At 39.6% G+C, this 72,089-nt stretch overlaps 2 protein-coding genes and 1 long non-coding RNA gene across 3 annotated transcripts; all 3 read left to right on the top strand.

Moving 5' to 3' along the window:
- The first annotated feature begins 12,663 nt into the window (after window positions 1-12,663).
- LOC121421165 (pneumococcal serine-rich repeat protein-like) lies at window positions 12,664-46,805 on the top strand. The gene is made up of 12 exons (XM_041615824.1): window positions 12,664-13,907; window positions 14,283-20,482; window positions 22,235-23,875; window positions 26,081-27,082; window positions 28,072-32,070; window positions 33,066-37,736; window positions 38,655-39,434; window positions 41,119-41,261; window positions 42,473-42,710; window positions 43,920-43,976; window positions 44,911-45,050; window positions 46,539-46,805. The coding sequence occupies exons 1-12, from the start codon at window positions 12,697-12,699 to the stop codon at window positions 46,803-46,805; spliced, it is 20,349 nt and encodes a 6,782-aa protein (XP_041471758.1). The 5' UTR covers window positions 12,664-12,696.
- Window positions 46,806-49,294: 2,489 nt separating this feature from the next.
- LOC121421561 lies at window positions 49,295-53,842 on the top strand. The gene is made up of 3 exons (XR_005970998.1): window positions 49,295-49,466; window positions 52,347-52,412; window positions 52,842-53,842. It is a non-coding gene; the product is annotated as an uncharacterized LOC121421561 (long non-coding RNA).
- Window positions 53,843-58,318: 4,476 nt separating this feature from the next.
- On the top strand, window positions 58,319-70,021 carry LOC121421762. Its single transcript, XM_041616562.1, has 7 exons — window positions 58,319-58,776; window positions 60,063-60,253; window positions 61,667-61,866; window positions 63,368-63,527; window positions 65,640-66,684; window positions 67,108-67,308; window positions 69,445-70,021. Exons 1-7 carry the CDS (start codon window positions 58,696-58,698, stop codon window positions 69,787-69,789), a joined length of 2,223 nt encoding a protein of 740 aa, XP_041472496.1. The 5' UTR covers window positions 58,319-58,695; the 3' UTR covers window positions 69,790-70,021.
- Window positions 70,022-72,089: the final 2,068 nt, after the last annotated feature.

Raw genomic sequence — 72,089 nt, 5'->3', positions numbered from 1 at the left:
TACATGGCAGGATATCATAACAATTTGGTTTCGCGTAAGAACATTGTAATATAGGAATATATATATATTGTGTAAAGAAATGAATGAAGAGAACAATATATATATATATATATATATATATATAACGTTCTTTCTTGGAATGGTCTAAAATGGATCTGACACCTTTTGAAAATTAACTCTTCTGAAGTGCTCATTTGTGCTTAGATCAATTTTTCAGAGAATTTGATTTTTTTCTCAATGTTTAGATCTTTAGTCGCTTTAATGACAGGAAAGGAAAGTTGAAATTCCAAATAAGACCTGGATGAAAACGGCAAAGAAAAATCCCTTTTTTTTAATCAAAAGCGGTTGGATCCAACATAGTTTGTATACAAAAGCGGGCAGATCCACAATGGTACTTTAAAAAAAATAATTAAAGAATATGAAGACTGGTAGATTTCTGTTTTAGCCAATTTCATGTTAACATGGTAGGGTAGTTTATCATGACAATTTAGTTCGCACACTGTTAAAATAACAGAATATTCTACAGAAGAACAATTAAAAACAGATTTCACAAGAAGAAATAACCAAACTATTCTGTGAATTGTTATAACAGGAACTTTTCATTTTTTCCTACAATTTTACACAACAGATCTGTTTAAAAAGAGGGGAATAAATTTGTTAGGTTACATACGCCAAATACCAATTTTCTGTAGTTTTACACAAATACGCATGTAAGGTTACACAGTGTAAAGATAACAAGAGATCTCGAAACTCTGTTTTTTAGGCAGATCACTTTGAACAGTCCATAAGAAATATTGCAATATGAGGAGAATGAAAAAACAGGATTTTCTCGGAAATGGTGAAAAGTGGATCTAACCTTTTTTGCAATAAAAAAATCTTGTATATAGTTTTCGTATTTTCTTTTCGGTATTTTTATTTCTTTTTATTTAAATGTTCCAGAATTTAATAAATGCAAATTCCTGTCATCTCTGCGTTCTTTTAAACTTAGATATCACACAATTACCATGAGTAAGTATTTTATTCTAAGTGTGAATATGATGTCCCAGATTTTAAGGTTATAATGTTTCAATGTTATAAATGTGCAAATGCAACGCATGTGCACATTGCTCTAAGGCCTGCTGTGATGGAATGAACCACTTTCAAAGATTCGAATTTAATTGAAACAGTAGAGATTGCTACACTAAATGCCTTTAATAAATCATGTTTGCATATAAAGTAATCATAAGAACAGGGCTAGGCAAGAAGAGCTACATGAGAAAGAAGGAGACAAAAAGAAGAAGAAGAATAAGGAGGAGAAGAAAAAGAAGAGAAAGTAGTAGTAGTAGTAGTAGTAGAAGAAGAAGAAGAAGAAGAAGAAAATGAACAAAAATATATGAACAAAAGTAAAAAGAAGAGGAAGAACAGCACTGGCACCCCCACCCGAAAAAAAAAGAAGAGGAAGTTTATGTACGTAAATACAGCTATTCATTCCTTTGATTTATTAGTCATGCAAAACATACCAACAATGTGTAAAAAAAAACCCAATCTAGGCTCCCCATGCTCATAGCGGCATGCAGAATGCTCGCAGCAGGGAATGGAGTGTCTAGACTGTGGGATGGTCGCTAAAATTGTGACTTTCCGTGGGGCGGCAAATGCAACCACGGTCCTTGGACATGATAATATGTAAAATATTATGAGTGAATACATGCAACATGTTGCCATCGCTAAATTCTGCTCCTGACCTCAAAATTAAAATAATAATATGCGAAATCGTACCATTGATTCGACTGGAATTCCGCCATTCACCCCATGTGTTAAGGACTCCCGCGAACGCGCACAAACGTCTACAATGCATGTAACCTCGTTCGCGTTTATTTTTTATTCGTTGTAGAATATACGATGGCGGATAAGATGTCGTCGTCTTCGTCGTGTTTTGACAGCGAAAATGACGATTTACCAATAGCAAATGTATGCTACATGCACGTCTTACCCAAGGAAAGATGGCCAGTAAATTTCTTCAAGTAAAGAGCTAGAACAAATTTAAGCCTTTGCTGGATTCGTTGGTGTAGACTACCTGGGACAAAAATAGCTATTCGTGCAGCAGAGCTGTTTGCGATTGACTTGCATGCAGCTCGACAAGCATTTCAGCAAGATCCGAATGGATCAAAATAAATATAGATGTACCGCGTTACTTTAAAAAGAGGGGGTACACCTCGAGTTGGTTTTTTTTTTAATAAATCACTTTTTCATGACAATCTAACTGTTCTTCTTTCTTTCCTTTTCCAGTTTTCACTTTTTATGTCTTTTCTTAGTTCCCTTCTCCCTTTCCTCTTTTTTCCCTTTCTTTCTCCCCTTTTCTTCTTTTCCCTTTCTTTAATTTCCCCGGCCCCTGTTAAGCCACTGCTCCCTGGGCCGGGCTGCATGAAAGTCAATCGCAAACTTCTCTGCTGCACGAATAACTAGTTTTATTCTGAAGTCCCAGGTAGTCTACACCAACGAATGTAGCAAAGGCTTAAATTTGTTCTAGCTCTTTACTTGAAGAAATGTACTGGCCCTCTTTCCTTGGGTAAGACGTGCATGTAGCATACATTTGCTATTGGTAAATCGTCATTTTCGCTGTCAAAACACGACGAAGACGACGACATCTTATCCGCCATCGTATATTCTACAACGAATAAAAAATAAACGCGAACGAGGTTACATGCATTGTAGACGTTTGCGCGCGTTCGCGGGAGTCCTTAACACATGGGATGAATGGCGGAATTTCCAGTCGAATCAATGGTACGATTTCGCATATTATTATTTTAATTTTGAGGTCAGGAGCAGAATTTAGCGATGGCAACATGTTGCATGTATTCACTCATAATATTTTACATATTATCATGTCCAAGGACCGTGGTTGCATTTGCCGCCCCACGGAAATGAAAAACGAGAGACATTTTCCTTGTCCATCCCACAGTCTAGTCCGCTTCACTGGTCTCTGCAAGATACCCTTGGGGAGAAATGAAGGGGGAGGGTGGATTGGGTTCAGACAAGAATTTGGAAAGTGGGTATTGCATGGGTGTGTCCCCAAAATAAGACACAATACCGTTAATCGTTAAGTCTGGGCTATACCGCCATTAGTAGCTTGCCGGGGTAACTCGTTGATCCGGACAAGTCGTAAAATTTTGAGCTTAAGACTGGCGCGTGCTGTTTTGGTGCTGCTTTTACCAGCGCCAGGGCCGCGTGGCCCGGGGGGGGGGGCACTTACATTGACGAGTGAATACCATGCGCGATCAAAAAAAACATGTAAAAAGGAAGTCTTTTTTCAATATAGAGCACGTTACGTGATAAGGGTGTCAAAAACACAAAAATAATGAAAAAAGGGTATTTATTTCGCTAGGAAAGTTACGTGCTTAGGGTCAAATTTGCGGGGTGATTAAACAAGATTAAACTGATGTGGAAGGTGGGGCCGTACCTAACAAAATTATGTTTTAAGGTAAAACCGACGACCGACGGACCTGTGATATAATGATAAAATATTGCTGTACTTGTTTAGAAGTTCATTTCAGGGAATACTTGCCAAGAGTATCGTTTTGTTTCCAATACTTGTTAAGGGTAGGATTCACATGCCAATACTTGTTAAGGGGTGCATTTTCAGAATATGGAAAATACGTGTTTAGGGTGCTTTTCGGCCGTTCATCCCGATGAAACTCGGCACGCACGTTACCCATGGCATGGCGTAGCATTCAAAATTTGCTCTGATTAATTGATTTGCTCTAATCTGATATTTTTGTTTTCTTATTTAAAGGCCCTTTTTAAGGATTCTGGTCAAAATTAGACCTACTTTTTGACAAGTTTGATATCTCATTTTGTCTTAAGTGTTTTATAGTTGTTTTATAGTTGTTATATGTTTCTGTGGGTTTTTTATTGCTCTTCGTGAAATTCGTCTGCAATTATATTTTGGCCATAAACAAGATGAAATTAATTGAGTTCAATCTTTGAAAGTAGTGACAATAGTACATTTATGAACGTTGGCTCAGAACGATATTTGCATTAAGTTTATACACGAATCCACGGTTTTTAATAGCAATCTCGGTCTGACATGCAACTAAAATGTTCCGCTATTTCAGAACCGCGTACCTGGTGATGTATCGACGGTTCCGGAAAAAAAATTAATGGTGGCAGGGGCCTGGGATTTTTTTTCAAGAGGGGGGGGGGGGGGGGTGATGTAAATTCCCCCCCCCCTCACTACAAAAATGAAGGCCATTTCGGTCCCAAGAAATTTGACAAGCACAAAATAAGAAGAGCTCCACTCCAAAAGGGAGGCCAGCTCGTATATTTTTCTCCATTGTCCCCCCACCTACCAATTTCCAGGGGGTGCTGCCTATGAAGAATAATACACGCATACCCGACGAAAATCTTGGGGGGGGGGGCGATTAAGTGCCCCCGTCACCCCTGCTTCCCGGGGTCACGAATGATGGGCGCAGTAGCATGTGGAATGCCTCAATTCGGCGTTCCTTTCTGAGCATCATCAGAAGAAGGTCATTTGTACTGAAGTGACATGGTGGTTTGATGAGATAAGCACCATCTTTAATGTCTTGATTGTTCATTTATTCTTTTGAATTGTGTTTTTCATCAGATCCACATAAAAAAAATAACAATGCGTCCACTCGCGACAGTTGGCCAAGTACATTGTTCTGACAAGATCATGGTAATGCGTCCAAAGTAAAAATGTAACAAATACCTTCTCAGAGTGTTCCTTGGTGTGCTATTCTAGTCACCTTAACTTCAAACTGGTCTATTGCACATCTTGCCATATCAGAGATTCCTTTTTTTTTAATAGTTTTTCTCGCTTATCATATTTTTGCTGAAATGAATGGAAGAGTCCACCAATTCTACCGCTGACCCTTCTGGACGATTGCAAGCGTTTCGAGGTCCGACACTCTCCATCCGTGTCTAAATTATATCCCACGGTTGGTCCGGTAATTGTGTTTTTATTCCGACAGTAAATTTGCCATACTACCTGAGGATGAATACTTCTCAAGATCTCCGTTTTCTATCTCTACTTGGTAAATCTCAATGATCTGGACAAAATATACGCACACAAAAGTAAGTACCCTCTGAATCAAAATGCTGTAACTTTTGAACGGAATAATTTAGAGGAATAACATTTCGTTGGGTTTCACGGGCCTAACTATAATTGACAGGCATATCAGATATTCATTCGAGCCAACCCATTGCTCAATTTTTAAATTTGATATTGTTGAATATATTATTGAATTTTTAGTTAAGTCATTGAGTTTTGGGACATGGAGAACAATCCAACACTTTCCCTTTAAATCCACTTTGATGCCGCAATGATAAAGTATTATTACACATGTGTTTAATTGCATATTTTTGCAGATTGTAGACCAGAAAATCCTGCCTTACTTTCAGACTTACAAGCGAATTGCAAAATGAAACATGCTTTTGCAATGATAATTACTTTACGCTACCTCTGGTTGGACAAACATGAGCAGAGACATTGCTCACTTTTATAGGATACAAAAAAAATAAATGTTTTAATATATTTTTGATATGATTTGAAATTACTCGACTGGCCGCGTTGGGCCGCAGTTCTAAAAAATAGCATCATTTATTAATATATTCCTAGAAACTAAACATGAAGTGTGTGTGATTACAAAAATATTTTAAAAAAATGTCATATCACTTGCTTAATTACATTTTATCATTCAATAATTCGCCCAATTCAAGGACACAATAAGCTGTTAAAGTATATTTCGCCATGTGTTCAATGTATGTTTTGTTCTCAAATAAAAATGGAAATATTCAAACTATATATTTTCAAGACAATCAGTTTTTTCAGTTTTCGCAAGAAATTAGCGGCATCGCAGGTCGCCACCCCTTGCTACAGGGCACTTGCGTGTTCTTTTTGTACCTGTTTGGAAATTGGAAGCTATTCGTATATCGAGTGATAGCGAATTTATTTCAATCGAAAACTTTAAACAAAATTACAATATAAAGCGAATTATAATAGCATAATAAAATGAAATGGAAAGTGAACAGTGAAAAGCAAAGCTTGTTAAAGGACAAGTCCACCCCCAACAAAAAACTTGATTTTAATAAAAAGAGAAAAATTCAACAACCATAACACTGAAAGTTTCATAAAAATCGGATGTAAAATAAGAAAGTTATGACATTTTAAAGTTTCGCTTCATTTCACAAAACAGTCATATGCACATCCCGGTCGGTAATGCAAATTAGGGAGCTGATGACATCGCTCACTCACTATTCTTTTGTATTTTTTTATATGAAATATTTGGATTTTCTCGTCATTGCCATGTAAAATGAAGTTTCATTCCTCTCTGCACTTGTGGAATTCCATTATCTTAACATTTTTTGCTTCAGGCAAGGAGGTCCTAATCATCAAATTCGTAAAAATTGAAATATTGTATAATTCAAACAATAAAAAACAAAAGAAATAGTGAGTGCGTGAGTGACATCATTGACTCTCTCATTTGGATGTAACTGGCTCGTTCATATAACTATTTTGTAAAAAATAAGCGAAACTTTGAAATGTCAAAACTTTCTTATTTTACATCCGATTTTGATGAAATTTTCAGCATTGTGCATGTCTGATTTTTCCTCTATTGATTCAAATCATCATTTTTCTGAGGTTGGCCTGACCTTTGATTAAGGTTTCCTTCAACAAATTGAGATACATTAGGCATAATACAAGTTACGAAGTTTCAATTATGTACAATATTTGTACAACTACATCATATCTTTATGGTTGAAGTTAAACATAAATCATTGAAAAATATAAATCTATTTTCCTATTCTCCCGGGTAAAAGATAAACAAGGCTGAACAATATTACAAAGTATGACAAATATGTGAGACGGACACAAGAAACAAAACGTTACAAGAACAGGACATAACAGAACGGTACAAGAGCAAAGCATGACAAAAACTATACACGAACAAGACATAACAAAAAAACTACAACGTGGGATAAAGTACATTTATAACACAAATAATAAAACAAAGGACCAAACAAACGAGTGAAAGGAAAAAAATAAACAAAAGAATAACAAATAAAACACAAAACTGCACAGGTAGATAGAATGAAAAGAGATAAATACAGAATAAGGTGGGGTGAATAAGAATATAGAAGAATAGTAGAACCTCACAATATGCTAAACATAAAGCATAATAGGAGTTCTATCACGATTAATGAAATTACTTTAATGCTTTGATTTGATTTACCAATATAACAATGCATATAAAACTGCAACATAACACATGAGAAAATAAACATTGAATGCATCACCCTAATCAGCTGCGCTATTACATCACAACTGTTCTGCCGAGGGGTCAAGCTATATTAAATAAACAAGGTGAAATTCATATTACAAAAAAAAATTAATTAACAAATTTGTATAAATGAAGAGTTTAGTTGCAAAAGAGGTTGGGTCCACTTTAGACCATTCCGAGAAAAACCATGTTTTTATTCTCTCTTATTGCAATATTCTTATGACAAATTAAATTGTCACGATGTTCTGCCCTATCATTTGAACATAAAATTTGGTATAAAAGAAATCTACCTATCTTCTTTTTTTAATATCATTGTGGACCTAACCCTTTTTGCAAGTAAACTGAAATTAATCCAATCTCTTTTGATTAAAAAATTGATTTTTCTTTGCCACTTTCATTCACGTTTTCATTTGAATTTCAATTTTTCTTTGGTAACACCAGAGTGATTAAAAATGTCGAGGTTTAGAGATAGAAAACGATAAAATTTATTAAAAAAAAAATGAACCTAACCAATTTTGACAAATGAGTTCTTCAAAAGAGTTTAGTTGCAAAAGGGGGTTAGGTTCACTCCAAGAAAACAATTTTTTTAAAATTCTCCCATATTGCATTATTCTTATGCGAAACTGAATTTTCATGATACCCTACCATGAGAACATATAATTGGATATTGGATATAGGAGAAATTCACCTGTCTTCATATTTTTTATGATATTCTTTTCCAAAAAAAATTTATGTGAACCTATCTCCTTTTGCATGTTTTGCAACTAAACTGCAATGGACCTAACCCCTCTTGAAGAAAAAAAGTGTTTTTTCTTTGCCATTTTAGTGCACTTTTTAATAGGAATTTCAACTTTTCTTTGGTATCATCTTATAGAGCTACTAAAAGTCTATACATTAAGACATAAAAATCAAATTTAATGAAAAACTGACCTAACCCCTTTGCAAGTGAGCTCTTCAAATACAAAGCATCATCAGTTAAAGGGAGAAAGAACAGCAAACCCGTGCACCCCGACCTACAGTAGAAACCTAGCACCTAACCCCACCCCAAAAGTACCCCAAAATTATATTTTTCATCTTTGGTTTAAAGGAAAATAGTTTTTGGGATTTGGTCATTAAGTGTATTCAAAAATGTATTATAATAAGAAGATGATTTTTTTTATATAAAAGGGGATAAATAATTGAACTGCGAGGCCCCACGGTATCATTCGACGACACGATTCAGTACATGCATGCTTAGGTCATTAGGTAAAGATCAGTTTCCAGTTGAGCGTAAAGAATAGTTGTGATAAATAGTATTAAAATATTCTTTTAAGTAAGGGGCATTGATATCATGAATTATTTTCAAAACCATGGAGTTAAAATGTTTTTGTCAACGACATATCATAGATTCCCAGTTTACTATTTGGTGAATATCACAGTTCGATATCGGTTTGAATGGACTTATCCAAAGTATTATTCGTCAAGTTCCGTGTTGCAAATTTGTGCAATTTGGTTGAACATCCTTCGTTACAATCGTACACTAGATCAGCATTGTCCAAAGTAGGAAGAATAATTAATTGGCATAGATTAATTTGAATCAAGCCTTGGAAAAACTGTGTCGAAGGCGGCCGAAAAAACCTCTTTGCTCATTTTTACTGTTAAGTATTCAATATGTTTGTCCCATTTTAACTGCTGATCATTAACCATATGTTCAGTATAACTATTATGTGTTTAGAATACTTTCTATATTTCTTCTTGATCTCTTTAAACTATGAATTGTAGGCTTATTTCTCACAGCTTGTCAAGTGAGTTCCAAATTATAATATGATGCCAAAGGATATGACAGGTTTGTTTCTAAAAAATGTCCTAGTAGTTGTCTCTCTCCTCTATTTTTACCACCATGGTAATGCATCTACCATCTCAAAATTTTAGAACGATATTTTAAATTTATTTAGTGTTCAGACCCAGTTTTATGGAGGACGACCCTTTGCTCACTGCATGCTTTCTCTTCACTTTGAAAATTCCACCCATTCATGTGTAAAGAACTCTTCTACTCTCAAGTTTAAATCCACCTGGAAATCATACATATTAAAAAAAAGTTAGTGCCACGATTGCCAGCAAATTTCTATATTTTCTTTTGCTTTGTCTTCTTCAAAAAGCGCATAGGGACCCATTTGACAGTGATATGCGCTATATAATCATGTTGGTAGTATTTTCATTAGTAATAGTTTGATTTGACTTGCATTAAAAAAAATTAGTGCGTTGCAGATAGAGGGGTACGGAGTAATTGCGAAAACTTTCTATTGCCTTTCAACTGCTCCGATTACTACTGAACTACGCTGAGCGGACATAGTTTTGCGTTTGCACCGTCGCATCGCTTGACTTGCCCTGTGGTCATAATTCCCTATTGGGTGTGTCCAAGTGGTTGCACGAGTTAGAACAAACGAGAGGCATTTAAAGGCATTGATTTTAAATCTTACTTCGACGTCATGATCCGTTATTTGGTAAATTGCCAATTCGTCTGCTCACCACATGGTCTGCTTTCATTTAGTCTAATGCCATTTCGTCCACCAACAGTTCGTCTAATTACCATTTCGTCTATGACCAATTCGTCTCATAGGCTAACCAGTTGGTTCAATATCCACGCCATTTTCATTCATTTGCACAAGAAACACCGAGTCCTGTTAAAATGAACCAGGAAGAAAATGGGAAAGGAATAGAAGGAAAATGATTCAAAGAAAGTAAAAGACGAACAATAGCAAGTAGAACAAGATTTGAGGGGAAAGAAGGAGAAATTTAAAAAAGTAGTTCTAGAACTTTACCTATCATCCCTCCAACCCTTATTTCTCGAAAAAAAATAAAGAAGATCTTACATGAATTGCGTAAAGTTATAGAATGATGCATGTTGGTGTTTTAAACCTTACAAATGTTATATAATAAAACTTTTTCCTTTTTATTGACATGGCCTGTTAAAGGTATTGTTTAACTTTCAGAGCAGCCGATTTAAAAAATTCTCAAACCAAGATGAAACATGTGTACAAGTGCATGTATTAGAACTAATAAACCCTGAAAACAACCATTATTGAGAATGAAAAGCTAAAACTGCAAGGCAAACCCCGATTTTGTAAATAGGCGTCTTATAGACGCCTAAATAACTACACATAATTGCATGGGATGAAATTAAGTTGGTGTTTCCGGTCACTTTGTATTTCAATTTTTGAAGCACTAAATAATTATTTTCGAACGCAATTTTTATTTTTTTCTGGGCTTCACTTTGTAACATATCACATACACAGGTGACAAGTGTGACCTTCTAGCTCAGATTTTTTTAAAGTCAAACCAATGTTAACCAATCACTTTAAATTGCAGAAAATTTATCGACTTTCTTCTTTAAATGGGGGGGGGGGGGGCTGGGTATTTTGGTATTGCATATTGTATTTTTCTCCTTAGAATGGTCACAAAAATTCGATAACAGTAATATGTAAATGACAATAAGTATTGATGGTTCGAAATCCATATAGGCTGTGCGAGTGTACCATACAAAATAATAACCATCGATATCAAATATCTGGATAGAGCTGGTTGTAAAATACCGCACAAACGACATTGAAGCTAACGGAAAGGTATTCCTGGCACATTTGAAGGTATGATGGGCCAAAACCAACAGGTAAGTAATAGCACGCACTTATGAGAAATAGACATGATAGAGAGAGAAAGAGGGAGAGACATTTTGAAGTACTGGCCACAAAAGGCGCTTTTGGCTCTATCCATCTTTTTCATATCGATGGTCATATTTTTTTTGTGTTCATTTCCCTCTTACTCATCATTCCTTGATGTACTAATTAATTCATTTATTTGCTTATTCAACAGATAAAATAGGATGGCTTTTGAGAAAACCAACTTCGATGGAAGGCGAACCTCGATGGTGGCGTTGTTATTTTTCATCCTCCTTGTATTACTGAACGGTAAGCGAATGATGCATGTTTAAGACAATTAGTATAGTTGTACGTTTTTTTTTCCTTTTAAATACGCTTTGGATTTTTTTTTTAATTATTATTTTTACATAGAATACAACATCAAATCATAAAACAAGTGGACATTATTATTAGAGAGCGTTGTATGAGGCATGAATGAATTACATGTGTATTTGAAAACTTAATTTTCAGAATGATATTCCTTGAAAATTTACGGATTATTTCAGAATTAAAGATCACTTGGTAAGGATTTGCTGTAGCGTTAAGAATATGATAAACAATATATTACTAAAAAATACATATAAGTTATTCCTAAAATTTGCTCAGGTGCATAGATATTCAGTTATTACATTCACAATATATATATATATATGTGTGTGTGTGTGTGTGTGTGTGTGTATTTTTTTTGTTTCTGGGCCAAAAAATTACATACTAAATGTAAAATAGGATCAAAACATTTTTTGAAATCAACAACTTGTATTACTTAGAATAAAAATAGACATGATATTTATATAGACTTCTTTCTTCTTCGTATCATTACAGTGTCAAAGACGTTAACTCAAACAACAACAACAAATACTGTGGTAACAACCACTTCATCTACAATGACCACGAGTTCTACAGCAACAACTGGAACTTCGTCAATGACAGCGAGTAATGCAGCAACAACTTCAGTAAGTCTAAGTACTACAGAAACGACTGCTGCGTCTTCTATCAACCCCAGTACCACCGCAACACTTTTTGCATCATCAATATCTCCTAGTACTATTTCAACTGCTACATCTTCAATGACAGCGAGTCCTGTAGCAACCGCTTCATCTTTAATGACGATGGGTACTACAGCAACAACTGCAACATCTTTAATGAACCCAAGCACTGCAGGTACTGCAGCGACTTCAGTGGCCCCGAGCACTATAGCAGCTGCTACATCTTCAATGATGATGGGTACTTCAGCAACAACAGCAACTTCCTCGATGACCATAAGCACTTCTGCAGCAACTGCTACCTCAATAACTCCCAGCACTACAGCAATAACTTTAACATCCTCAATGAATCCTAGTACTACAGCAATAGCTGCTACATCTTCAATGATTTCTAGTACTACAGCAGCCGCTACATCTTCAATGACGCCTGGTAGTACACCAATGACTACATCTTCAATGACGGTGGGTACAACCGCAACAACTGCAGCATCTTCAATGAACCCGAGCACTTCTGCAGGAACTGCTACTTCCTCGATGAATCCTAGTACTACAGCAACTGCTGCAACGTCGTCAATGGCACCCAGCACTGTAGGTACGGCGGCGACTTCATCAGTGGTTCCGAGCACTACAGTAGTTGCTACATCTTCAATGACGGGTACTACTGCAACAACTGCAGCATCTTCAATGAACCCAAGCACTTCTGCAGGAACTGCTACTTTCTCAATGAATCCTAGTACTACTGCAACAACTGCAACTTCGTCAATGACACCCAGCACTGTAGGTACGGCGGCGACTTCATCAGTGGTTCCGAGCACTACAGTAGCTGCTACATCTTCAATGACAGTGGGTACTACCGCAACAACTGCAGCATCTTCAATGAACCCGAGCACTTCTGCAGGAACTGCTACTTCCTCGATGAATCCTAGTACTACAGCAACTGCTGCAACTTCGTCAATGGCACCCAGCACTGTAGGTACGGCAGTGACTTCATCAGTGGTTCCGAGCACTACAGTAGCTGCTATATCTTCAATGACTGTGGGTACAACCGCAACAACTGCAGCATCTTCAATGAACCCGAGCACTTCTGCCGGAACTGCTACTTCCTCGATGAATCCTAGTACTACAGCAACTGCTGCAACGTCGTCAATGGCGCCAAGCACTGGAAGTACTATGGCGACTTCATCAGTGGTTCCGAGCACTACAGTAGCTGCTACATCTTCAATGACGGTGGGTACTACCGCAACAACTGCAACATCTTCAATGAACCCGAGCACTTCTGCAGGAACTGCTACTTCCTCGATGAATCCTAGTACTACAGCAATGTCGTCAATGGCGCCTAGCACTGCAAGTACTACGGCGACTTCATCAGTGGTTCCGAGCACTACAGCAGCTGCTACATCTTCAATGACAATGGGTACTACCGCAACAACTGCAGCATCTTCAATGAACCCGAGCACTTCTGCAGGAACTGCTACTTCCTCGATGAATCCTAGTACTACAGCAACAACTGCAACGTCCTCAATGGCACCCAGCACTGTAGGTACGGCGGCGACTTCATCAGTGGTTCCGAGCACTACAGCAGCTGCTACATCTTCAATGACGGTGGGTACTACCGCAACAACTGCAACATCTTCAATGAACCCGAGCACTTCTGCAGGAACTGCTACTTCCTCGATGAATCCTAGTACTACAGCAACTGCTGCAACTTCGTCAATGGCACCCAGCACTGTAGGGACGGCAGTGACTTCATCAGTGGTTCCGAGCACTGCAGTAGCTCCTACATCTTCAATGACTGTGGGTACAACCACAACAACTGCAGCATCTTCAATGAACCCGAGCACTTCTGCAGGAACTGCTACTTCTTCCATGAATCCTAGTACTACAGCAACTGCTGCAACGTCGTCAATGGCACCCAGCACTGTAGGTACGGCGGCGACTTCATCAGTGGTTCCGAGCACTACAGTAGCTGCTACATCCTCAATGACGGTGGGTACAACTGCAGCATCTTCGATGAACCCAAGCACTTCTCCAGGAACTGCTACTTCCTCGATGAATCCTAGTACTATAGGAACTGCTGCAACGTCGTCAATGGCACCCAGCACTGTAGGTACGGCCGCGTCTTCATCAGTGGTTCCGAGCACTACAGTAGGTTCTATATCTTCAATGACGACGGGTACTACCGCAACAAGTGCAGCATCTTCAATGAACCCGAGCATTTCTGCAGGAACTGCTACTTCCTCGATGAATCCTAGTACTACAGCAACTGCTGCAACGTCATCAATGGCACCCAGCACTGTAGGTACGGCCGCGTCTTCATCAGTGGTTCCGAGCACTACAGCAGCTGCTACATCTTCAATGACGGTGGGTACAACCGCAACAACTGCAGCATCTTCAATGAACCCGAGCACTTCTGCAGGAACTGCTACTTCCTCGACAAATCCTAGTACTACTGCAACAACTGCAACGTCCTCAATGGCACCCAGCACTGTAGGAACGGCGGCAACCTTATCAGTGGTTCCGAGCACTACAGTAGCTGCTACATCTTCAATGACGGTGGGTACTACTGCAACAACTGCAGCATCTTCAATGAATCCGAGCACTTCTGCAGGAACTGCTACTTCTTCGATGAATCCTAGTACTACTGCAACAACTGCAACGTCGTCAATGGCGCCAAGCACTGCAAGTACTACGGCGACTTCATCAGTGGTTCCGAGCACTACAGTAGCTCCTACATCTTCAATGACGATGGGTACAACCACAATAACTGCAGCATCTTCAATGAACCCGAGCACTTCTGCAGGAACTGCTACTTCCTCGATGAATCCTAGTACTACTGCAACAACTGCAACGTCCTCAATGGCACCCAGCACTGTAGGTACGGCGGCGACTTCATCAGTGGTGCCGAGCACTACAGTAGCTGCTACATCTTCTATGACAGTGGGTACTAGCGCAACAACTGCAGCATCTTCAATGAACCCGAGCACTTCTGCAGGAACTGCTACTTCCTCGATGAATCCTAGTACTACAGCAACTGCTGCAACGTCGTCAATGGCACCCAGCACTGTAGGTACGGCGGCGACTTCATCAGTGGTTCCGAGCACTACAGTAGCTGCTACATCCTCAATGACGGTGGGTACAACTGCAGCATCTTCGATGAACCCAAGCACTTCTCCAGGAACTGCTACTTCCTCGATGAATCCTAGTACTATAGGAACTGCTGCAACGTCGTCAATGGCACCCAGCACTGTAGGTACGGCCCCGTCTTCATCAGTGGTTCCGAGCACTACAGTAGGTTCTATATCTTCAATGACGACGGGTACTACCGCAACAAGTGCAGCATCTTCAATGAACCCGAGCATTTCTGCAGGAACTGCTACTTCCTCGATGAATCCTAGTACTACAGCAACTGCTGCAACGTCGTCAATGGCACCCAGCACTGTAGGTACGGCCGCGTCTTCATCAGTGGTTCCGAGCACTACAGCAGCTGCTACATCTTCAATGACGGTGGGTACTACTGCAACAACTGCAGCATCTTCAATGAATCCGAGCACTTCTGCAGGAACTGCTACTTCTTCGATGAATCCTAGTACTACTGCAACAACTGCAACGTCGTCAATGGCGCCAAGCACTGCAAGTACTACGGCGACTTCATCAGTGGTTCCGAGCACTACAGTAGCTCCTACATCTTCAATGACGATGGGTACAACCACAATAACTGCAGCATCTTCAATGAACCCGAGCACTTCTGCAGGAACTGCTACTTCCTCGACAAATCCTAGTACTACTGCAACAACTGCAACGTCCTCAATGGCACCCAGCACTGTAGGAACGGCGGCAACCTTATCAGTGGTTCCGAGCACTACAGTAGCTGCTACATCTTCAATGACGGTGGGTACTACTGCAACAACTGCAGCATCTTCAATGAACCCGAGCACTTCTGCAGGAACTGCTACTTCTTCGATGAATCCTAGTACTACTGCAACAACTGCAACGTCGTCAATGGCGCCAAGCACTGCAAGTACTACGGCGACTTCATCAGTGGTTCCGAGCACTACAGTAGGTTCTATATCTTCAATGACGACGGGTACTACCGCAACAACTGCAGCATCTTCAATGAACCCGAGCACTTCTGCAGGAACTGCTACTTCCTCGACAAATCCTAGTACTACTGCAACAACTGCAACGTCCTCAATGGCACCCAGCACTGTAGGAACGGCGGCAACCTTATCAGTGGTTCCGAGCACTACAGTAGCTGCTACATCTTCAATGACGGTGGGTACTACTGCAACAACTGCAGCATCTTCAATGAATCCGAGCACTTCTGCAGGAACTGCTACTTCTTCGATGAATCCTAGTACTACTGCAACAACTGCAACGTCGTCAATGGCGCCAAGCACTGCAAGTACTACGGCGACTTCATCAGTGGTTCCGAGCACTACAGTAGCTCCTACATCTTCAATGACGATGGGTACAACCACAATAACTGCAGCATCTTCAATGAACCCGAGCACTTCTGCAGGAACTGCTACTTCCTCGATGAATCCTAGTACTACTGCAACAACTGCAACGTCCTCAATGGCACCCAGCACTGTAGGTACGGCGGCGACTTCATCAGTGGTGCCGAGCACTACAGTAGCTGCTACATCTTCTATGACAGTGGGTACTAGCGCAACAACTGCAGCATCTTCAATGAACCCGAGCACTTCTGCAGGAACTGCTACTTCCTCGATGAATCCTAGTACTACAGCAACTGCTGCAACTTCGTCAATGGCACCCAGCACTGTAGGGACGGCAGTGACTTCATCAGTGGTCCCGAGCACTACAGTAGCTGCTACATCTTCAATGACTGTGGGTACAACCGCAACAACTGCAGCATCTTCAATGAACCCGAGCACTTCTGCCGGAACTGCTACTTCCTCGATGAATCCTAGTACTACAGCAACTGCTGCAACGTCGTCAATGGCGCCAAGCACTGGAAGTACTATGGCGACTTCATCAGTGGTTCCGAGCACTACAGTAGCTGCTACATCTTCAATGGCGATGGGTACTACCGCAACAACTGCAGCATCTTCAATGAACCCGAGCACTTCTGCCGGAACTGCTACTTCCTCGATGAATCCTAGTACTACAGCAACTGCTGCAATGTCGTCAATGGCGCCAAGCACTGGAAGTACTATGGCGACTTCATCAGTGGTTCCGAGCACTACAGTAGCTGCTATATCTTCAATGGCGATGGGTACTACCGCAACAACTGCAGCATCTTCAATGAACCCGAGCACTTCTGCAGAAACTGCTACTAACTCGATGAATCCTAGTACTACTGCAACAACTGCAACGTCCTCAATGGCACCCAGCACTGTAGGTACGGCGGCGACTTCATCAGTGGTTCCGAGCACTACAGTAGCTGCTACATCCTCAATGACGGTGGGTACAACTGCAGCATCTTCGATGAACCCAAGCACTTCTCCAGGACCTGCTACTTCCTCGATGAATCCTAGTACTATAGGAACTGCTGCAACGTCGTCAATGGCACCCAGCACTGTAGGTACGGCAGTGACTTCATCAGTGGTTCCGAGCACTACAGTAGCTGCTACATCTTCAATGACTGTGGGTACAACCGCAACAACTGCAGCATCTTCAATGAACCCGAGCACTTCTGCCGGAACTGCTACTTCCTCGATGAATCCTAGTACTACAGCAACTGCTGCAACGTCGTCAATGGCGCCAAGCACTGGAAGTACTATGGCGACTTCATCAGTGGTTCCGAGCACTACAGTAGCTGCTACATCTTCCATGGCGATGGGTACTACCGCAACAACTGCAGCATCTTCAATGAACCCGAGCACTTCTGCCGGAACTGCTACTTCCTCGATGAATCCTAGTACTACAGCAACTGCTGCAACGTCGTCAATGGCGCCAAGCACTGGAAGTACTATGGCGACTTCATCAGTGGTTCCGAGCACTACAGTAGCTGCTATATCTTCAATGGCGATGGGTACTACCGCAACAACTGCAGCATCTTCAATGAACCCGAGCACTTCTGCCGGAACTGCTACTTCCTCGATGAATCCTAGTACTACAGCAACAACTGCAACGTCGTCAATGGCACCCAGCACTGTAGGTACGGCGGCGACTTCATCAGTGGTTCCGAGCACTACAGTAGCTGCTACATCTTCAATGGCGATGGGTACTACCGCAACAACTGCAGCATCTTCAATGAACCCGAGCACTTCTGCCGGAACTGCTACTTCCTCGATGAATCCTAGTACTACAGCAACTGCTGCAATGTCGTCAATGGCGCCAAGCACTGGAAGTACTATGGCGACTTCATCAGTGGTTCCGAGCACTACAGTAGCTGCTATATCTTCAATGGCGATGGGTACTACCGCAACAACTGCAGCATCTTCAATGAACCCGAGCACTTCTGCAGAAACTGCTACTAACTCGATGAATCCTAGTACTACTGCAACAACTGCAACGTCCTCAATGGCACCCAGCACTGTAGGTACGGCGGCGACTTCATCAGTGGTTCCGAGCACTACAGTAGCTGCTACATCCTCAATGACGGTGGGTACAACTGCAGCATCTTCGATGAACCCAAGCACTTCTCCAGGACCTGCTACTTCCTCGATGAATCCTAGTACTATAGGAACTGCTGCAACGTCGTCAATGGCACCCAGCACTGTAGGTACGGCCGCGTCTTCATCAGTGGTTCCGAGCACTACAGTAGGTTCTACATCTTCAATGGCGATGGGTACTACCGCAACAACTGCAGCATCTTCAATGAACCCGAGCACTTCTGCAGGAACTGCTACTTCCTCAATGAATCCTAGTACTACAGCAACAACTGCAACGTCCTCAATGGCACCCAGCACTGTAGGTACGGCGGCGACTTCATCAGTGGTTCCGAGCACTACAGCAGCTGCTACATCTTCAATGACGGTGGGTACTACCGCAACAACTGCAGCATCTTCAATGAACCCGAGCACTTCTGCAGGAACTGCTACTTCCTCGATGAATCCTAGTACTACAGCAACTGCTGCAACTTCGTCAATGGCACCCAGCACTGTAGGGACGGCAGTGACTTCATCAGTGGTTCCGAGCACTACAGTAGCTCCTACATCTTCAATGATGGTGGGTACTACCGCAACAACTGCAGCATCTTCAATGAACCCGAGCACTTCTGCAGAAACTGCTACTAACTCGATGAATCCTAGTACTACTGCAACAACTGCAACGTCCTCAATGGCACCTAGCACTGTAGGTACGGCGGCGACTTCATCAGTGGTTCCGAGCACTGCAGTAGCTGCTACATCCTCAATGACGGTGGGTACAACTGCAGCATCTTCGATGAACCCAAGCACTTCTCCAGGACCTGCTACTTCCTCGATGAATCCTAGTACTATAGGAACTGCTGCAACGTCGTCAATGGCACCCAGCACTGTAGGTACGGCCGCGTCTTCATCAGTGGTTCCGAGCACTACAGTAGGTTCTATATCTTCAATTACAACGGGTACTACCGCAACAAGTGCAGCATCTTCAATGAACCCGAGCATTTCTGCAGGAACTGCTACTTCCTCGATGAATCCTAGTACTACAGCAACTGCTGCAACGTCGTCAATGGTGCAAAGCACTGCAAGTACTACAGCGACTTCATCAGTGGTTCCAAGCACTACAGTAGCTGCTACATCCTCAATGACGGTGGGTACAACCGCAACAACTGCAGCATCTTCAATGAACCCGAGCACTTCTGCAGGAACTGCTACTTCCTCGATGAATCCTAGTACTACAGCAACTGCTGCAACGTCGTCAATGGCGCCAAGCACTGGAAGTACTATGGCGACTTCATCAGTGGTTCCGAGCACTACAGTAGCTGCTACATCTTCAATGGCGATGGGTACTACCGCAACAACTGCAGCATCTTCAATGAACCCGAGCACTTCTGCCGGAACTGCTACTTCCTCGATGAATCCTAGTACTACAGCAACTGCTGCAACGTCGTCAATGGCGCCAAGCACTGGAAGTACTATATCGACTTCATCAGTGGTTCCGAGCACTACAGTAGCTGCTACATCTTCAATGGCGATGGGTACTACCGCAACAACTGCAGCATCTTCAATGAACCCGAGCACTTCTGCCCGAACTGCTACTTCCTCGATGAATCCTAGTACTACAGCAACTGCTGCAACGTCGTCAATGGCGCCAAGCACTGGAAGTACTATGGCGACTTCATCAGTGGTTCCGAGCACTACAGTAGCTGCTACATCTTCAATGGCGATGGGTACTACCGCAACAACTGCAGCATCTTCAATGAACCCGAGCACTTCTGCCGGAACTGCTACTTCCTCGATGAATCCTAGTACTACAGCAACTGCTGCAATGTCCTCAATGGCATCCAGCACTGTAGGTACGGCGGCGACTTCATCAGTGGTTCCGAGCACTACAGCAGCTGCTACATCTTCAATGACGGTGGGTACTACCGCAACAACTGCAACATCTTCAATGAACCCGAGCACTTCTGCAGGAACTGCTACTTCCTCGATGAATCCTAGTACTACAGCAATGTCGTCAATGGCGCCTAGCACTGCAAGTACTACAGCGACTTCATCAGTGGTTCCGAGCACTACAGCAGCTGCTACATCTTCAATGACAATGGGTACTACCGCAACAACTGCAGCATCTTCAATGAACCCGAGCACTTCTGCAGGAACTGCTACTTCCTCGATTATTCCTAGTACTACAATAACAGCTGCAACGTCGTCAATGGCCCCAAGCACTGCAGCAACAACTGCAATTTCATTGATGACCCAAAGCACCCCTGCAACAACTGCTACTTCCTCAGTAATTCCTAGTACTACTGCAACAGCTGCAACGTCGTCAATGGCACCAAGCACTGCAGCAACAACTGCATCTTCACTTATGACCCAAAGCACCTCCGCAACAACTGCTACTTCCTCAGTAAATCCTAGTACTACTGCAACAACTGCAACGTCCTCAATGGCACCCAGCACAGTCGGTACGACGGCGACTTCATCAGTGGTTCAGAGCACTACAGCACCTGCTACATCTTCAATGACGGTAGTTACTACTGCAACAACTGCAGCATCTTCAATGAACCCGAGCACTTCTGCAGGAACTGCTACTTCCTCGATGAATCCTAGTACTACAGCAACTGCTGCAACTTCGTCAATGGCACCCAGCACTGTAGGGACGGCAGTGACTTCATCAGTGGTTCCGAGCACTACAGTAGCTCCTACATCTTCAATGATGGTGGGTACTACCGCAACAACTGCAGCATCTTCAATGAACCCGAGCACTTCTGCAGAAACTGCTACTAACTCGATGAATCCTAGTACTACTGCAACAACTGCAACGTCCTCAATGGCACCTAGCACTGTAGGTACGGCGGCGACTTCATCAGTGGTTCCGAGCACTGCAGTAGCTGCTACATCCTCAATGACGGTGGGTACAACTGCAGCATCTTCGATGAACCCAAGCACTTCTCCAGGACCTGCTACTTCCTCGATGAATCCTAGTACTATAGGAACTGCTGCAACGTCGTCAATGGCACCCAGCACTGTAGGTACGGCCGCGTCTTCATCAGTGGTTCCGAGCACTACAGTAGGTTCTATATCTTCAATTACAACGGGTACTACCGCAACAAGTGCAGCATCTTCAATGAACCCGAGCATTTCTGCAGGAACTGCTACTTCCTCGATGAATCCTAGTACTACAGCAACTGCTGCAACGTCGTCAATGGTGCAAAGCACTGCAAGTACTACAGCGACTTCATCAGTGGTTCCAAGCACTACAGTAGCTGCTACATCCTCAATGACGGTGGGTACAACCGCAACAACTGCAGCATCTTCAATGAACCCGAGCACTTCTGCAGGAACTGCTACTTCCTCGATGAATCCTAGTACTACAGCAACTGCTGCAACGTCGTCAATGGCGCCAAGCACTGGAAGTACTATGGCGACTTCATCAGTGGTTCCGAGCACTACAGTAGCTGCTACATCTTCAATGGCGATGGGTACTACCGCAACAACTGCAGCATCTTCAATGAACCCGAGCACTTCTGCCGGAACTGCTACTTCCTCGATGAATCCTAGTACTACAGCAACTGCTGCAACGTCGTCAATGGCGCCAAGCACTGGAAGTACTATATCGACTTCATCAGTGGTTCCGAGCACTACAGTAGCTGCTACATCTTCAATGGCGATGGGTACTACCGCAACAACTGCAGCATCTTCAATGAACCCGAGCACTTCTGCCCGAACTGCTACTTCCTCGATGAATCCTAGTACTACAGCAACTGCTGCAACGTCGTCAATGGCGCCAAGCACTGGAAGTACTATGGCGACTTCATCAGTGGTTCCGAGCACTACAGTAGCTGCTACATCTTCAATGGCGATGGGTACTACCGCAACAACTGCAGCATCTTCAATGAACCCGAGCACTTCTGCCGGAACTGCTACTTCCTCGATGAATCCTAGTACTACAGCAACTGCTGCAATGTCCTCAATGGCATCCAGCACTGTAGGTACGGCGGCGACTTCATCAGTGGTTCCGAGCACTACAGCAGCTGCTACATCTTCAATGACGGTGGGTACTACCGCAACAACTGCAACATCTTCAATGAACCCGAGCACTTCTGCAGGAACTGCTACTTCCTCGATGAATCCTAGTACTACAGCAATGTCGTCAATGGCGCCTAGCACTGCAAGTACTACAGCGACTTCATCAGTGGTTCCGAGCACTACAGCAGCTGCTACATCTTCAATGACAATGGGTACTACCGCAACAACTGCAGCATCTTCAATGAACCCGAGCACTTCTGCAGGAACTGCTACTTCCTCGATTATTCCTAGTACTACAATAACAGCTGCAACGTCGTCAATGGCCCCAAGCACTGCAGCAACAACTGCAATTTCATTGATGACCCAAAGCACCCCTGCAACAACTGCTACTTCCTCAGTAATTCCTAGTACTACTGCAACAGCTGCAACGTCGTCAATGGCACCAAGCACTGCAGCAACAACTGCATCTTCACTTATGACCCAAAGCACCTCCGCAACAACTGCTACTTCCTCAGTAAATCCTAGTACTACTGCAACAACTGCAACGTCCTCAATGGCACCCAGCACAGTCGGTACGACGGCGACTTCATCAGTGGTTCAGAGCACTACAGCACCTGCTACATCTTCAATGACGGTAGTTACTACTGCAACAACTGCAGCATCTTCAATGAACCCGAGCACTTCTGCAGGAACTGCTACTTCCTCGATGAATCCTAGTACTACTGCAACAACTGCAACGTCCTCAATGGCACCCAGCACTGTAGGTACGGCAGCGACTTCATCAGTGGTTCCGAGCACTACAGTACCTGCTACATCTTCAATGACGGTAGTTACTACCGCAACAACTGCAGCATCTTCAATGAACCCGAGCACTTCTGCAGGAATTTCTACTTCCTCGATGAATCCTAGTACTACTGCAACAACTGCAACGTCCTCAATGGCACCCAGCACAGTCGGTACGACGGCGACTTCATCAGTGGTTCCGAGCACTACAGCACCTGCTACATCTTCAATGACGGTAGTTACTACCGCAACAACTGCAGCATCTTCAATGAACCCGAGCATTTCTGCAGGAACTGCTACTTCCTCGATGAATCCTAGTACTACAACAACAGCTGCAGCAACTTCCTTGATGACCCTAAGCAATTCTGGAGCAACTGCTACTTCCTCAATAAATCCTAGTGCTTCAGCAATAACTGAAATGTCGTCAATGTCACCTATTCCTACAGCTACAACTGTAATTTCCTCAATGATTCCGAACACTGCAGCAACTGCTACATCTTCAATGATGCCAAGTATTCAACCAAGTACAATGGCCGTATCTGGTACGTCGTCAGGGATAGCGACATCCACAAGTACTGGTAAGAATGAGTATTTCCCCCTTACTTTTTGAGGTCTATCAAAAGCTATCCAGTATAAGATTAAAACATCTATGAAATTGTAATGTCAATTAACAAATGTGAGCTTTTGCTTCCACAAAGATATTACGCATAATTGAACACTGTGAACGGCTATGAAAGGCATTGAATATGTGCAATATTCCATAGGATTTAGAAAGTTCTTGTCGCAACAAGTTTTAGTGCAATTTATGTAAAAAGGATAATAGACTCACAATTGATCCCCTCAATTTGAATAAAATACTTAACGCTTTCAATTTGACCGAGAGCATGAGCACGCAAATGCCGCTGTGAAAACTAGTCATACAACACAAATGAAACGAGATTCAGTGACTAATGACCAAACAAGTATGATAATTGGAATAATAAATAAATATTTCAATAATTACTAAATATGTGACATGAAATAAATAACACCGACTTATACAATTGAAATATATATTTACAAATACCGCGTGCAAGAGAGTACTAACACCAGCAAACCAACGCTTATCAATTATCAAAATAAGAATTAAGATTTGCTCGTCTAATTCTGCAGATTCAAAATACTGTGTACCACTTATCAGTTGCAGTGGACACGCCAAAATTTGCAATGCCTCTATTAAAAGGAAAAAGTAAACATCGCTTGCGTGTACTACAATTAGTACATGCATGTAATTTGTATGCTTCGCTGGCTTGCATATGCTGCTTACCAGGGTCCAGGGAATTGGAAAGGAATTTGCCGCACATTTCTTGGCTAAAGTAAGACATTTTTTTGTGATTTCCCTCCTCTGCTTTCGCCTTATAGTTACCAGTTTTTAAGCATCACTGTCACATTACAGTACACTGGCACTATGCGCTGCCTGTCAATCCGAAATTTAAAATTTGACCTGTCCACCGCAGCCGATAAAATATGCACCGTATTGTGAATCTACTAAATTGCGGATTTAATTTTGTGGTAGGTTTTTTTTTCTTTATTTTATTTTTGTATATCCTCTCATTCTCCCATTTTTACAGTAATTCTGGGAACAACCACTGCAACATCTGCCATGACACTTACGAGTACAGCGTTAACTGCAACTTCTCCAATGACAATGACCAATGCAGCAGAAACTTCAACCTCCTCAATAAGCCCAAGCAGTACAACAAATACTGTCACTTCTTCCATTACTCCTAGTACTGCAATATCAACAACGACAATAACTATTAGTACTACAGTTACAACTACAACTTCCTTAATCACCTCGAACATTATAACAACTGCAACGTCCTTAATGACCCCTAGTATTACAGCAATCACTGCTACATCTTCAATAACCCAAAGCACTACAGCAACAACTGCTACTTCATCAATGACTCCGAGTACTACAGCTACAACTCCAATTTATTCAATGATTACCACTACTACAGCAACTTCTACATCTTCAATGGCGACTAGTACTATCGCGACTGCTACCTCTCTAATGACAATGGGTACCTCAGAAACAACAGCAACTTATCCGATGACCCTAAGCACTTCTGCAACCGCTACTTCCTCAACAAATCCTGGTACTACACCGATTGGTGCATCTTCAATGACGCCTAGTACTAGAGTAACTGCTACATCTTCAGTGGCGATGAGTATAACAACGACAATAACTCCATCATCTACAATGAATCCTTCTACTACATCAACAGCAGCAGCTTCCTCAGTGAACCCGAGCAGTTCTGTATCAACTGATACTTCTCCAATGAATCCTAGTGCTTCAGTAACAACTGCAGTGTCGTCAATGTCACCCAGCACTACAGCCACAACTTTAATTTCCTCAATGACTCCGAGTAGTACTGCAACAGCTACATCTTCAATTACGCCTAGTACTACATCTACTGCTACCTCTTCAATGACAATGGGTACTTCAGCTACAACAGCAATTTCTTTGCTGACCCCGAGCAATTCTGCAACAGCTGCCACTTCCTCATTTAATCCTAGTACTACTGCAACAACTGGAACGTCCTCAATGGTGCCAAGCACTGCAGGTACCACCGTTACTTCATCAATGACCCCGAGCAATACAGCCGCTGTTACATCGTCAATGATTCCGAGCACTTCTGCAGGAACTGCTTCTTCCACAGTGAATCCTAGTACTACAGCATCAACTGCAACATCGTCAATGGTGCCCAGCACTGCAGGTACTACGGCGACTTCATCAGTGGCCCCGAGCACTATGGCAACTGCGACATCTTCATTGACGATGGGTACTACAGGAACAACTGCAACAACTGCAACATCTTTAATGAACCCGAGCACTTCTGCAGGAACTGCTACTTCCTCGATGAATCCTAGTACTACAGCAACAGCTGTAACGTCGTCAATGGCGCCAAGTACTGCATCAACAACAGTCACTTCATTGATGACCCAAAGCACCTCCATAACAAGTGCTACTTCCTCAGTAAATCCTAGTACTACTGCAACAGCTGCAACGTCACCAATGGCGCCAAGCACTGCAGGTACTACGGCGACTTTATCAGTGGTTCCGAGCACTACAGCCGCTGCTACATCTTCAATGACGATGGGTACTACAGTAACAACTGCAACATCTTCAATGAACCCAAGTACTTCTGCAGGAACTGCTACTTCCTCGATGGTGCCCAGCACTGCAGGTACTACGGCGACTTCATCAGTGGCCCCGAGCACAGTGGCAACTGCAACATCTTCATTGACGATGGGTACTACAGGAACAACTGCAACATCTTTAATGAACCCGAGCACTTCCGCAGGAACTGCTACTTCCTCGATGAATCCTAGTACCACAGCAGCAGCTGTAACGTCGTCAATGGCGCCAAGCACTGCAGCAACAACAGCAACTTCCTTGATGACCCAAAGCACCTCTGCAACAACTGCTACTTACACAATAAATCCTAGTACTACTGCAACAACTGCAACGTCCTCAATGGCGCCAAGCACCGCAGGTACTACGGTGACTTCATCAGTGGTCCCGAGCACTACAGCAGCTGCTACATCTTCAATGACGATGGGTACTTCAGCAACTGCTATATCTTCAATGACGGTGGGTTCTACAGCAACAACTGCAACATCTTCAGTGACACCGAGCACTGCAGCAACTGCTACTTCTTCATTGATGCCAAGTACTTCACTAAGTACAACGGCCGTATCCGCTACGTCATCAGAGATAGCGACCTCCACAAATACTGGTAAGAACAAGCATTCCCCCTTACTTTTCGAGGTCTCTCCAAAGCCTTCCAGTGTAAGTTTAAAACATCTACGAAATTGTAAAGTAAATGATAAAATTAGAGTTTTTGCTTCCACAAAGAATTGTGCATAATTGAACAAGGTGAACGGCTATGAAAGGATTGAGCTGGGTCTTGTCGCAACAATTTTTAGTGCAATACATGTAAAAAAGGACAATAGACTCCCAATTGATCCCCTCATTTTTAATAAAATTCTCAACGCTTTCAATTTGACAGAGAGCATGTGCTTGCAAATGGCGCTGTGGAAACTAGTCATACAACCCAGATGAAGCTAGAGTTAGTGACCAACAACCCCAAAAATATGATAACTGACTTGATGAATAAATATGTCAATACTTACTAAATATGTGATATAAAAGAAATAATAACGATTTCCCCCCATTAAAATATCGAGAAATACTGCGTGCAAGAGTGTACTAAAACCAATAACTGAACGCTTATTCAATTATCAAAATAAGAAAATAGATTTACCAATCTAATTCTGCAGATTCAAAATACTGTGCGCCACTTATCAGTTGCAGGGGACAGGCCGAAATTTGCAATGCCTCTTAGGAAAAAGTAAACATCGCTTGCGTGTGCTACTATTAGTACATGCATGTAATTTATATGCTTCGCTGCCTTGCATATGCTGCTTACCAGGGGGTCTAGGATGGAGAGAATTTGCCACATATTTCTTGGCTAAATTTAGACAAATTTCAGTGATTTTTTCCTCCGCTTTCGCCTTCACAGTTTTTAAGCATCACTGTCACACAATAGTACACTGGCACTATGCGCTGCCTGTCGACCCCAAATTTAGAAATTGACCTGTCCGAGGCAGCCGATAGAATGCTCACCGTATTGTGAATCTACTGAATTGCGGATTTAATTTTGTGGTACGTTATTTTTTTCTTTATTTTATTTTTGTATATCCTCTCATTCTCCTCTTTTTACAGTAATTCTGGGAACAACCACTGCAACATCTGCCATGAAACTCACGAGTACAGCATTAACTGTAACTCCTCCAATGACAATGACCGATGCAGCAGGAACTGCAACTTCCTCAATGACTACTGCTTTTACAGCTACAACTGCAACTGCCTCAATGAACCCGAGCACTACCTCAAACACAGTCACTTCTTCCATGACTCCTAGTATTGCGATGTCAACAACGGCAAGGACTATTAGTACTACAGCTACAACTACAACTTCCTTAATCACTTTAAACATCATAACAACATTTGCAACGTCCTTAATGACCCCTAGTATTTCAGAAAACACTGCTACATCTTCAATGACCCAAAGCACTACAGCGACAACTGCTACTTCGTCAATGACTCCGAGTACTACAGCTACAACTCACATTTCCTCAATGAGTCCCACTTCTACAGCAACTTCTACATCTTCAATGGCGCCTAGTACTACCGCAACTGCTACCTCTCTAATGACAATTGATACTTCAGCAACAACAGCATCTTCTCCGATGACCCTAAGCAATTCTGCAACTGCTACTTCCTTAATGAATCCTAGTACTACATCAATTGGTACATCTTCAATGACGCCTAGTACTACAGCAACTGCTACATCTTCAATGAATCCTTCTACTACAGCTACCACAGCATCTTCCTCATTGAACCCGAGCAGTTCTGTACCAACTGCTACTTCTTCAATAAATCCTAGTGCTTCAGTAACAACTACAATGTCGTCAATGCTACCCAGCACTACAGCTACAACTGTAATTTCCTCAATGACTCCGAGCACTACAGCAACTTCTACATCTTCAATGACGCCTAGTTCTACATCAACCGCTACTTCTTCAATGACAATGGGTACTTCAGCAACAACAGCAACTTCTTCGATAACCCTAAGCACTTCGATAACAACTGCTACTTCCTCAGTAATTCCTAGTACCACATTAACAACCGCAACGTCGTCAATGGCTCCCAGTTCTACAGCAACAACGGTTCTGTCTTCAATGACAATGGGTACTTCAGCAACATTAGCAACGTCCTCGGTGACCCTAAGGACTTCTACAACAACTGCTACATCTTCAACGGATCCGAGTACTACATCAATTGTTTCATCTTCAATGGAGCCTAGTACTGCAGCAACTTCTACTTCTTCAATGACAATCGGCAGTACAACAACAATTACTTCATCTTCAGTGAATCCTTCTACTACAGTAACAACAGCGGCTTCCTCAGTGAACACGGGCAGTTCTGTAACAACTGCTACTTCTCTAACGAGTCCTAGTGCATCACTAACAACTGCAATGCCGTCATTTACACCCAGCACTACAGCTACAAATGTAATTTCCTCAATGACCCAGAGCACTACTGCAACGGCTAGATCTTCAATAACACCTACTTTTACATCAACTTCAGCAACAACATCAATTTCTTCGATAACCCTAACCACCTCTGCAACAACTGCTGCATCTTCAATGACGCCTAGTACTACACCAATTGCTACATCGTCAATGACACCTAGTACTCCAGTAATTGCTGCATCTTCAATGACAATGGGTATTACAACAACGGGTACATCTTTAATGAATCCTAGTACTACATCAACCGCTACCTCTTCAATGACTATGGGTACTTCGGCAACAGCAACTTCTTCGATGACCCTAAGCACTTCTGCATTAACCGCTACTTCTTCAGTAAATCCTATTACTACAGCGACAGCTCCTACTTTAACAATGACTCCAAGTACTACAGCTTCTACTCCCATTTCCTCAATGAGTCCAACTGCTACAGCAACGTCTATATCTCCAATGACGACAATTGCTACATCAACTGCTACCTCTTCCATCACAATGGGTACTTCAGCAATAACACCAACTTCTTCGATAACCCTAGGCACATTTGTAACAACTGTTACATTTTCAACGACATTGGGTACAACAACAACAACTCAATCATCTTCAATGAATCCTTCTACTACAGCAACAGCAGATTCCTCAATGAACCCGACCAGTTCTGTAACAACTGCTACTTCTCCAACGAGTCCTAGTGCTTCAGTAACAACTGAAATGTCGTCAATGTCACCCAGCACTACAACTACAACTGTAATTTCCTCAATGAACCCAAGTACTACTGCAACGGCTACATCTTTAATTACGCCTAGTACTACATCAACTACTACTTCTTCAATGACGCCTAGTACTACAGCAACTGCTACATCTTTAATGATAATGGGTATTACTACAACAATAACTCCGTCATCTTCAATGAATCCTTCTACTAGAGCAACAACAGCAACTTCCCCAATATCCCCGATCAGTTCTGTAACAACTGCTACATCGTCCATGAATCCCAGTGCTTTAGTAACAACTACAATGTCGTCAATGTCAACCAGCACTACAGCTTCAACTGTAATTTCCTCAATGACCCCGAGTACTACTGCAACGGCTACATCTTCATTGACGCCTAGTTCTACATCTTCTGCTACCTCTTCAATTACAATGGGTACTTCAGCAACAACATCAACTTTAGTGATGACTATAAGCACTTCTGCAACAACTGCTACTTCCTCATCGAATCCTAGTTCTACTGCAGCATCAACAACAACGTCTTCATTGGCGCCCAGCACTTCATCAACAACTGCTGCATCTTCAATGAATCCTAGTACTACTGCATCGGCTACATCTTCAATGACGCCTGGTATTGCATCAACTGCTACTTTTTCAATGGCAATGGATACTTCAGCAACAACAGCAACTTCTTCGATAAACCTAAGCACTTCTCCAACAACTGCTACTTCCTCAGTAATTCCTAGTACTACTACAACAACTGCAACTTCGTCAATGGTACCCAGCACTGCAGCTACAACTGTAATTTCCTCAATGACCCCGAGCACTACAGCAACAATTGCTACTCCATCAATGACTCCGAGTACTACAGCTACAACTCCCATTTCCTCTGTGAGTCCCACTACTCCAGCAACTTCTACATCTTCAATGACGCCAAGTGCTACATCAACTGATACCTCTTCAATGACAATGGGTACTTCAGCAACAACAGCAACTTCTTTGATGACCCTAAGCACTTCTGCAATAACTGCTACATCTTCAATGAATCCTAGTACTACAGCAACTGTTACACCTTCAACGACAATGGGTATTACAACAACGACAACAACAATTTCATCATCTTCAATGACTCCTTCTACTACAGCAACAACATCAGCTTCCCCAATGAACTCGGACAGTTCTGTAATAACTGCTACTTCTTCAATGAATCCTAGTGCTTCAGTAGCAACTGCAATGTCGTCAATGTCACTCAGCACTACAGCTACAACTGTAATTTCCTCAATGACTCCGAGCACTACTGCAACGGCTACATCTTCAATGACGCCTACTATTACATTAACTGCTACCCCTTTAATGACAATGGGTACTTCAGCAACAACATCAACTTTAACTCCCAGCACTACAGCTACAACTGTAATGTTCTCAATGACTCCGAGCACTACGGCAAGTGCTGCATCTTCAATGACCCCTAGTATATCAGTAACCGCAACATCTTCATTGACTCCTAGTTTTGCAGCAACTGCTATATCTTCAATGACTATGAGTACTACAGTAACAGCGGCAACATCTTCAATGAATCATTCTACTACATCATTAACAGCAACTTCTTCAATTACCGCAAGCACTACAGTAACAGCTACATCTTCAATGACGTCGCGTACTACATCAATAACTCTTGCATCTTCAGTGACGGCTAGTACTACAGCAACTGCTTTATCTTCAATGGCAATTAGTACTTCAGGAACAACTTTCTCGATGAATCCTAGTACTGCAACAACAACTGCAACGATCTCCATGTTGCCCAGCACTACAGCGACTTCATCATTGGTCCCGAGCGCTACGGCAACTGCTACATCTTTAATAACGCTAACAACGGCTGCATCCGCTACGTCGTCAGTGATAGCGACCTCCACAAGTTCTCGTAAGAATCACGTTTTTGTTCATACATTTTGAGTTATCCCCCAAACCCCCAATAAAAAGAAGGTGGTTCTTAAGTATTTATCCAGTATAAGTTTGAAGCATCTATTTAAAAATTCTAATATCATTTAACAAATTTGAGCTCTTCTACAACGATATTCTACTCATTTTTGAACGATGGAACGCCATGAAACTCATGTTTGGAATTTTTCATTGATGTTAAAAAAAGTATTAGTCAAATTGAGTGTGTGCAATATTTCATATGATTTAACTTTTCTTGTCGCAACATTTTTCAAATGCATGTCAGGTATTAAAAAGTCAACAGACTCTCATTCCATCCCCTCTTTTAAATAAAATGTTCAACGATTTTAATTTTGAATATGGACACATAAATGCCGCTGTGGAAATTAGTCATACAACCCAATTAAGCAAAAGCCAGTGAACAAGAACCAAACAGATATGATAATTGTCATGATGAATAATTATTATAACACTAACCAAATATGCAGCATTTTTCCCCTTCAAAAATATATATCAAATGCCGCGTGCAAGAGGGCACTAACAACAAAAACTCAACGCTTATTCATTCAATCATCAAAATAAGAAAATAAGTTTGCAAATTAATTCGGTAGATTCACAACACTGTGCGCAACTTAGGGGGTGCAATGGACTGGTCGAAATTTTCAATGCCTCCTAGGAACAAGGCGGCATCTGTTGCACGCCCTAGTAGTAGTGCATACAGTGTAAATGATTCTCTAGCCAACTGGCCTTGGCTGACTTGCATATTGCGGTTTTCCATGGTCCAGGAGATGCGAGAGGAATTTGCCGCATATTCTGTGCTAAATAAAAAAAAAAAATCGGGGAATTCTTCCTCCGCCCGATAGATGGCACACCGTATTGTGAATCCACTGCATTACGGATTTGATTTTGTGACACGTTTTTTTTTGGTATTTTTTTTTGTTCATTTTTAATATCCTCTCATTCTATTTTTTTCTACAGCAATACTTGGATCAACCACTGCAAAATCATCCATGACACAAGCGAGTTCAGCAACAACTGCAACGGCCTCAATAAACCCGAGCACTACAGCAAGCACAATTAGTTTTTCTATGACTCCTAGTACTACAATAACAAGAATGCCTACTAGTACTACAACTGCAACTTCCTCAATGACCTCGAGCATTGTAGCAACAACTTCAACGTCCTTAGTGACCCATAGCATAACAGCAACCATTGCTACATTTTCAATGACTCCAAGTGCTACAGCTACACCTGCAACTTTTTCAATGACCCCAAGCACTACAGTAACTACAACAACTACAATAATTGCTACTTCCTCACTGAATCCTAGTACAGCAACAATGACTGGTTCATCAATTACCGCCATTACCTCAACGACAACTGCAGCAGTGACACCTAGTACAACATCAAGAGCGGTTACTTCCTCGGTGACGTCTAGTACTACCGGAAGAATTGCTACTTCTTCGATGACCCCGACAACAACAGCAACCGCAGTTGCTTCTTCAATAACTCCTATTACTACAATATCAACAATTTCAATGACCCAAAGTACGACAGTAGCAGCGGTTACTTCCTCAATGACTCCAATCACAACAGCAACAACAGTTGCTTCTTCAATGACTACTAGTCCTACAAGTACGGCATCAACAATTGCATCTTCATCGATGGCAGCTAGCACTACAGCAACCACTGCTACATCTTCATTGACTCCGAGCCCTACAACAACTACAATAATTGCTACTTCCTCACTGAATCCTAGTACTACAACAATGACTGGTTCATCTATTACCGTCAGTACCTCCGTAACATCTGGAACAATAACACCTAGTACTACGTTAACAACAGCTACCTCCTCAGTGACATCTAGAACTCCTGGAACAACTGCTACTTCTTCGATGACCCCGAGCACAACAGCAACAACAGTTGCTTCTTCAATGACTCCTAGTACTTCGGTGTCAACAATTTCAATGACCCAAAGTACTACAGTAGCAGCGATTACTTCCTCAATGACTCCGAGCACGACAGCAACAACAGTTGCTTCTTCAATGACTAGTAGTCCTACAAGTACGGCATCAACGATTACATCTTCATCGATGGCAGCTAGCACTACAGCAACCACTGCACCATCTTCAATAACCCCAAACCCTACAACAAATACAATAATTGCTACTTCCTCAGTGAATCCTAGTACTACAACAACGACTGGTTCATCAATTACCGCCATTACCTCAACGACAACTAAAGCAGTGACACCTAGTACTACATTAACAGCAGTTACCTCCTCGGTGACGTCTAGTACTACCGGAAGAACTGCTACTTCTTCGATGACCCCGACAACAACAGCTACCGCAGTTGCTTCTTCAATGACTCCTATTACTTCGTTATCAACAATTTCAATGACCCAAAGTTCGACAGTAGCAGCGATTACTTCCTCAATGACTCCGAGCACAACAGCAACAACAGTTGCTTTTCCAATGACTACTAGACCTACAGGTACGGCCTCAGCGATTGCATCTTCATCGATGGCAGCTACCACTACAGCAACCACTGCTACATCTTCATTGACTCTGAGCCCTACAACAACTACAGTAATTGCTACTTCCTCAGTGAAAACTAGTACAGCAGCAATGACTGGTTCATTAATTACCGCAAGTACCTCAGCAACAACTGCAACATTGACACCTAGTACTACATCAATAGTGGCTACCTCCTCACTGACCTCTAGTACTAGTGGAACAACTGCTACTTCTTCGATGATCCCGACAACAACAGCAGCCACATTTGCTTCTTCAATGACTCCTAGTACTTCGTTATCAATAATTTCAATGACCCAAAGTTCGACAGTAGCAGCGGTTACTTCATCAATGACTCCGAGCACAACAGCAACAACAGTTGCTTTTTCAATGACTACAAGTCCTACAAGTACGGCATCAACGATTGCATCTTCATCGATGGCAGCTAGCACTACAGCAACCACTGCTACATCTTCATTGACCCCGAGCCCTACAACAACTACAATAATTGCTACTTCCTCAGTGAATCCTAGTAGAGCAGCAATGACTGGTTCATTAATTACCGCAAGTACCTCAGCAACAACTGCAACATTGACACCTAGTACTACATCAATAGTGGCTACCTCCTCAGTGACCTCTAGTACTACTGGAACAACTGCTACTTCTTCGATGATCCCGACAACAACAGCAGCCACATTTGCTTCTTCAATGACTCCTAGTACTTCGTTATCAACAATTTCAATGACCCAAAGTACTACAGTAGCAACTGTTACTTCCTCAATGACTCCGAGCACAACAGCAACAACAGTTGCTTCTTCAATGACTCCTAGTACTTCGGTGTCAACAATTTCAATGACCCAAAGTACTACAGTAGTAGCTGTTACTTCCTCAATGACTCCGAGCACAACAGCAACAACAGTTGCTTCTTCAATGACTAGTAGTCCTACAAGTACGGCTTCAACGATTACATCTTCATCGATGGCAGCTAGCACTACAGCAACCACTGCTACATCTTTATTGACTCTGAGCCCTACAACAACTACAGTAATTGCTACTTCCTCAGTGAAAACTAGTACAGCAGCAATGACTGGTTCATTAATTACCGCAAGTACCTCAGCAACAACTGCAACATTGACACCTAGTACTACATCAATAGTGGCTACCTCCTCACTGACCTCTAGTACTAGTGGAACAACTGCTACTTCTTCGATGATCCCGACAACAACAGCAGCCACATTTGCTTCTTCAATGACTCCTATTACTTCGTTATCAACAATTTCAATGACCCAAAGTACGACAGTAGCAGCGGTTACTTCATCAATGACTCCGAGCACAACAGCAACAACAGTTGCTTTTTCAATGACTACAAGTCCTACAAGTACGGCATCAACGATTGCATCTTCATCGATGGCAGCTAGCACTACAGCAACCACTGCTACATCTTCATTGACCCCGAGCCCTACAACAACTACAATAATTGCTACTTCCTCAGTGAATCCTAGTAGAGCAGCAATGACTGGTTCATTAATTACCGCAAGTACCTCAGCAACAACTGCAACATTGACACCTAGTACTACATCAATAGTGGCTACCTCCTCAGTGACCTCTAGTACTACTGGAACAACTGCTACTTCTTCGATGATCCCGACAACAACAGCAGCCACATTTGCTTCTTCAATGACTCCTAGTACTTCGTTATCAACAATTTCAATGACCCAAAGTACTACAGTAGCAACTGTTACTTCCTCAATGACTCCGAGCACAACAGCAACAACAGTTGCTTCTTCAATGACTCCTAGTACTTCGGTGTCAACAATTTCAATGACCCAAAGTACTACAGTAGTAGCTGTTACTTCCTCAATGACTCCGAGCACAACAGCAACAACAGTTGCTTCTTCAATGACTAGTAGTCCTACAAGTACGGCTTCAACGATTACATCTTCATCGATGGCAGCTAGCACTACAGCAACCACTGCTTCATCTTCATTGACTCCGAGCCCTACAACAACTACAATAATTGCTACTTCCTCATTGAATCCTAGTACAGCAACAATGACTGGTTCATTAATTACCGCAAGTACCTCAGCAACAACTGCAACATTGACACCTAGTACTACATCAACAGTGGCTACCTCCTCAGTGACCTCTAGTACTACTGGAACAACTGCTATTTCTTCGATGATCCCGACAACAACAGCAGCCACATTTGCTTCTTCAATGACTCCTAGTACTTCGTTATCAACAATTTCAATGACCCAAAGTACTACAGTAGCAACTGTTACTTCCTCAATGACTCCGAGCACGACAGTAACAACAGTTGCTTCTTCAATGACTACTAGTCCTACAAGTACGGCATCAACAATTGCATCTTCATCAATGGCAGCTAGCACTACAGCAACCACTGCGACATCTTCAATGACCTCGGGCCCTACAACAAGTACAATAGTTGCTACTTCCTTAATGGGTCCTAGTACTACAACAATGACTGGTTCATCAATTACAGCTAGTACCTCAGTAACAACTGCAACAATAACACCTAGTACTACGTCAACAGCAGCTACCTCCTCAGTGACATCTAGTACTACCGGAACAACTGCTACTTCTTCGATGACCCCGAGCACAACAGCAACAACAGTTGCTTCTTCAATGACTACTAGTACTACAATATCCACAACTTTAATGTTACCTAGTACAACAACTTCACCTGCAACTTCCTCTATGACAATGAGTACTTCATCAGCGATTGCATCTTCATCAATGGCAGTTAGCACTACAACAACCACTGGTACATCTTCAATGACCCCGAACCCTTCAACAAGTACAGCAACTGCAACTTCCCCGACGAACCCGAGCACTTCTATAACTACTGCAACTTTGGCATTGACCCCGAGTACTACAGCAACAGTGACACCTGCTACTCTAGCTACAGCTGCTATCTCCTCAGTGACAAGTAGTACTACAGCAACCGCTACTTCCTCAATGACCCTTAGTACTGCAGCTTTAACAGTAACTTCCCCAATAACCCCGAGCACAACATCAACAGCTGCCACATCCTCGATTCTTTCTAGCTCTACTACAACAACCATAATGGCTGCGTCCGCAACCTCATCATTGACAGCGACCACCACAGGTTCTAGTAAGAATCAATATATTTTTTTTATCTGAAATCCAATTTAAGCGTGAAATATCTTTTGAAAGTTTTGTATCACTTAACAGTTTTGATCTGTTGCTCTACAAAACTATTTCACATATTTGAGCAAAAGGAACAACAATGAAACGCATATTCGAAATATATATTTGATGTTTCTCCGTTACCGAAAAATTATTAATTGAATTGACAATATTACGTTTTCATGCATTGAACTCGTTCTTGAGCATTATGTCGCAAAAAATTGGTAGTGTAATATGTACATGTTAGGTATATACAATACAAGATAGTCCTAACCCATTGCCTTTTTTATATATATAATATGCCACACAGCTTTAAATTTAATAGACAGCTTACGCAAGCTAATGCCGCTATTGAAATTAGTCATAGAACTTAAAAAGTAAGAGTTTTTCCGATGTTCTCGTGAGTTCTTGAATTCTAAAGAAATAACAATATCAATAATAATTATAGGCCTATTCATAGCGATATGATATCATTTGCTGATATCAACGAAAAGGGATGTTTATATTTCGATCACTAACATTGTCATATTACATAGCACCTTCACACTGCAATGGGCATTATGGGTTACCGCTTCTCAATGCTATGGTATTAGATGTAATGTTGATAATGGCGACAACAACAGAAATGACGAACAACAACCAAAACAGATCTGATAATTGCCATGCTGAATAATCATTTTGATACTAACTACGTAACTACTTATCTTTTTCATGGGGAAAAAATACATATCAAATACCACGTGCAATACGGCACCAACAATAAAACCCCAAAGCTTATTAAATATCAACCTCAAAATAAGCTTTTGAAAGTTATCTTGTTTTTGTGGTACGATATTGTTTTATTACTTTTTATACATATCTTTGAATTCTCCTCTTTTTACAGCAGTACAGGAAACAGCCACGGCAACGTCTTCCATGGTACCTACAAGTACAGCATTAAGTGCAATTTCCACAAGTACAGCATTAATTGAAACATCCTCAATGACGCCAGGCACTCTATCTACACTATCAACCGTTGCTACTTCAGTGGCTCCTGGTACTACAGCTACAAGTACATTTTCCGCAACGACCCCTAGCACTACAACTACAAGTGTAACTTCCGGAATAGCCTCTAGTACTACAACTACAATAGCAACTTCCGCAATGACCGCAGGTACTACAGCAACAACTGTGATTTCTTCAATGGCTCCTAGTACTGCAACTACAACTTCAACTTCCTCAATGATCCCGAGTACTGCAGCTACAACTGCAACGTCCGCAATGATGATGAGTACTTCATCAACTGCTACATCATCAATGACTTCAACGTCTATGTCAACTGCTACATCTTCAATGACACAGAGTACTATAACAACAACTGCGACTCTATCAATGAATCCAAGTACTACAACAACATTTCCCACTTCTTCTATGACACAAAGCACTACAGCGACAACTGCAACTTCCTCAACAACCCCTAGTATTGCAGCAACCAGTGCTACATCGCCAATGACCTCGATCACTACAGCAACAACTGGAACTTCCTTAATGGCATCGAGCACTACAACATTTGCTACACCGTCAGTGCCGATGAGTGTTACATCAACAATGACTCCTAGCTCTTCAGCAACAGCAACGACATTATCCGCTACTTCGTCAATGACATCGACCACCTCAAGTTCTGGTAAGGATATCTGTTTCTTTTTTCTTACGTTTAGTGGTCTTTTAAAATTAATGAGGTTCAGAAAAAGTCATCAAGATTATGGACGCTCCCAGTTTATATTTGTGGGCATCATGGTACCCATATATCAAGCCATGAAAATCCTGAGATCTGTATTCTAACTGCAGGCAAATTTGGGCCAGCTATTCAGTACCTACACTGTAGCTTACGCTCCACTAACCCGGTCGTTTAAGTTTGGCCCATTACCTTCCCTTACAAATTTACCCGCAACTTATGCGCAAATTAAACGGCCTAAGACAGCTAATTATTTAAAAATAGCATATTTATTTTTTAATACCTCATTTTGTTAAAGCTTGGAATTATCCGTCTGTTCTTAACTTTGTCGTAGCTCTCTAGGCATGAACTGATTCTGAAAGAAAAGAAAATCAGTCACTACAATTTGAAGTACATTAACTGTTAAGGTTATTGAAAAAGCTGCCCCCAACATTGCATGAACATTTTTAAACTAGTAGAGAGAATCTGGCTTATAATAGTGCCATGGGGATTAACTTTGTCGTAGTTCTCTAGGCATGAACTGATTCTGAAAAAGAAATCACAGCCATTTGAAGTACATTAACTGTTGGGGGTTATTGAAAAGGCTGCCCCCAACATTGCATGAAATATTCAACATTTTAAAAATAGCAGAGAGAATTGGGCTTATAATAGTGCCACAGGGATTAGTTTTACTGCATAATCAAGAGCGCATTTGATGTACTTGAATAATTCAATACCCGAATAGTGGTAAAGTGTGGCTTACGCCTTGTCTGAGGACGCTATGCTGGGCTGGGATTAGAGCACATGACCATCTAATAACAAGGCTAGAGTCAGGATTACTTCACCAGGGTCCGCCAAAAGGATTACGGTGATGGTGATAATGATTATGATGGTGTGGATGGTGATAATAAAGATAACAATAATGATAATGATAATAATGATAATAATGACGTTATTACTAATAACATTCTCCAACATTAACAGCAATGATGATTTTCAACATTAAAAATCTCTATCTGCAGTCAAATAGATATGCCTATTACGACCTTTAATAATGGAAAAGCAAAACCTTGTTTAATTATTTATTGTTAACGAAGCAATCCACATTTGCATGTTTAATCATGCATATCCAATCACAACCCTCGCGTAGCCGTTGTACGATTTTATGTATATATTCACACGCACTCACCCTCTCCCTCTTTATCACACATACGAGCACACACACACACACATATATATATATATATATATGTGTGTGTGTGTGTGTATATACCTTTCCACTGTAAAAGCTGTGGAAATATTCCGGACATCATTACCCCTCGCAGTCATGGGAGTAGGAATAAAGAAATAATCCATGTTTCCATCTTTACGGTTTGTGGTAGATAGCGTATCTTTTTATTATTATCATTATTCGGTCATCGGATGAACCGCTGTTCCACACGTAACCAGGAGCATCTGCACGATCTTGCCAAACAACTATGTTTTCCAATACACAGGCGCAGATCTAGTCTCCTTGGTTTGCACATCCTACCGGGCGCCTATTTAACTCACGGGGGTAGAAAGCAAACGTGGCACAACCAAACATTAGCCAGGCATTAGTAACAGAAGTAACATTCACCTTTCTTGTATATTTTTCTTTGTTTTACTTTGGCAGCTGCGGTTGTCGAAATCGTCGCTACTGTCACCTTTGTGGTATCGTTTGAAACGCGAGACGGCCAGCCACTAAACTATACAGACGACCTCAATGATCCATCTTCGGCTCGCTTTTTGGAGCTCGAGAAATTCTTCTGTGAAGGGGTAAGACTTTAAAATGTGACACAGTCAGACAAAGAAACGTGACACCAAAACCGAACCATGATGGGCCATTTAAAAAGTGTGACTGTAATTTGATCAGACTCGGGCCGATTTTGCCCGTGTGACTGTATGATTATATCTGAGCAGACACAGGTGGCAAGGGTGACCTTCTGGTTCAGATTTGTAAAAAGTCAAATCAATGTTAGCCAATCACTTTAATTTTGTTGAAATGTTTATACCTCATAAAACAACTCAAAATCCACTATCATTATGACATTTGCAATAACGTATTTTTTTTATCGGCATGCTTTCTGGTGTGACTGTAGTACAAGAAAGTAGTGGTATATAGATATAAAGGCCAGGACCGAAAGCTTTACAACATAGTACCCTTTCATTATATACCAGGCTTTGAGTAATTATTCATCCGAGGTTGGACTGGCATTTTTATATTTCCAGACTGGCAAATAGTGATTTTGCCAGTCCAACTGAGACTGAATAATACCCTCTACACTTTCGAAATAAAGGCCTGTTATATTTTATTTTCATACATTAATCTAATAGGCTAGAGCAATCTATCGTGGTAATCTAGTTATTGAACAATTAGTTCATCCTTTTTTTTTAACTGAACCAAATATAGATAACCCGCAGCACTGATTGTCCTACTTCCCTGAAGCCACGCGCTCATCGCGCAGAACGCGTATAAGTAGCCGTTTCATTTTTAACATCATGTCAAAATAGTTAGAATATTTTTGTCACATGATGCTATTTACACCAATCAGCATACAGGATTTAATGTATGTAGGATACATATGTTGTAATAAGAAATATCAATGAAATGCTAAAATTTTGACGGCTTATTCAGAGAAGATCACTCGATTTTGATCAGTTCTTAATGTTCTTTCGAATACGAAATTCAGATTGCATTACATATTTGAACATATTTCTTTTCCCAAATAAGTGATGCCACGAAATAATTGTTGAATTTGTGTTCAACTCATGCTTATTTTTTTGCAAATTTTTGCAAGGTTTTAAGACTCGTCTTGGCGTTCATTACACCTGCTTGTATAATGCCTGACTTCGTGTTAACTCCCAGAGAAAAAGCTGAAAGCTTTCCCACTCACTGATTTGAAAATAGAAGAACATATTTTACAATGCGCTGGTGTTATCTTGCACTGCTCTGTTTTGTTCGTAACTCCTTTTTTTCCCAAATGCAGGTTGAAGCCCTCTACCGATCGAGATTGTCCAGCTCTTTGAATCCCCTCCTCACCTTCAACTGTGTGGCAAACAGCTTCTCTCCAGGCAGTGTGGTAGCGGACCTCTCAGCCGAGCTGACGGCGCTGTCGGGAACGATTACCGAGGCAGAGGTGGAAAATATTACCGCATTGGAAAACACAACAGCCCCTGATACTATTTCGGTCAATGGCACCACATTTACCGTAGGCTCATTAAGTAGTAAGTAAAGCAGACAAGTTCAAAATCAAACGCAACTTGAATTTCAAACAATGAAAACACCCACTTACATTGACGAGTTGATACCATGCGCGACCAAACTTGTATTTTACCCAGTATAAGTGAAAAAAAATTCACGCATTAAACATACTTATTCCCTTTTTACCCAATATTGGGCAATTTCTTTTTACTCTATTTTAGACACTGTTAGAGGGCAGATATTTGAGGATATGAATTGCCAAATAAATTTCCGCCCTGAATGACGGAAACTTCAAACGAACATAATATACAAATTCACCACTGACACATTTTTTAATTGAGCTTAAGCCTTTACGGGATACTTTACGGGCCCTCATCGTGAAAGTACACATTTTGTTGATTTTTTTTGTTTCCTTCAGCAGTAATTGTGATTTGAAATTGGACATTTATGAGAACAATATCGTTATAATTATGTTATTATATATATGTATATATATAAAATGACATGACTCAATGTGTTATGCGCTACACAATAAAGGTTTATTATCATTAATATTAATTAGGACAAAAATTTTGAATTGGACATAAATGTACACCTCACCAAATGCACCATCACACACACAATCACAGCCGTTTATAACCACAGAAGCTATTATGAATATCGTAAATTTTCCTGATTTTGAATTATCTCTCTAAGACTTTTCGAGTGAGAAATCGTAAGCAAGAGGAAGATTTTTCAAATCAATTTTGGTCTTTACTTTTGATCAAACCTTATATCAGCAAAAAATAATTATGAATATTTTCATCATTTCGTTGTTTTCATGATCGTGGTGTAATTATCAAGATGAATCATAGAATAAAGTGGGTATGCTCCTGCATGCTTACAACAAATGCTATAACAAATAGTAACACATCAAATTCATTTCTCCCTCTCCTTTACCCTCAAATCGACCGTCTTCTTTCCTTTTTTGTCTTTCTTCTTCCTTTTTTCCTGCTTATTCTCGATCTTTTGTTTATTCTCTTCCTTCTCCATCTTCTTCTTCTGTTCCTTTTGCTTCTTTTTTCTCATTTTCTTCTCCATTCTTCATTCTCTGCTTCTCCTTGTTTGTCTTCTTCTTCGCCTTCTCCTTCTTTTCTCATCCTCTCTATTGTATTCCATTTTTCATCCTCTCTTGTTCTTCTTTTTCTCTCCCCCTCTCCCTTTCTGCCTCTTCATTTCGTCTCTCTTAACAGCAAATGTTACGATACCGACAACGACGCCCGCTCCATCTACAACTCCAGCGACGCCTGGTAAATAATCATATTTCTTTTGATAATACGTAATTTGAAAAAAAAACCTCTGGACGAACTCACTGTCGCACTTGGTTTGCCACAACGCCTTCACAATGTAAAATATAAAATAAAATCAACTTAACAAAGTGAATTTGAGTATTTCAACAGTGTGAATCACGGAAGTAAGAACAGTGATATTCTGTTAATACGACTGACATGGGCAATCCCAATTTTTTGACGATTTGTTAAATTTGATCATGTATATATGTTATTCATTTTATATAGTAATAAATAAATAAAAGAAACAAACAAAAAGAGTCAACCATGTGAACACACTGTAAACAGTCACACTGTTGAGGTTTCCCCGTGTTAAAATATCACACTTACGACAGCCTCACCCTTTCGTTGATGATCGAAAAGAATGATAATATACCCTAAGCTATCATTATTTTATCCGCGTCAATTATTCTAAACATTGTATATCCTGATTGTTTTGTGTGAATGTCTTTGAATCAATTCGACATGATGGTGGTTCAAGATATTCATTATTATTATCACTTTATTTTGTGTTAGTAAGAAAAGTAATTTTGTAATGTCTATGAGATGGAGGGTGACTTCTCACATCATTCTAGAATATGAATATATAATATACTGTATATATTTACATATACGTAATAGTTATATCATGTAATAATTGCTTTGATAGCAGGCCCCGTTAACAGTACATGTATCTGCTTCGTTCACCCTTTCCACTTTAAATAACAAAGAATGTGAAAGGGTTTTGCTTTTTAAGTCTTCGGCATGACTCTGCCGGGGATTGAACCATGACCTTCCGTTCATGAGGCGGGTGCTCTACCGCTGATCCACCATGCTTTGTCATAACGTTATATCGAATATACTTTTAAATAGTATATATTAACTCCCCTTTCCTCTCAATTTCCTCGTGCAACAGTTGTGGTAGAGGTGGTTGCTTCTGTTACCTTCGTTTTGGCATATGAAACCCAGGACGGACAACCACTCAACTTCACCGACGACCTCTACAACAGAACCTCAACTCGCTTTTTTGAACTTCAAGATTATTTCTGCCGAGCCGTAAGTCTACCTAAAGATTCTTCCTCATAGATTACCGAAATTACTTTATTCCCATAAGTTTTATACATTGATCACCTGGTTCCAGTAGGTGATTGGTTACAGGGGAAACTCATATTACAGCCCGTATGCTATTATTTTTATTCAGTCCTGTTACGCTGACGTCATAATGATTTTTTTTATTGTTGTTGTTGTTTTTTTTTGGGGGGGGATTGTCGATTCGTTTATTACCAACTCATCCACTCATCACATGGTCTACCTTTATTTAGTCTATGACTATTTTGTTTCACAACCATTTGATTTAATACCCCCTTTTTCAATCATTTCACCTAATTAACACATGGTCCGATTAGACCAAACGGCATATAGACTAAATGGCTTTTAACCAGTTGGTTATTAGACAAGGTTGTAAGTGGACGAATTTGCAATTAGACAAAATGGAAAGTGGACGAACTGATGGTAGGCGAGTTGGCATTAAACTCATTGAATCTAAAAAGTTTTACATAGTAAATTATGACTTTTCAACTGAAACTGAATTGAAAGAAAAAAATAATCGTAGACTTTTGACAGAATTTGACTCACAATTCAAGTAGGTACAATTTTAAAGACTACATGATCAGATTGTTTTCATCCTGAATAGGAAACCAGATGTCGGTATAGTGTTAGTCTTGAGATGCTGCCGTGTTTCTGTGGCTTTAGATATTCATCTACCCCACTGGCCTAAGCCATGTAATCGCTTCCATTTATTATCATGTTTTATAACATTTTCTATTCACTGTCCCCTAGGCAGGTCGGTGTATCCTTTGTCTACTGGCATAAATACATGAAATCGATTACAAAAAAAAAAAATTAAGTTTATAAAACAACTAAATTCGCATAGTTAGGATTTTATTTTATTCTTTACTTATTTTATCGTTTTGGCTTGTAAGCCCAAATCTTTCTAAAGCGCGTTGTAGCGGGCCTCCTGATGGTTTAATCGAGAGAGATGGGTCATCTCAATGGGTACTTCTCCGCTTCAATATATAAAAAAATAAAGGACATCATACAGTTGCGATATCATGCCTTCTTCTCAAATAACGATTAGTTCACATGTTCACCTCTTTCTTCTATTGTCAGAAGTGTCAGAAGACTCTCAGAAAAAAGGGCACCAACCCTGCCTAGTCCCATGTGACACCTGCAATTCCAGTAATTGTCAAAGTAAAAGAGGAAGAAAAGTGCCGTGAGCAGAGTTTGGAGAATATCCGAAAAAAAATCTGTGACTTTGCATTTATTGGCTTTATGCATAATCATATAGTGCCCCCAATCAGAGGATAAAGGAAAAATCGTATATGGAGTTGCCAAAGATAAGCCAGCGTCAGATCACCAAAGCAAGGCGAAGGTTCAGCTTCCGAGATGGCGGCCCGATCACGTCAATACATAAGATCGATTGTAACTTCAGATTGGTCCGTCATGTAAACCTCTTGCATTATTATCTTTTCGCATCAAATGCAGGTTGAAAACGTCTCTAGATCTCAATTATCGACGGAACTCGACCCGATCATTACCTTCGATTGTACTGCCATTAGCTTCGAGCCGGGTAGTGTCATCGGGACTATTCTGGCGGAGTTGACGGCCATACGGGGAACAGTTACTGATGCTCAATTGCAAAATATAGCTGCCCTAGAGAACATAGCATTCCCGACATCAATAGAAGTGAATGGGACCGTGTTTGGGCTTGGGTCCTCTTACACCAGTAAGCCTCTTTGTGCTTTCAATTGATACACACATGTAGTACTGGCCACAGAAACTCACTCCCAATTGAAAGGAATATAGGTTTTGGTACCCGTTTATTATGTTTATAAAGGCCAGGTTACCTGGCCATGTTTCTCCCTTTCCTCAGGGTCTGACTAACAGTCTAGGTTCAACCGCAGTTAAATATTTTTTTTATCTCAGGGTTCTCAAGGACAACAGTTTGTGAACTGATGAGTCCACCCTGATTAAATAAAACAGAAAAAATACATGAATAAATAAATAGGTATAGTTATTTCATGTCCAACATGACAATTATTTGTAACAATTATGTAAACATGCTTTAAATATATTATCGGTTCGATATACTCTTAAAATCATTTGATAACTAGGAATCTGATACTGGACTCAATTGCAAAGAATGATGTGCATATTGCGTGTTAGTCAAAAAGAACTTGACACCTCACAAATCCTTAATTTAAGAAGAAATACTGAACTCTAAAATAATGGCCTTAAAGAGTATCTTCCCCTAAATAATTTGGTACCATACTGCAGTATGTGCTAACGCTTGGACAATCTAGAGGGGCTTTTCAATGTGATATAAAGTTTAATAGATAAGCGCCAGAGTAAGGCATGGCTCAATAAATGAGTCCAGGTGTCAAATATGCCATAATCCTGCATGAGTTAGTAAAAATATTTATTTTTCAAATCAATTTTAAATAAAATTTGCCTGAGAATCAAGACTAAAAAGTGCATTAACAATCTAATTGTTAATGATTGCAAACCTTCTTTTTTATGCAATGAGTTTAAATGCAACCTTTGTATATTGTGACATGATTATGACATGGCTGAGATCTGGATTCATTATCATAACCACGCGATACCTAAATTCGGCGCCAATCGAAATTACCAAAGCATTAACACATAGCAAATAGGTATCAAATTTATTAGTTGAAGATTTTTCTTTTTACTCATAATTATATAATTTCGTGTCCATGACACGTATTTGCTTTTCTTAAATTGGGCTTTTGTGAGATATCATTTTAATAATAAAAGTATTTATTTATATAAACAATAATTTTCGGGTATTATCATTTTGATAGTCTCTATGCGTGTGAAAAAAAAAATTATGTAAGGCTAATGTCATTTGCTTCTTAAATGCACATTTTAACGAAGATTTGATGTGTTGAAATATGTTAATGTTCTTATATTATGGTATATGTATTTTTTTCTAATGTTTATCATTCTGCACTGTACCCCTCCCTCTCTCTATATCTCTCTCTTGCAGTAACCGTTACAATACCTACAACGACGCAAGCTCCAACAACGCAAGCTCCAACAACTACGGTTGGTACAGCGCCCTCTGTCGACTCATCTACTATCTCGGTTGGAGCCATTGTGGGTATTGTGCTTGGCGTCCTGGCATTTGTTATGATCGCCGTTATCTTCTTCTGTACCTGTTTCATCGCAAGCATAAGGAGAATTCAACAAGAAAAAAATCTTATTTCGTAAGCAGTTTTTTCCCTTTCTTGGTCTTTTTAATTAAATGTCTTTATTTTATTGTGTTTTAATTCCACCTATATGCATCTATTTATTTTTTGCTTTATTTCCACCTATATGCATCTATTTATTTTGTTATGTTTTTATCATTGTTATTCTTATTGTTGTTGTCATTGTGGTTGTTATTTCCCGGTCGTGGATTAATCAATTTGGAATTTAATCTCAAGATTCAGGATATTTTTAAGGGCAGAAAATAAATCATTAAGTTTCTTGAATTATACGTTAGTTTCCCTGCATGTGTTTAGCAATGTTAAGATGATAACAATGACAATAATAGCAGTATTAATATAATATTAACAATATTTATAACAAGAGTAGTAACATGAATTATGATACAAAGGACAATACTGTTGATAATAACGATAACAAAGATAAAAATAATGGAGCGTATATTACACTTAATCAATTATTGAAAGTGGCATACAACTAGTTAAGGACCTAATTAACTGGTTTTGAGGATGATTGCATAGACAGTACAGTCGAAAGCTAAGTTAAGGTAAAATGTTATTGAGATATTGATAATGAAAACGATAATGACAAAAATTATGAATCCTGATGATAGAAATGAATAATTTATTATCACTACCCGTGGGCTACATCAGCGGGGTGGGGCGAAACAGTAGATGTCCCCTCATTAAAAAGAATTACCCTCTGTCTTGACGCATATGCGACACTATTAACACGACAATTGCCATAATTATCTGCTCGAGGCAGCTCGAACTAAAGCCGGGGTAATGATAATGATGATGAACAACACGCCTCAAAATAGATTATTTTAGATAGATGGCACTATATAAATGCTTATTATCATCATCATCATCATTATTATTATCATCATTTATTATTATTATTTATGTTATTATTTTTATCATTATTAATATTTCTATTACTATTATTAATATTTAATCATCATCATCATTTTTAATATCATAATCGTTGCATGCCACCACCAGTGGACGTCGTGAACCCAATCGGGCATTCTACGATGATAATCTGAGCTTCCTCGAAGATGAGACGTTCTACTCTGAAGACCTTTCCGGCGGCTCTTCCTTGGACGATAGAAGGTTCGTGGTAGGCCAGGCCCTGCGCAGGATGGGTGAAACGAGTTACCCGATGTCAGAATACTCACAGGTAAATAGTTCAGTTTCAGATTTTTTTTTTCATTTTCAATTAATTAATCAACATGACAAAAAGCCTGATGGATTGTTAGTTAGTCTGCCGGTAGAGACAGTGAATAAAACTTTGACCAACAAATGGATCTCCACGCAGTCATTACACTACATAAGAATTGCTGCGTTTAGGGCGTTCTATGCGCAATGCATTATAGCCTGCATCCATTGGCGGCGGAGCAGAGGATTTACTTTTATGTTTGGGGGGGGGGGGGCGGCTATTGTTGCGTCCCCTCCAAACACAAAAGATAATCCTCTGCTCCGCCGCCTGTGCCTGCATCTTCAGACCAGGGCCTTAAGTCGAGCGAAATTAAGGCTTGCGCAACAGACTAGGAATTAGTCGTGACTGGTATTCCAGGCTTTTCGCATTTACTACGGGGAAACTCTTTACAACGCGCCAATTCCTTTGAAAATACAATACCCCGTTTGGATCTATGTATCTCTCTGGTGTCACACTAGACAATCGTCTGGAGCGAACACGGCATGAAATTCCTTATCAACGCACGAGGCGCACACTGGGGCCGGTTAGATCATCTGCGGTGATCGCGATGTGCATCGTCTCCATTTGGACTCGCGAATAGCCTTTGTCAATCAAGAGGAAAAGCGCGCTGCACAAGCTCTCTTTGATAGAGGACTTCCGCTTTCTCCGCTGAGTTTACTCCGAGACCGTTTAGATCTACAGACCAAAAGAGGATCACGCCGTGTGACCTCGCGATTGTGATAGACTGTCTAGGGTAATATTTACCTTGCGATTACCCAAGATTCGTGCTCTGTGATTTTTGCCAAGACCGTTTAGATCTAAAATGGACAAGGGCGACCTGCAGTAGCGTGTTTGGTGGTAGATCCAAACGGGGTACAAGTCAAATCACAACGGATAGCTGAGAGGCTTTTGTCGAAAGTTGGTGGACTGGGATTGACTCAGGATAACATGTTTGCAACTGTTCGTCCGGTGCAAATCTTCGGATAATCTGCTTCCCTCGTCCACCAACTTTAGACAAGCCTGTCAGCTCTCCGTTGTGATTTTAATTGCATCTTCCAAGGAAACGGTGCTTTGTAGAGAGTTTCCCCCGTGGTAAATGATTACCTAGTAACGGATTACCTGATTACCTAGTCACGCTGAAGCTAGAGAAAATCCTCTCCCATAGACATGAGTCTGCCCGAGGCCTAGTCCATGACTGGCAGATTTCGGCATTTGGGCATGGGCGGAAATCCCAGGTCCCCCTACTCAAAATAGGGGGGGGGACACAATATACAGTGTCCCCCTACTATTTATGGTCCTTCATGATGGTAAGGAATACATCATTCAAAATCGATGTAAAACGTGTATTTTACGACGAGATATTACCTTATTTTGGGGATGATAACCTTTTTTTTTGCCCGTGAAATCATTTTCGTCGAAGATATGACCAAAATTTGTCGGTGATAACCTTTTTTTTTTGCTTGTCAAATTTTCCAGCCCCTTGTACCCTTTATACCTTTTGGGAGAGATTTCCGACCCTTCATTAGGGCCGTCCTCGACCACAATCCTGACAAAGACAAATTATATGAATGCACAAACGAGTATAGACTTATGTCTAAATTGTCAATGGTACCGTACAAAAATTGAAAAATATTAGTTTTCTGTTTGCATTCTGCATTTGAATTAATAAGACAAATGAATATTAGAATTAACAAAAATTAGAGAAAGTAAACAAGATTGACTTATTAAAGAGAAGAGCTTGCATTGGCAACCCCCTTTTAGATATAAATTGAAGTAAATATTTCAATCGTTGGTAATTAAAGGTATAGAGTTGGGTATTCGATCTCTTGCACATACATGAGTACAATTATTTTGTTTATTTTTATAACAAGTGGGCCGATCGATACTCCAATCTCTATCCTTCCTGAAAAGAATACAATGTGAGCTCAGAGTGGATAAGGCGAAAATATTCACTCTTATGAAACGATTAAATTCCAGTTTGAAGATAGTTTCACATTCTGGACCAAGGGCGGAAATATCTCCCAAAAGGTATGGGAACCAGGGGCTGGAAAACTTGACCAGACCCCCCCTCCAAAACAAAAATAATAATAAATAAATAAGTAAAAAGGTTATCACCCAAAAAAGAAAGTAATCTCGTCCAAAATATATGTTTCATTTTCAATTTTTAATGATGTATTTTTTTCCAACCCCCAAAAAGTGGAAGACATTTGATAATGTCCCCCTCCTAAAATTATGTTGGAAGGACGCCCCCCTCCCTCTTGGATTTCTGCCCGTGCTCTGGGCACGTAAACAGTGGGACTGTTCACAGCGTGTTCCCATGGTCGACTAAAGTAAATATACGATTCACACTGCCGTAATGTTCAAATTTAACAATGTGAACGCGATTTCATATTCTGTTCCACAGTGTGAATACATAGTAGAACACCATGTGTGTTTCGCCCCCTGTAGGACTTATCTCTATCCCTGTGTGTGTGTGAATTAAAGTTTTGTCAGACGTGTATCAATCAGGTATGTTTATTTACGCCTGGGACCGACCTTTAACGTCAACATCCGATAGACGTGATAAGGGCTCGAACCTCTAACCTCTGCATCAATTTGAAACTTCCCCACAGCTTGGATTACAGGCGCACGCCACAACGCCCGGTTGTGGTGTGCTGAGAGTTCGTGCTTTGAATAACATATTATGACACGCTGCGTTCCACAATGTCTTCACACTGTAAACAAAAATCTAAAATAATTTCCACAGACACACTTCAACCACATACTATTTGCATAGCTGATAAGTAAAAAATGTGCTTTCTGACACCTATTTTCTTAATTTATCAGTAATATTTTTAAAAAAACTTTTATGCTTTTTTGCAGGATACATCGGAAGGATTTGGAGCTCAGAATTACATAAGACCGTACGTCACGGACGGCATGGATGGGGTGAGTGCTTCCGTAGTAACTTTGTAAATAATTAGAGATATTAGAATAATATTATAAAGCAAATAATCATCATGCCATCAGTTTTCATGTTTACTGGAATACCTTGCCATCGTGTTTGTTTAAGGTGTTTAATCCAAATCCCTGTTTAGGAATGAGGTTAAATCAATGATAAGGATGACTTATAGCGGAGTAAGAAATAGCAATCCTTTTTCTTCAAATTTAGTTGAATATTCAAAGTGCTGTTGAAATAGTTATACAGATAGATGGAAAGCGATAGAGGGAGAGAGGGTGGAGAAGGGAGGGAGGGGATCCTCATGGTGAATCCAAACGCCGGGACTAGAATAATTTATCTCGTTTCATTTTTTAAGTCTTCATATTCAACAAAATTATTTTAACGACCTTTGCATTTTAAAACCCTCTTCTTTACAGGAAGCCATTGAAAGGAACCCACTACCTGCCTCACACATGTGGTAATTGGAATACGCAGTGCCAAAATGCGATTTTTATTCCTACCATACATCGAGAGGGATGTGTAATTATTTATTGATACTGTACATAATGCGATAAATATTAGACCAATGATGCGCTATATGAAGTGATGAAATATATGTCAATAGAGACTGAAAGTTTATTGAATAATATTTTGTATTCTTTATCTAATAAGGGTAATATATACAACACTCCTCTAATAATATTTTGTAAGTTGATTTTCTTTCCCATGAAACCATGAAAATGAATGGAATGTAATAGTCTTCTGATAATAAATAAGTATATGTCTATGCAAACCTGGTAGTAAATATGTGTACACATTTAGAAACAGAAAAACGAATCGTTAAATAGTATACTTAATTATCGGTGATCAAAAAGCTAGTCCATATTAAATGTAAAGTCTTCCACACACTGAAGTTTTTTATGTGTCTTTGAGTGACCTTAAATTCATGTAAAGGACTTCCAGAAAAAAACATGAGTTCATATATTTTTTAAAGTTATATCGTATGAGGATTACAAAATATAATTTTACGTGTTATTTCTATCTTAATTGTATTCAAGTTTCGGGCATTACGGTTATTCAGAAGAAAAAAATATATGATCATGAATTTATGATTTTAAAATTTTGTATTTTTTTTGTTCGTTTATTATCGCAATCTATAAAAGGACTGTGTGTTATTTTCTTAACAAAAAGCTCATGTTCCGAATAGGGCAATTGCTGCTTTAATGATAAAAAACATGTAATTGATGCATGTTATTGACAATAATTTTGGTTCAATAAAAAAATACTACAGTATTGATTTTTGTATAATGATTCATATTCGTGAACTGCTCTAGTTTTAATGAAAATGTGGAATCGTTTTACGACACCCTTAGAATTACTTTACATTTAATCTACATCGTTTTAAACTTAGGTAAGGCTTATCTAGACTCAGCCGGTAATGTCAGATAATGAACCGAAGCGGTTTACGTATCAAATGTTAAAACTTATTTATTTATTCTAGAACTCATATATTTGTGTTTTCTTTATGTGCTATGCAACTATTGTTCTCTTTTGTAATATTACGTTCTAAATAAAAATATTTTTTTTTCTCTCCATCGTGACTTTTTGTTTAATTTCTTTTCAAATGAGTGCAGTATGTTAAAGATAATATACATCTACATGGTCTGCAGTTAGACGGCTTTCTAAAGGGGGTAGAACCATTATGGCTAAACTCTCTTTCTCTAGCAGTTTATCCATTTATTAATTGTCTAATGCTCATTTGGTCCAACTGGCATTACTGTAGGTCTAATGTCCATATTGTCTAATTTACCTTCGTCTTGTAATATTGTAATGCTAGATGGTACTTGATTCTCATTAGCATTACTGATCTTTATCAAAGCTTATAACAGGTTTTAAAGGTATTGTTTAACTTTGTGAGTAGCCGATTTAAAAAATTCTCAAACCAAGATGTCACGGTACATGTGTACAATTGCATGTATTAGAACTAATAAACCCTGAAAACAACCATTATTGAGAATGAAAGCTAAAACTACAAGGCAAACCCCGATTTTGTAAATAGGCGTCTTATAGACACCTAAATAGTACACATAAGTGTATGGGATGAAATTAAGATGGTGTTTCCGGTCACTTTATATTTCAATTTTTGAAGCACTAAATTATCATTTTTGAACGCAATTTTTTCTGGGCTTCATTTTTGGAACACATCACAGACACAGGAGACAAGTGTGACTTTCTAGCTCAGATTTTTTAAAAGTCAAACCAATGTTAACCAATCACTTTAAAGCCACGGTAGCAAATGGAAGTTTGTAGAAGTGTTAAAACGGGGACATTCGAGTTATAGAAATATTGGAATGAAAATCAGTCTTGGAATGCATTTGATCAATCTTTGTTCTTTAGCTATAAATTCAAATTAAATTTTAACTAGCCAGATGGCCGCATATTGCTTATTTGATGTCAAGGTTTTAAGAGCGGCTATTTAATGAAGTGATTAAGGGGGGGGGGGCAAAGAGAAAACAAGTTGGGGAAAAGGAAAGATAGGGAGAGAGAGAGAGAACGGGAAAGAGGAAGAGACCGAGAGAGTCGGGTAGAGGGAGAGAAACCGATAGATGTGTGTAGAGTGAGATAGCGAGGGGAAGAAGGCGTGAGGGAGGGGGGTTGAAAGAGAGGGAGAGAGAGAGATACCGTAGAAACCTGTCCAGTACAAACCTCATATTCAAATTTAGATTTGATTAGTACATTAATATGCATCATGAAAGATCGTCATAAAACCCACGTAGGAGACACGATACATCAAGGCATCTATCAATACCCAATAGCAAAGTGTCAATAAGGGAATCGGGTAGCTCTAAAACTAAACTGAAATAAATATCAAAATGGAAAAAATAATGAAATAACAAACTACAAAACGTTTTTTCATACATTTAATTTGGGCTTAAAGTTCAATCATGGCGTTCTTAGTAGTGATCACAAGCCAATTTTCGTTTCATTTAGAGTGTTAAAAACAAATATTAAAAGGATCCTTTTTTTGCACGCCAAGTTACCAATAATGCCTATAGCATTTCAATCTATTTGAAAGCAGGATAAAATAGCATTGGATATTAAATGCATTGCTCACAGGCATAGTTGTCGCGGACGGGGATCGAATCACAGAATTTTTATCTATAAGCGCTCGCCTTAGACCACTTGGCCACGAAAATCGATAGTATTACGAAATAAGGAGGCTATTAACCCCCTCCCCCAAAACGGTTCTTTTTTCGCAATTATTCTAAAATACTTTACTAAAAAGAAAATTGGTTTAGATCTTGATGAGGGAAAAGTGATGTAATTGTTACAGACTGGTTTGTAGGATTAGAATGGTATATTGCGATGAACATTTCATAACCAATGCTATAAATAGCTCTAATATTCCCGTTATAAAAAAAGATCTTACAATCATTCACAATTATACATAATTGTTAGATATTTGTAGAGCTTGTGCAAATATATCTCTTAAAGGCTTGCTGATTAAGGGAAAGAAGAATAGCCTAGAAAATTCCAAAATAATCTGCCCGCTTTCTGGCAGTGGGGCATATTCGGTTTCTACATACAATGCGTCATTCATCATTTACCATGAGAGGGAAATCCCCAACTTGCCTGGAAGATGACGTCACACAACGCTAGACAAAATATGCGGTGACATAATTTGTTCGGTTATTTACCACTGTTGGCAGTAGCGTACTTAGGATTTACCACAGGAGGGGGGGGGGAATCGCCCGCCAAAAAATTAACCCCCAAAAAGGTATTCAACCACAAGTAAATATTTAAAATTGACAAACAAAAAAAAAGGTCCTCGACAGGATACAAAGGTCATTTTGCAGCAGGAAAAACATTGACAAGCGCAAAAAAAGAGGTCTTCAACTTCTCGTCGGGGGGGGGGGGGGGGGGGGTCTGCCCCCTGACCCCCTCCCCATAGGTACGCTAGTGACTGTTGGCTATCCTCTCTTACAAACATATATTATGTCTCCTTTTCTTTTCCTTTTCTTTCGTTCTTTCTTTTTTTTCTTTCTTTCTTTCTTTCTTTGTAGAAGGAATGGTAGAGGAATAACTATGAGCATTCTATATCCAGAGCTGTGCAAAGCTATGATGTTCCCGTTATAAAATAAAGAAGAAAATATTGCTAATACTCAATTATTCACAATGTTTCATAATCATTAACTGTTGTAGAGCTAGGACAAATATATATGTTAATATAACGCCGTTGATAAAGCGAAAGAAGGATAGCCTAGAAAGTTCCAAAATAATCTGCCCGATTTCGGGCAGTGAGCATATTTGGTTTCTACACACAATTACTCCTTTACCAGCAGAGGGGAATCCCCAACTTGCCTGAAAGATGAAGAATAGATAAAGAAGTAAAAGTTCAATTCGGTGAACGGTAGTATATTGCAATATGTGGTGAAATAATTTTGTTCAGTTTAAGAATTGGCTATCCTCTTTTTTTTGCCTGTATTTTTTTTTTTGGGGGGAATGACCTTATACACTTTGGGTGTAACCTTTTGCTATGATGAAATTTTCTCAAGGAATCGTTTCAGTTCATGTTGTTTTTTCATGTTAGATTGTTGCGATCTTGCAAAAGTGTATCGTTATTTTATTCGTTTTTGTGTGTATGTTTGAGGAGCGCGCACGTGTGCGCGCACACGAGTGGGTGTGTGTGTGTATGGGGGGAGGGTGCGTAGGGTAAGTATTACTCCAGCTGCTACTAGTACTACTGCTGCTGCTTCTACAACTAACACCACCACCAAGTATGCTACTAGTGATACTGCTTCTGCTATTCGTATTGCTTTTGTTAGTGTTATCTTTATGCTTTATCATCATGTCCCTTTCAATCGATTTTCAATAGCGATGTACAGACCCACGACCCAATAAAATGTATCATTATCTAACCATTGTCAACTATCTAACCTTAGCTTTTGTGTCACAGTCACACTAGTGAACCTAGTAACCCAGACTGAGTAAATATAACACATTTACAAATGGCATACATGTACCATTGATTTCTTCTGTGTGTGTGTATCTTATATAAAGCACGCTGTGTGCACTGCAAAACACGCTGGTGTTGAATTAATACTAGCTCGAAATCTATTATGTCCACACCAGAAAAGTGTTAAACCAAACACCAGTTTGGTTTTGGTCTAACATCATATAGGTGTTTATACAACACCAGTTAGTATTAAAACAGTATCGATTTGATTCTAAACTGGTGTTGTTTTCATACTTCTCTGGTGTGAATTTATATAGATTTCGGGCTGGTGGTAAATCAACACCGGAATTTTTGCAGTGTAATATTGCTTCCTGCAGCCAGAGAATTTTCGATTTCAGGTTTCTCATATCCATCTGTTGCTCCCGTAATAAATGTTATAGGATATGTCTACCATTTGAGATATGTAATTAATTATCTAAGATAAAAAAAATAAATTAATAAGATATACCCCCGGTTGCACAGGAGAGGCTGTTCGAATTGAGTTTATTTCTTTTTTTTGTTAATTGTATTTTCATATCCATTTTTCAACGTCCAAATCAATTACATAAACTAAAATCAAATCAATAGAATTTTTAGGGAAGGTGTGAGGGATTTATTTGTTTGGAATAAGATGTTATATTTCTCTTGCTAATTCTTGTTCATAGTGCTTTGAAGTTTAATCTTTGATCACAAGTGAGTTAATTTACTCTCAAGACAATAATATATGTGGCTAGTTAAAATATTGGTGACAAGAAACTTAGTGCATGCAAATGAATGCAGAATTTCCTTGACCAACAGATGTGAGTTTCAAATTTTAACCAACCCGCTAGCTCGGTCAACAAAATTTCAGCGAATGTGGGGAATTATTGAAAGTCAGGTGATTCCATGTTATTAATTATTTTCCTTTTTTGTTATTGGAATAACAATAACTTTATCACGTCAACGGGACGACCTATTTCACCCTGGTCTTTCGAAATCACCTCAGAAATCCCCCAGATCTATTTTAGGATGCCAATCTCCCCGGTATGTCCAGTTTGTGCGCACACTGGGCGGAGAAATAGAGCATTAACAATACCAGTAGCTTTCGTTTTCAAACGGAAGCTTGGGATAAAATGCGCTTCAGTGGATGAGTATATATTATGCTGACTCCACCCAATCACGTACTGCGGAAAATAATTGATCCTCGTTCACCGTATCCTCTAGCATGATTATAGCAAACCTTTTTAAAGGACTGTCTACATCAAAAGTAACATACAACAAACTTTGGTTATACATTACGGACACCAGAACGTCGAATGCGGCGCATGATCTCTGACTTCGATTTTATCAGCATTTGGCCACAGCGAAGAGAGTGTTCTGTTCTTGTTACCCAGAAGGTGAGTTAGTCACATGAGATAAAAAAAAATATAATTTTACAGAAATGATATACACTAAAAGACTTTACAGAAAAAATAAGAATTTCTAGGAATGTTTCCAACATATATTTGTCGTCATTTAATTAAACAGGTCTTTATACCAAAGAGAAAAAATAAGAAAAGAAATTAGAGGAATTTGTAAGGTTTTATAAGGTAAACCAACTTTCTGTAATTTTACCAAATGAATTTACACATGACAGTAACATTAAAAAGATTTTATGCACAATGTGGAGCGTTGTGGACCAGTGGATTAGTCTTCCGACTTTGAAACAGAGGGTCTTGTGTTCGAATGCTAGCCATGGCGTAATTTCCTTCAGCAAGAAATTTATCCACACTGTGCTGCGCACTCAACCCAGGTGAGGCGTTATATAAATGCCTATTATTATTATTACTATTTTCATTATGGTGTTTTGATATTAGTTTGAAATGAAGGAAGCTTTTCATCAATATTTTCATCTCAAAAGTTGTCAGATCTGACAGATTTCTTTGATTTTGATTGGCTGAGAGGTACATTTCCTATGGTAACTGTTGGATAAAGAAGTACTTGTCGGATAAAATGTTTGACAAGTCCTTTAATGAAACGTCCCCAGTTCAATAGGTATGTTTTTAATTGCATTATGTCTTTTTATCCGAGTATACATAAGTTCATATGAAATAAAAAAATGAAAATGTTACGAAATTGACATTCATCAACAAGGCCACGTTTCTTAAATTAATTTTGATATAAGAAATGCAAAATTCCTCTATTAACCAATCAAAATTAACGATATCAGAAGCTTTAAGCTGTTACTTTAATTGCTATTTACAACGGGTCCCAATGGTATGGAGAGGAAACGAAAACAAATATGGATAAGTCGGAAATAATAATAAGTGGCGAAAGGGTAATATATTCCACGTATAACGAATAAAATGAAAACAGATGCAGCCATAAAAGTCATTGATGAGACTAACTGCTAGCCTACCCCAAGTGACTGATTTTTTGTTGTGGGGGGGGGGGAATATAATTGTATATAAATCGCCCCCATCCCTCCTTCAACATCAATTTTGAGCAAGCCCTACGAGAAAGGGTCATCTCAGCCACCCTCCCCCTCCCCATACAGGGCACAAAAATATTTCGACACCACCGGGCATGAGGAGGAAATTTCAAATATGAAGGGTCTAACGAGCTGTACTTGCTATTCATTAGAGCACCAACTGTAAGACTAAAAACGTTCCATTTTATTTCACCCATTCTCATTCTATAATAGTCCACGCAAGTCCTGAAAATGGTGCAATTGCTGAGCCGCTTCTCGCTTCTCATAATCGTTCTTTTCGGATTCTCAAGACAGATGTACCCGGCTACAGCGGGGGTGATCCCGCTCGGAGAAAATGGAACTTCGTTAGAATGTGGCAAAGGTTTCTACAGAAAAATCACGTACCTGGCATCGGGACGAGAGAGGTAAGTTCTCGTTTTAATTATCAGGGAGATTTATTTTTTTGCGACAGCCACTGACGGGGATTCTTCTGTTTCGACGCTGCGTCACCCCCCCCCCCTTTAATGCGCAGTTAGGCAGATTTCCATAAATCAAAAGATTTCATGCGATGGATGAGAAATAAAAAAAGGAAATTAAAAACCTCTAGCGGAAATTTTAGCTGCAAGATGACCAGAATGTGACTTTTCTTTTTTTTTTTTTTTTCCGGGGATGTTAGATCTGAGTTATTATACTGTTCTTTCTCCGTTCTTTCCGTTTCTCTCTCTTATATGTGCTATCGCTTTTCAATACAATGTACTGTTAATGTCAGTCAGAGTGGTGACCGCCAATGCCCACCCCCCTTGTGCCTCCTCTGTCATCACTGCGATTATCATAGGAACAATACGATATAATAAATCGATGTTCATTAACAAAAAAAATACGTGTTTACAACATGAGAAACGAAACGAATGGGCAGGCCGCGCGATAATGTTTGAAGGGGATTCCCCCGCCTTGCCTATATAAGTGTGACGTCTTTGTGCGCAAAGTCCAAAGTCTGAATTCAAGTCTCGTCATCCGAAATGGCAGACCAATACGAACCAGAATCAAACAAAATTGGGGGCCTGCCATACCCCCTTTTGTCTGATTCCAGTTCGGATGTTATGTTGATGTCCTTTTTTCATTGAATAAACATAATTCTTTCTCTTTCCTTCTCTCCTGGGGGCGGTGCACCAGAGCCTTAATAAACAAGAATTTTTGTATCATCAATATTGATGAAAGAATTTTTTTCTACGTTTTGCACAATCTTAAAAAAAATAGTAATAAGCAAATATTGGTTGATAAATAAATGACGGTGTCGATGACGTCACCCCCGCCCACTATGTTTTGCATTTCACTGGGAAACATTTGGTTTTTCTCATAATGATGTGAAACTAGATTTGGTTCCTGCCTTGAACATGTGGATTTGCCCTTCATGCCATATTGTGCTTCAATGAATAGTTCCCTTTCTGCCAAATCTGCTCAGTAATAAATGAAATACCAATTGTATAGCCCTTACCAGGAAAAGTGCGTAATCTCTCAAACTTGTTATGCATCGAGCTGTTACTGTTTGCGAAAAATAATACGAAATTATTTATTATTGTTAATTGAAATTATTATTTGTTTTGTTTGCATTATCTAACCGACCCTTTCACACGGTAGAAAAAAAATCATAATTTGAATGATTCCAGTGAAAAGGGCCTATGGCAAATAATTAGCACGTGTGAAACCACACTAATGCTTAGAGCATGAACGCTAATCACAGTCACGATTACAATAGCAATCATCATTACAATGATGATTCAAGATTCACGTGTGAAAAGGCCCCATAGACTCATTGCATTTATCTTATCTTTGTGTAGTCACGAGTGTATGCCGTGTTCAAACTGCCCATGTGGTGTTAGAACAATGCGAGAGTGTAACTCTACGATGGATACTGTATGCGCTCAACAGTGTGAAGATCCAAGTGCTGTCATCAACCGAACTCTGTGGGCATGTGTCTCATTGCTTGGAGAAGTTGAAAAGTGCTCCCATAGCAAACAAAGTGTCAACCAGAGCAATGGTAATTATCATTACATCAATCAAATAGCACACTGTAAAAACTGTGGTGTTAAAACTGACACTAATTGGTGTTAATACAGGACCACACCCTGCGGTGTTAAAATAACACCCTAGACATTAAACATAACACCATAGAGTGTAAATGTAACAACCATAGGTGCTGTGATAACACCTATAGGTGTAAAACTAACACCACCAATTTAGCACCGGTGTAAAATAGCTGGTGTGGTCCTCCATGTACATCGGGTAACACCACGGTTTTTCTGTGTACTATAATCATTGATATGGCTATAATCTACACCTTTGGCGAAGATCAAATTATTTTGAAACCAATTACAATTCCCCTAAAAAACGAAAAAAAGAAGTTCTTGGCGAAAATTGTACTCCACTCAACCCAGGAGAGATGCATGTAAATGGGCACCTGGAAGGTAATTATTTCCTGGCACGCCATACGCTTTTTAACACAGTAGCTGCGTTTTATAAGCCAGGGTAATTTGGCTGCTCCAATCGTAGAGTACTTTGCGACTTCTGATAAGAATGCGATAGTAGTCCATTGCTTATTATTATTACATAGTATGATTATGATTATTACTACTACTATAATTATTAGTAATAGTACTATTATTTTTATTTTTGTCATTATTGTTATGATTATGCCATTAGAAGCTAGCAAAATTAGGCTTTTACTTACACATCGACCGGACGTGCCAACCATCCTTATTTTATCAAACTGACTCTCTCTTCATTTGTACTATTCTATTTTTGTTTCAGTTTTGCCTGGTCTGCTTCAAGCCGGGGGGGGGGGGGAGGGTGAGTGGTCACTCTTAATATTAAATCATATAACTGAAAGTAAAAAGGGTTCTTTTTCAACACTAAAGAGGCGTCGATATTAGAATATTCAAGTCGATACAGTCACCAATGTAAACAAATGAATTAAACTTAATCCAATCCCAACGTTATGATATTTTGTATATTATATTGACATTATGAGGGATTCATTGGCCTTTATGGGATTTTTCATTAATGTTGCATTATGTTGAATACGTCATTAGGGTCCATGTTTTCCATTTGAAGTTAGGACACCTTTGTTTGGCACCTAAAGTGGTAAGCCCCCCCCCCACACACACATTTTCAATAAATCGTTAAAACTGCGGTAACACCACATAGAGGCATAGTACAATCATACATTACATAATACATAATATAGTTAGAAATTGTCAAATAAAATAGGAAATTTGCAAACAAATATTTACATGCAAATGTCTGTCATTCAATTTTTTTTTTGGCATTTGTGGAAATGTTCATAATACTCTGCCAAGAATACAGCAAGTTGGAGTCGTGTTTAACTGTCATGACTGTGTGAATAAGTTTTCAGTGTGTAATTGGAAAAAATATGTAATTGGTCATTATAAAAATGATGATTTGATTACATTACCGATTTAATATACAATTGTCCGTCACTCATCTACTCCAATTTCCTATTTTTATTCAAATATCTGCAGATTACCCGACAACAATGACAGTATCAACCTTTACTTTGGAGAACGTCACTGCAAGATCAAAAGGAAATATATCACCCATTCGTGCATTCGGCATCTCTTCGGGAGTCGTCACATTTATCGCCCTCGGTTCAGCGGCGATCATTTTGATTGCCCGTAGAAGGTAATCGAATAGAACTCATTTACAATATTACATTTTTACCAATTGTTTATTTATATTAAACTACTCATTCGTCAATTCATGTATTATACCTGCGTTTCTTTCTTTTTCTCAGTTGTCTATCTCTGTTTCAACCCTTTTCCGTAAACCGTATACTTGCCAACTATTATATCTTACATATATAAACTCCTCAATTTCTTTTGGAAATCTGACTTTGATCGATGATCCCTCATCGATTTTATTCAATATCAATGAGTAATTACTATCAATGAATAAGGCATTTAATTTTCTTTAAAATGATACCCTACATGATATGATCATGGTTCGCATGGAGGTGCAGTGCCTTGAAATGTGGTGCAAGGTCAAAATTTAAAAGTTGCAAAATGACACAATATTGAAAGTCACTGTTCTTTTTCCGTGGTGATGAGTGAGTTTCTCAGCGGTTTCTTTTGACTTTGATCGATAATTTCGCATCGGTTTTTAGTAAATATCAATAAGTAATTAAAATCAATGAACGGATCATTTCATTTTCTATAAAATGATACCTTACATGATGTGATTCTCGTTCAAATGGAGGTGCAGTACAAGTGCAAGGGGCAAGGTCAAAATTCAAAAGTTTTAAAAATGACACAATATTGAATGTCACTGTTCTTTTTTCAGTTGCGATGAAATAATTTCTCAGCGGTTTCGTTTAATTATTTTCATGCACCTTAAATTCAACATTAACTTGGAATTAAACACACCTATGGCCAAGCAAAAACATAACAAACAAACACACATGCATGGGTATTTCAAATCACAACTCAAACCATGTTATCTCACAGAACCATCACTACAGAAGCAGGAGCTTGATTTGAATAGATTTTCATCTCTATTGACACAGACAAAAGAATCATGTTCTGTATCATTGGTATAGGCCCTTCATGACCATTTCTGCTCGTTTTGCCGCTTTTCAGTTCAGACCTGATCCAGCACTTTTGAATCCTGCTCTTTTCATGATGACATGATCATAACAGGAATGGTATCATTTTAAATAGAATTGAATGATCTTTTGAATGATGTAAAATATGCATTGTGTAAAATTAGGAGTTGGGAGAAATTGATGGTCAAAAACAGATTTCCAAACTTTTTTTGAGGGGTTTATAAGTGTGTGTGTGTGTGTGTGTGTGTGAAGTTATACATGTGCAACACCTTTGACAACTCTTTTGTTTTTTAATATTGTTAAGAAATGGATGAAGAGAACAGGTGGGCGTAGCTTAAATCAAGGTTCCCCAGAGGTATCTACCCTTTGGAAAAATTGGTGATGCAAAAAACACATGTATCTGCCGGGAAACGAACCCGAGCTTCCAGCTTTGAACGCCAGTGCCTTAACCACTAGACCACATATACGGATTAGTGGCTCGGGCGACCCCGACCCGATTGACCGTCAGATAAACAGATTTTTGACACTTTACCAATTATAATTTACTTTGTCGGGTGAAAGTGGGTTTTGAAAAATGACAAGCCGCCATGCCTCAGCTGGATCAAAGGTATTGCAGTACACGTATGGGAGAAAATATACAAATGTGTGACGTTATACATGTACAGCAGCTTTGGCAACTCTTTTATTTGAATATTGTCAAGAAACGGATGAAGAAAACAATGGTAGGCGTAGCTTAAATCAAGGTTCCCCAGAGCTATCTACTCTTTAGAAAAAATTAGTGATGCCAAAAAAATATCTCTGCCGGGAATATATATATATATATATATACATGTACATAAATATTATTTTAACATAACATTTTAGAGTCCAAATATACATGTATCAGTTGGATGCACGTGGGTAAGCTTTAATAGAGACGTCGTTCTGATGCATTTAGCGCTATATAAAATATTATTATGATTAATATCTATTCAAACATGTCTCAAAAATGCCAAATGTAACAAATCGACTTAATCCCTTTTCATGCTCTCTCTCTTTATATATATATATATATATATATATATATATATATACATTTACATAAACATAAACTGTATATACATATCGGTAGTGTTGATTTTTCTTATAACATGGTTGCTTATGTTTTTTTTATATTTACTCTTGTCTCTTTCCCTATGAATCTTCTCTGTTAGAGGTTATCTCAATGCTTCCCCAAACAAGCTTTGCTGTACACGGACATCTCCACCTCAACCTAGTACAATAAACCAAAGGAAGGTTTATAAATATACACTTACTCCCCCGGCTTTGGTTCCGAACGGGTGCGGAAATTTCATGGATAGATCGAGCACTGTCTGGACTCCTACGGATAACATACTGATTCCACTTTGGGATTCATTCATGGCAGATGAAGAACTGATGAAGCCCTTAGATCTTCCTTTGGCTGAAGATATTAATGTAAATACAGATGGAGAGGACCCTTACTGGTTAGTGATGCGTGGCTGGTTCACTCCCCAAGGTGGCGTGCTCCGATGCAACGAATCGGATGTCTTCTTAGAAATTCCACCCGGGGCCATACCGCAAGATATAAAGCGACAAGAGATAGTAGCAAAAGTGGCTTTGGTCACATCCAGATTCGACTTCAAGCTTAAGAAGGATGAGGTGTCCCTGTCTCCAGTAGTTGAACTCCTTTCGCCTGGACTTGCTTCTTTCGAGAGCAGGGTAGTCATCCACATACCGCATCGAGCGCGCATGGACCCTGATTGGAATTTTAAGGTTCACTATACCCGTTCTCACGGAAAGACAGAAGAACCTTGGAAAACAATCGACGAAGGTGTTGAGAACCGTCGCAGTTTTTCCTTAAAGCCTTTCCACTCAGATGTTACTTTTCGGACGAACGAAACTCACTTTGTCATAGAAACCACGCACTTCTCGAAATACGCCTGCTCCGGTTGCGGCAAGAAACGGCACCTAAATCTAGAGGCGCTGGTCTCCGCAAAATATCTGAATCTGCCTAATCGCCAACAGGTTGACTTGAACTGCTACATTGCGGATACTATCAAAGACTACTGGCATCGGGTCAATGAAAACGAAGGACAGCGCCCTCGCTCGGAGAGGCATCCTATTCATTTGAAGAGCAAAGAGCCACTTGTAGTTTCTCTCTTGACGGAAAGCGAGTCTGAACGAGGAGGTGGTGAATGGGTACCATGGACTCTGGGAGGACATAGGCCAACAACAGTGGTAAGCAATTTTTTCTAAAAGCTCTACATTGTTACAGCTCGCATTCAGAAAACTCATTAGTCACAAGGTTCAACTACTGCAAGTTCTGATTTTGAAGATTATTCGTTAATCCGATTGTCAAAAATACGTTACGTTACTCTTTGAATTCAAACACGAAGAAAGTTTCCAATGGTTTCTTAATTATATTCTCGGGCCTTCTCTGACCGAATCCTTTATTCACTGGCGGCCTAACGAACCGTCTGAAAAAATAGTTCATTGTCCTATTAATGGCCTTTCGGAATAATTAACCTCTTGAAAACATTCGGATATCAAGTATTAACATTATCTTTAGGAGTAGCGCCCTTAGAATCCATGATGTTGAATAGATGATGATTATGTATTAGTGGTAGTTTAAAGAGTTTCCAATATATATATTTAAACCAGGCGATTCCAATGCGGAATATTGTTCGATGTTGCTCCGATGCCGTGCCGTACTTTGTGACGTTTTCATTGAGACCAAAGACATCAAACAGCCCGTCGATGACATCGCATCTCTTCGAGTCGGCGGTTTCTTACAAACAGAAGGAGACCGGTTTGGACCTACCCATTACAATTGCCTTCGATCTGAGAGGGCACGCCTGCAATGTGAGTTGAAGCAAGGGGTCTGCCATACCTGAAAATTGTAGCCAGCGTAGTTCGATTTGATAAGGTTATGGCGAGGTGTTCTCGTATTACCACTTTTCAAATTCTTCCTCTCAAGAATGGAATGGTTGATAAAATGGTTTAAGGAGATAAATAACGTCGACCTAGCCTGAATTTAGTGTCCAGATGTAACACCCCTAATATCCAACGTATTATTTATTTCTTATTTTTTGGAGGGGGTGCGAAACAGAACGACACTTTACTGTTATCAAACTAGCAATAGAACAGTGTGTGTAAAAACGGAACAGCTTTGAGAAGAATATCAAAACTTTGTTTCAAATTATGATATCTCATTTTTGTCTCGCTTGCGCAGCGGAGCGAGACATAGGTATCACTATTTCCGCCGTCGTCGTCGTCAAAAATTGTGTTGTACATTTACTTTCTATAGCTTCGAGGTGGGATCACCAAATTCATACCAGCGGTTCATCTGAAGACACAGGTCAAGTTCGAATCTGAGTCGTATTTGAATAAGGTCAAAGGTCAATGAACTTTCCATGACTTGCAATGTGCTATGTTGTATACAAAACAAATTTCTATATCTTCGAGGTGGGATCACAAATTTATACCAGAGGTCAATCTCCTGAAGGCACAGGTCACGTTCGAATATGAGTCGAATTTGAATAAGGTCAAAGGTCAATGAACTTTCCATGACTGGCACTGTGCTGTGCTGTACACACAGTAACTCTTTATATCTTAGAGATAGGATTACCAAATTCATAACAGAAGTCCAACTTTTGAAGGTGCAGGTCAAGTTCAATTGTGGGCCGAATTTGAATTACGTCAAAGGTCAATGAACTTTCCATGACTGGCACTGTGCTGTATTTTACACACAATATTTTTCTATAGCTTCGAGGTGGGAAAGCCAAACTTTTAACAGAGGTCCATCTCTTGAAGGTGCTGGTCAGGTTCGAATGTGAGTTGAATTTGATTAAGATCAAAGGTCAATGAACTTTCCCACTACTTTGTTCCTCTAATGATATGAACTTTACAATGTTATACTTTTTATACCTGAACCAGATTTTGTATTTTGCTTGTTTATTCTTTAAAAACTATTGTTGTTGTTGTTATTTATTTGATGAGCCATAGTTCTTGGCACCATATATAATCACACAAATGTGCCAATGGTACAATAGAAAAGCTGTCAAAGTTTCTTAAATGTCACCCTTCAGACTTGACATGCAGTCTCTTCATAATGACTGCAATATGTAGGCGAGACAACGCTTGGCCTTTGCCTTGTTGGTGTTGGTAGATGCTTTGAAGTATTATCTTTCAATAGCCATGAAGGAAATAGGGTTTGTTTGTGCATGAACGAACACTAAACGTTTTCATCGAAAATTATGCCAAAGATTCTTAAAATTCTAAGAGGAAAACTGCTATGATAATTGACAAGAAGCCTTTAATATGGTAACATTGTTACTGCCATTTTGGCGCAAGCCTCTTTTTGAACCGACGATTGAAACTTTCTTTGCTTTGCTCAAGCATAAACAAACCCCATTTCCTCAATGCATTCGGAAAATAAGACTTCAGAGCCATGACTTCAGACTTCAGAATAGCTATCAACACCAAAAAATAGATATCATAATTTAAAGCAAAATGTTGATAGACTATTCAAAACTAATGAACAGGTGATGTCAAAACTATGTGATGGCCTTTATTGTTTTCTAATCTTTATTTTAATATCATTATCTTTTTTTTTTTGGGGGGGGGGGCGGGGGGACCAGTGAATGATTTGTATATGATTTGAAATCGATGATTGAAAACACATTTGTTTGTGATATGTGACGGGGGTCAACGTTAGGTAGATCCTAAGAGAACAGCGGTACTATAGTTTATTATTATCATTACCATTGATCATCATTATAATTATTGTTGTTTTAGCTATATTATAATTTTATCATTATTTTTGCTATTATTTTTATTACTATTATCATCATTATTGATATTATCATTACTACTGTTATATTTGCTAATATTATTATCGTCATTACAATTTTCATTGTTGTTATGAGTGCTATCATTACAGATAGCAACACTATCATTATTCTTGCATTCACTTTTAATCCATTATTAAATTCCCAGACCCATTCATCAGTGTCATCAACTCCTGGCATCATCAGTCCCACCCTCGTGAGAAAAGTGGCTGTTCAAATTCCCTTGAATAAGTGGAAAGATTTATGCCGCCGTCTCCTCGTCGGTGATAACCACATCGAATCCCTGATCGAAGAGCTGCAGACGAAGCATAATGACGTCAGCGAGGTGAAGTACCAGATGCTTCTTACGTGGCGTCAAATGAAAGGGAAGGATGCCACCTGCTATAAACTGAGTCAGTCGTTGAGGGCGTGTGGTCTTGTAAACATTGCCGAAAATGTAGACGATGGTTCCCTCGATGTCGATATGGATTCGCAAAGTTTGTCGGATGTATAGCGACTTTATTACACCCTGTATTGACGGAAATATTAAGGCATTTGTTTCTCTTGATCATTATGTTTTGTGTAGCAAGTTACCGATTTATGAAACCGGATACTATAGTTAGGCATTTGATTTTCTAGAACATACACACTTTAAATGTTGGGCAACACACTGTCCACTGTGTTGGGTAATGTATTCTTTTTTTAATTTGTTTCCCTTCCACAAGGATTTATTATTATTCAAACATAACAAGATATATTTTCAATGACAAATCAAATTAATAACAACGAAATACAGTACAACAGTAATTGCAACAAATATATAAATTGAACTGTCAGGTTCACATAATAGTAAACAGTTTAAGGAACGAGCAAGGAGTAAATGAACAATAATATTCATATGTATCATTGTACATGAAAGGGAAACTGAACAGATCACTTCATGTAAACATGGCACGTAATTGAAACCACTTCTTTGTAAACTTTACCATTTTACAATTCGACTCTGCGATATATTTTTCATTCTTTAAATAATTCTGAAGTGCACATTTGATATTATCAAAAACAGGTAATTGATGTTTTACTCTGGAAGTGTAAATCATCTGCCGTATCACTATTAATAAACAATATAATGCATAATTACTTGAACCGCTTAAACAAAATATGTTTTCTTTATTAGAGAAAAAGTATTTTATTTCCAGTGTTAAGAAATATCCATCGTTCAAACCTGTCCCATATATGTTTTATACATGTACATTCACAAAGTAGATGAGTAACTGTTTCACGGTGTACATTACAAAAAGTACATTCTTTTTGTTGAGCTAAATTAATTTTATACAACATTTTATTTGTATATAAAATGCGTTGCATTATTTTGAACTGAAACCAACGTAAATTTACATCGGTAGTACGACTGAATCCAATAGAGCAATACGACTGCCATTGCTTGTCATTCATATCGAATATACACTTCCACTTAAGAACAATTTTACATTCCACTTTTGTTTTCTTTTTAAGAATCGTATAGATGTGTGAACAACCTTTATTATATTTCATAGCAAGTGCTATTGTATCAGGGATAATAATGGAACTTTCTAAAGTGTAAGTCATTGCTAAAACCGTCTTTTTAGCAGGGTGCTACATAAGCACTTAATTGCCCGATTGCCCGGGCCAAGTAAAAGTAAGAGTCAGGCAAGTGTTTTGAAGTAAAGACCAAAACTACTTGCCCTTATTGGGCAAGCAAAATTCTTACAGTAAAATGACAAAAAATTAAGGTTAATATGATATGATATCGACTCTAATTTTGGTCATGGCAGGCAAGATAAATTAACTTTGGAAAAAGAAATGCTATAACATGGTAGATCATTTCATGTCAAGAGAGAAAAGGTCAATGATTTATACAACCGCAATACTTGTACTTTTTTTTGAAGACGTCAGATTGTTTCATGATTTTTTTTTTCGGGCAAGTGAAATAGATTTTTGGGCAAGTATATAACAACTATTTAAAATTTACTTGCCCGACTGGGCAAGTGCTTGTAAAAAGTTATGTAGCACACTGCTTATAGCATCACATAATCCACATAAAGTTGGGTGATGTATGTTGGGGAAAATATATATTTATTTTGAGTAATTATTATCCAACTGAGCACATGTATTACTCAATTATTAGTTTATATCACCCAATTCGGGCAGATCTGGATTTTTTCCCAACTATTTTAAGAGAGTAGTATTGTCTTTAATAGCAAGTTACACACTTACAGATTGAGGGATGTTTTATTTGCTTATGAAATAATAGTATCTATTATTTCATTAACGGTTATTAAAATGATGGCAGAGCGATCGGGAATGAGACCCTTTATTATTGATTTGTTTTATAGATTACTTTTCTGAGATTTATGAAGACCTAGAAATAGAAAGTCATGGAATTAGAAAGCTGTTCTTGTATATAATTATTTGTTATGGAATAATTATCATAAACAGTATCTATTATTTGGTAGTGGTCGATCGGATATAATGGCGGCGAGATATGGAGTTCCCCAAGGGGCAACATTAGAACACTATTATTTATTTGTTTTGTAAATGAAATGAGTAAGATTTTGAAGGTCTGATTAGATACTACAAAATAAAGCTGCATTATTTTCTGGTTTAGAGATATACCTTGCTCATACCCTCCCATTATTTCCCGATCTATGAGCTCTGAAAATGTCGGATTTAGGTGTTCTGATGTGCAATAGGCCTCTTCATGTATTTATGCAACCAATATTTTTATGACCAATTTCAATTATTCATTAAATCTAGGTTAAAAACGATGTACAT

This window comes from Lytechinus variegatus, chromosome 9 (assembly GCF_018143015.1).
Source record: "Lytechinus variegatus isolate NC3 chromosome 9, Lvar_3.0, whole genome shotgun sequence".
In the NCBI taxonomy this organism is placed as follows: domain Eukaryota; kingdom Metazoa; phylum Echinodermata; class Echinoidea; order Temnopleuroida; family Toxopneustidae; genus Lytechinus; species Lytechinus variegatus.
Note: the sequence above shows the minus strand (reverse complement) of the source record. Positions and strands in the feature narration are given on the sequence as shown.

What these genes read in the sequence shown, in the direction of transcription:
- LOC121421165 (XM_041615824.1), top strand. Translation starts at nt 12,697, where the DNA reads ATGACACCCAGCACTGTAGGTACGGCGGCGACTTCATCAGTGGTTCCG. An exon ending in AGCGACCACCACAGGTTCTA is followed by an intron (nt 37,737 to 38,654) that starts GTAAGAATCAAT and finishes CTCTTTTTACAG; the next exon opens with CAGTACAGGAAACAGCCACG. An exon ending in ATCGACCACCTCAAGTTCTG is followed by an intron (nt 39,435 to 41,118) that starts GTAAGGATATCT and finishes TTACTTTGGCAG; the next exon opens with CTGCGGTTGTCGAAATCGTC.
- LOC121421762 (XM_041616562.1), top strand. Translation starts at nt 58,696, where the DNA reads ATGCGGCGCATGATCTCTGACTTCGATTTTATCAGCATTTGGCCACAG. An exon ending in CTGTTCTTGTTACCCAGAAG is followed by an intron (nt 58,777 to 60,062) that starts GTGAGTTAGTCA and finishes ATTCTATAATAG; the next exon opens with TCCACGCAAGTCCTGAAAAT. An exon ending in ATTTTGATTGCCCGTAGAAG is followed by an intron (nt 63,528 to 65,639) that starts GTAATCGAATAG and finishes CTTCTCTGTTAG; the next exon opens with AGGTTATCTCAATGCTTCCC.